This window comes from Mytilus californianus, unplaced genomic scaffold, assembly GCF_021869535.1.
Source record: "Mytilus californianus isolate M0D057914Y unplaced genomic scaffold, xbMytCali1.0.p SCAF_11, whole genome shotgun sequence".
NCBI classification, from domain to species: Eukaryota; Metazoa; Mollusca; class Bivalvia; order Mytilida; family Mytilidae; genus Mytilus; species Mytilus californianus.
In genome coordinates, this window is record NW_026262593.1 from 66,435,406 (window position 1) to 66,507,494 (window position 72,089).

The window sequence follows — 72,089 nt, forward strand, 5'->3', positions numbered from 1 at the left end:
TATTTACCTTTCTAATAATGGAAGATGGCTTTAGACAATTTTGACCCAAATGAAGACTTGTAGTTCTTGACATGTCATCGTTTTGAACCCTGCCAGACCATCTCTATTATTTACATTTATTGAGAAATAAGTCAGAACTGAAATTTGATTCCTCTGAGCTATTTGCAGAAACAGCAGCCATATTCTTTGATGAATAAGAACCTCTATTACCTAGATACCCCTAATAAATATTCCTACATAGTTTGGTTAAAATGTGTTCAATGGTATCAGGAGACTTTTGAAAAACACAGACAGATGCAAAGTGGTGGCAATAGCATATGGACCGTCTGTCCAGTTGAGCTAAAGAGGGTTAGAACATGGTACTGCAAAATCATCAGTGTTACATTACTTCTTCATTCAGAGATTTTACAAATAAACTGAGAACATTGATTTTGATAAGATTTATTACAATAGACTTATACATTAATACTGACATTCACAAAATTAACATAGAGATCTATAAATAAAATTTTTCTTCCAAATCAATATTCTTATGGCAACTTAGAGGTTTAAATATCTGCACAGCACATGATTAATCACCACAAAAACATTTTCAAAATTTGGCAGAAAGCTTTAGAATTATCATTAGCAAAACAGGAAAGGATAAAGGCTTGGCAAGCTAACAGTCTTTTGATATGCTGTAAAATAACCATTTATACCGATTTATCAAATTAACAGTGCTTTTAATGCTTTTTTTCAATCTTAAAGGTTGTAAGATTTTGCCATGGTGTCAGGTCATTTTAGACTTATAAGTTTGACCATTCCTTTGGTATCTTCCTTCTCTCTTTTTTGACAATGAACTAAAGAGTCCTATTCCTACAGCAAGATAAGGACAATCATTATAGTGTCAATCTGAGCAACACTCAAAATATTCACCAATAACGGATATGCATGTCTTTTTAGAAATATATGCCAGGGCAATAAATAATTGCTTACCTTCCAAAACTAATAATAATTGCTAATTGACAAAATATCTAATTATAAAGTTGTTTTAACTACGACACTGATTTTTTTCTACATAGAGCAATTTGCATTGAGATCTTTGAATTAAGAGCTTAAACAGGTTTACTTGAACAAGCTAAAATATTAAATCACATCCACTTTTAAAAATATAGAATCATGTCTCTTTTGTATGATTTTCTAGTTGATTTACAGCTTGTATTAAGTCCTGTATCACACAATCAATATCATCTTTAGTAGTTTCTCTGCCAACTGACAACCTCAATGCATTTCTAGCAACTGATTCAGGAACTCCTATTGCTAACAGAATAGGTGATGGTCTGCAATCAAACAAGAAATGACAGGATTAAAAATGGCCCAGATTAAGACAAAGATTTGAAGTAATTTATATACATGATTGCAATATGCTTTACAAGAAAATAAAAGATATAAAATACATCTGTTCTATTGAAAAAAACCAGATTTATGAATATGCTTTCATTTTTCTGTTTATAATAGTTCAGATCTAGGTGGTCGCTGATCTGACAATTTCGGCTTCTTTGATGTTTTATACTAATATTGGATCGTGTCGCTGTCAATGATTTTAAAATTCTATCTGAAAAAAGCTTGGAAATTATTTTGCAAGTTCAAAAACACAGAGATAAAAATGTTAATGCTTCAAATCAGGAAATTTTTAATGTTTTATTTCTTCTTATTGTGTGTAATATCCACAATAAGCAACTGCGTTAGTGAGAGTCAACATTGTTTATAAATTTAATACATGATATGGAATGAAATAACAATGTGTTAAAATTAGAAGGATATGTGAAAGCAGATATTGCGAGATTATATACACACATTTAATTCTACCCTGGGAATAAGTAATTTAGACTTAAGTCTGTAAATAATGTGAGTTTATAAATAATATGCTATTATTAAATCGAATCAAGTTAATTATCCAGCCAATTAGAATTAACTTTTTCATATACATAAACAGAGATAATAAAATACCTATTTTGTGAATGGCAAGCAGCACCAATACTGGCTTGTAGAATTCTACAGTTAGATAAAACTTTATGACCTAAAATTAAAAAGTCTGAAATCAATATCAAATTAATGTTGAGTGCATTTTTGTGAAGCTTAATTTTCTTTTTTAAAAGTTGCATTTACACCTTCATATCAGAATCTATAATTTACTTTTACTGAAACAAAATGTCCATTTGTAATACTGTAAATTCAGAATTTATTGCAAGGCTTTTATTATAAATGTAAATAATGCGACTGGGTTAGTATTGCAATAATTAAACATCAGTATGCAGATTTTCCTGAAATTGCAATATTTGATCTCACATTTTATGTCCATTCTACAAAAATCAATATGATAAATGCACGCAACAATTTCTGAATTTACAGAATTACCTTCAAGGAAGCATTGTTCAAGGAGAAGATAACTCTTAACTTTTACTTATCTATCTTTTCCACAAATTAAATCTCTTTAGTTTCCAAAATTGATTGACTGAAAGTTACAAAATGCTCTTCAACAAATATTTCATGCAAATTTTTGGCAAAGGGCTTGTTCATTTTGAATGTACTAGACCATTAAAACTTAGCATGGTAGTTCACAAAGTAACAAATCAGCAAAAGGAAAAGCAACATTTTTTTGACAACCAGGCAGACAAAGACAAGTTTTCCCTCTGCTCTTAAATGATGTCTGCTTAATGCAGAAAACACAAACATTTATAAAAATCATCATTTAACTTCTAGGGGGTGTTTAACGACCTTGACTACCCATGAGGGTCTCGCACACTTGGTAAGAGCAATAACTCCTACAAGGAGTTAACTGGCGATTTCAGCAATATTGACTTATTTTGGAAATTGTCTTGCTGATCATCTTTGGTTTTTTAAAGTTGTTACCTATCTATTGTAGTTTTCAAGTCAATAGGCAAAAATACAAAAAATTGTCATTTAAAGGGCAATAACTCCTATCAGAAGTCATCTGACAGACAGAAGGTAGAGCTCAACATTCTGAACATTTTTGCCATGTCATATTTTCTTTATTTATAGCCATCTGACACCTTTTTTTTAACAAGATATCTAAATAAAGATTGTGGCCAAATTTGGTTAAATTTGGCTCAGTAGTTTCAAAGGAAAGATTTTTGTAAAAGTTCACGGACGACAAAGACGGACACCAAGTGATGGGAAAAGCTCACACTGGCCCTTTAGGCCAGGTGAGCTAAAAAGGTAAGAACCCAAATTATACATGAATTTATTTGGTACTGAGAAATTATTTTTAATCCTGAGATGCTTTTTTATTTTTTATGGATTTCAAGGGAATTCGTGAACCATTGAATTTCTTTAGGTTTGTTTGCAGAATTTGTCATAAGTACAAAATAAAGATTTTTAAAAGTACATTTTTTTCTCAATTGATGAAGAGTGGTCCCCACAAAAATAAAAGACTCATCTGTATATAACTTACCCTGTAATTTGTCACTCAGAATGGATACATTACAAGTATTTGGTAGTCTTTCACTGGAGGGAAATTTACCATTCAAATGGATCCTATCTTTGAAGGCTTCCTGAATCAAATATATACTTATTTCTGAAAACAAAAGGCCCTATTAATTGTTCTTTGATTGATGTATATACACTTCGATTTTTTTTTTAATTTGTGTATTTTATTGGTTTTTTTTTCCATTATGGATTTTTTAACTGTTAAAAGAACATGACAATTTTTAGCTTTTCTAACTTTGTGATAACAGAAATTGAACAAAAAAACAAAAATGAAAAATGGCAGCCATGTTTGTAGCAAGTGCTATATATGTGGACAGTATAAATTTAAAAATGAATAATGTGACATTAAATTTACTTTTTTTCATTCCTCCAATGTTAAATAGATGTACAGTTGTTTACAAGAAAAGAGATGATTTTCAATTGTTAACTTTCCAGTTATATAAATCACAATATACCAGCAGCATCTGCATGTGAAGTATATATCTCCCAGTTGATAAGTTATTCAAGTTTTTGTTTCCCCCCCTCATGATTTCCTTGATAGAGGGTTGCTGCTTATAAGAAAACTTTTGAACCAAGGGTTCCTATTGGTAAAGTAGAAGTCATCCCTTCAAAAGTTTTTACAGACATCATCATGATTTAGTTGACTGTTTTCATGATGACCACAGACTTGTTCCAATTATTGTAGCCACAATCCCATACTCTTTTCTCGATTATGTCATCACATAATGTGACATTTGTACTTGCCATGAACATTATGACAAGAGCCACTAGCTGAGATCATCACAAGGTTGGGTTTGTGTTGCTCAGTCTGTTGTTTTCAGTGTAGTATTTTATAGACTATTGTTTGTCTTTTTATAGTTTATCTTTTTGATCATGGTAATGTCTCCAGGTCTTTTCCTTTCAAATTTTTATTTCCCCCCTGACATATTCTGTCTGTTTTAAACAACTCTATTTAAAAATGTTCACAAATGAAATGAAAACTAAACTTGCCTGTAACTTGATCTCCAGATAATCCCTGACTGAAGATAAATGATTCTTGTAACAAATGATATTCTTTACTACAAGCTCAGCTGCCTAGAAAACAGTTGTGCTTATTTTGGTAAAAACAGTTATTTTTTAATCAATAATATTTTATTCATGACAAATAATACATATAGAGAACAATACAGCCGATTTATATAATTATGTATTTGCTAATGTATCTTGGTATCATCTTGAAGCACCTTATGTGTGCTTAAGTTGTAAAACATTGTCGTGTCATTTCTGAAAATAAAATGGCTACAGCAAAGCTTCTTCAAGGTATGACCTAATTTGAATAAAATCAGTGATATCAATGTAAGCATAATGAAACGTTTCTTGTATACACCATAGAAAAAGTAATAAAATTTGTGCTATATTATAACATTATAATATGCTGCTGTAATGATAGATTTATTACATTGCATCAACCCAAAAAAGTGTTTCTAAGGAATTCTTGTGCATGTTAGTTTCGGTATTCTTACACACATCTTAAGCAGTTGCAACCCAACTTCAGCAAATTGGCAAAAAAAACATAAAGTGCTATAAAGATGTGACAATGATACATTTAATTAAAAGCTTACCTTTCCTAAACCAGCTATCATTACTGTGTTTTCTGTTCTGCAAAAAACAATGATTGTTTTTATTATACATATACATTTCATACTTATGAAAAAAAATATTGAAAATTTTTAATTATTGCCATGACAGCAACAATGATAACATTTTGCCATATTGAGAGCAGTAACTGACTTGAACTGTATAGGAATTTCAGATCAAAATGAAAAGTAACTTTATTTTTTCAAATGATGATTAGGGAGTAAAGTTATAAATGACTTTATTAAATTTATCATATAGTTACTCTTAGTTTAATTATCCTTTACATTTTGAAAGCATCATTAAATGTTCTCCAGACATTAGTTTTGGATAAATCAGTACTTATATTTAAGAATTGTGCATTACAGATTTCTTTAGAGCTTCAAACTTCTTTCATTTATTACAAAACTTCAAAAAGTCCCATTTTGAGATCTTCACATTAATATTTATATATAAACCAAAAAAACATGTGAGAATTTTATATCGCTTGATATCAACTCAAGTAATCTGATTTCAATACAATAATAAATGTGCCTATGACGAGTTTATTATTACTACCCAGTATTCAAATTAAATAACGAGTTGTTAAACCTATTTCTCTTATGGTAAACATTTTCTTTGTGTTATCCCCTATGGTAAATATTCTATTTGTGTTAAATACAAAATTCTGTGAATCGTTGACCTGTTCTTTAGCACATACCAGTATGACATCATGTCTTTTTCAGGTGCCAAACTTGAACATCAGACATTTTGTTTCTTTTTGTACACTTCAGAATGAAAGAAAATTTGACAAAAAGAAGATTTTCAGGTAATTAGTGTGAGTGTTTTGTATATTATTGAAGAAATTGAATCATTGTAAGTTTACTTTCTACCTATTTCAAATCATTAAAGGGGTTTAAAAAAAACAATATACTCTTTTACCACTTTGTTAGTTTATAACGAATATTCTTGGTTCACCTGAAACTAATCAAACATTAAATTACTGCACTCAGTACAGTTGTAAATGATATTTCAGATGTATATACACATTCTATCTTAATCTACTATTTTAATTTGTTTGTGAAGTATTCAATTAACTTTTCTTTTTAGTGATTACGGAAACATGGCATGTACTAACCCAGGTCTATAATTTCTCTCTTGTCCACCTCCATATAACATTGGGTATAATGGAACATCTTTATTACCAAGGTTTCTAACATATATGGCTCCTATCCTTGGACCATAAAACTAAGAAAACATGTTGAAAATATAAACACTTACTTTCTATTATTATTATAAAATGAGATAAAACCATATATTTTTATTTTCTCTCCTACCCCTGCAACACCCAACCCCTCCCAAATATGTATCTTATGGAACCTTTTTAATTCTGTTAAATATTTTATAATGTTATCATTCAAATCAAAGAGTTTGGGTCATTTTGGTGGTTATGAATTTGTTAGCTAATTTCCCTTTAAGGTACAGTTTGAAAACGGAAATGGAAATCAAGAACAAAACCATGTCCGTACCTGTATCTTGAAGAACATAAAGCGCTATAAAGATTAAATAGTCTTGAGGGTAAGAACAATGTCAATGGTCAACCCATCAAAATGCATGAATACTGTAGTTCCCATTATAGTCAAGACAATTCTCAGACTAAAAAATGGCTTTATCTTAATAGCACTGAAATTATTACTAATTGCAGAAAGATTTGCATGTTGTGTAGGGACTGTCCTTTATTTGGTAAGTATCTAAATATAGATACTGGCCATATCAAGACAGACAGGAGAGAAAGATTTTAGAATATCATAACAATGAATAAGTTCAGACAGTAGATGCCAAGTGATGGAAAAAAAATATGATGAAGACTCAGGTAATGGTCAAATGAACTTCTATGGTATCTAAATTTTGATCTCAAAGCTCCAAAAATTTAGACAAAATGGAGCTTTTGCATATTTTTTCCCCCAGTAAATTAGAATTCATGACCAAGAACTTGTTTGTTGATGAAATTTAAAATTTATTAAAAAAGAAAAAAAATCTGTGACAAGATACCATAAGATACCAAATTTGGTTGACTTAAGAATTAAAGGAATCAAAAACTACTAGGGATGTCAACTCGGCGTAGAATTACTAATCTAGTACTGGTTGGTCTTACTGAGCGATACTTGAGCACTCGCTCTGGAAAATGTCATCAAAATGGGAACACAATTATATGCATTTCACACTTTGAGGGTCGTTGTTTAATGGACGAAAAAAACCTCTACTTTATTATCTGGGACCAGATCAGTAATAATCACAGGAATTATATACCATAATTAATAACTAAATTTTACTTGCACTACTTAAGTAAACAATAATCTAATTAATAGTTTAATAAAAACCTATTTAATATATTAATGATCAATATTCTAATGATTACAAGGTCAAACCAGATCAAACCAGATTAAATAAACATATCAGTATTGAGTATAATAAGTATGTTATCGTAAAGAGAACACTTTTAATGATCAACAAAGGCATGAGGAGTAGAAGTCCCTGATACGTTCAACCATTCACTGAGGGTCACCACAGGGTGCAACAAATGTGTTATTATACAGACATATTATCTTGATAACTGCTTCCGGGGAGAGTCAGGTTCGCAACTTTGAAACTTACAGTCTTGCAGACAAAAATATTTGCAACGACCGTACCGTTGTGGCGGAATGGCAAAAACACGTTTAGCCAAATGTTTAATCCTAGTGTGACGGGATTGCTTCCCTTAGAACATGCAGAAGATACTTAGTCAGCCAAAAGTGGTTGAGCTAGGGAAGTACTTCTTTAGCTCAGTTGGTAAGAGCACTGCCTTGTAACACAGAGGTACCGGGTTTGAGTCCCGGTGGAGACAATGTGATTTTCTTATAAGAATCATGCTCTCGATCTGGTAACATTTGGTGCCCAACTAAAAAACCCACGGTAGTTAGAGAGGATTTCTAGCTAGGGTATGTGTTGTTTGAGTCATAATGGTATGATAACTCTTGAGGTGGGGGAAGTGTGACAGGATTGCTTCCCTTAGAACATGCAGTAGATACTTAGTCAGCCAAAAGCGGTTGAGCTAGGGAAGTACTTCTTTAGCTCAGTCGGTTAAAGCACTGCCTTGTAACACAGAGGTACCAGGTTAGAGTCCCGGTGGAGACAATGTGATTTTCTCATAAGAATCATGCACTCCGGTTACACTAGCATAGCTGTCAACTGACCCGTATTCTGCGGGTTACACCCAAGAATTTCCCCCTTCATACCGTTTTTTTTAAATACCCGCCGGGTATTCAAATAGCCCGGGATATCAGAAAATAACCTGTTTTCACCCGTATTTCTGAACGGTATTGTTTCTGGTATTTAGAAGTCAAATATACTTTCGGTTTTCTCTGCATTTTTCCTTTGAAAAGGTAAACAATTGAAATTAGAATTTGCTTATTTACCGTGCCAATGACAGCTATCATAACATTACATTTGATTGAAAAGTAACAATTCGAGGATTGTTTGTTAATTTTACCAAAGAAAGTTGAAGCCAGTCAAGCTTGACATACAATTCTATGTCCTGATTAAAAGATTTGCCGTTTGCAAATATCAAATATCCTGTAAAAATCATTTTAAAACAATTTGAACCTTTTAATACATTTCTGTTGAAGAGAATAATTTTGTTATCGCTTAAATGTAAAAGCTTTAAATCAAATCCATATGCTCTAGATATTACACTGAAAGGAAACCCACTAACTTCTTTCTATTTATCTTCCTCCTGTGTATAGGAGCACATAAGCTATAATTGATTTCTAATTACATGTAAAGCTGGGGTTTATGATATTCATTAATAATAAGAAGTAAACTAGTGTGAATAAAACAATAAAGGACATTGCTTTAGAAAGATATTTAATTAATAATAAATAATTATATACTTAACAAATACAAAAGTGATTATTTTTAGGAAACTCAGTGGTACATGTATATGTTATAGTATATAAAAAAAACCTCTCAATACTAAAATTGAACCGAAAAAGTTCGTATGCGTTATGACCTGACGTTTTTTTCTTCAATGCAGGTCATGACTTGCATTTTCAGTTTCAGAGGTTGATAGGTATGCACTAGGAAAGCTTCTCTCCTGTATTGCCCACCTTTTTTGCAGAGGCGTTTCAAATGACAATTAAGTACAAACATATATGTAACGAAACATATGTAAACCAATAATAATCAGTGATAACAATTTAATTCTATGGAAGGCGTTCTCAAGAAAATCAATTTTATGAAAAGAAGCAGACAGTGTGTCCATACAAGAAACCGATTAGTTGAGTATCATATTGGTAATCAATACTCGGTACTACCGAGTGATACTTGAGTACTCGAGTACTTGTTGACATCCCTAATAACTACTCAAAATTAATGCTACACACAGAATAATTTTTGTGTTAAGAAATGGTAAGATTAATAATACTTCAATCATTAACATACCTTATGTCCAACAACAGTTAAATAATCAACACCTAAATCTTCAACATCAACTTCTATTTTCCCGATGGCCTGGGCTGCATCAGTGTGAAGTAATATCTTAGGTAAAATTCTCCTTGATTGATTGATTTGTCTTAATTTTTCTGATATCATTTTGATTGGCTGAAAAATCATAAATACAAATGTCCTCATCTATATAATAATGAGAAATAAAGATATTACCTCCTTTTAAATAGAGTATTAAAAAGTTCACATATGATCACAGAGTTAAACTGAAGTGAGCTTGCAAAATTATACCCTCACTCTAATTTTCTTTAAATAACACACACACTAACACACAGACATTTTTATTCAGAAACTGCATGCATAAATTTTATAATTTTAAACACAGATGACAGATTGAATATATTAAGGGAACTAAAAAACTGTTTCTCAAATGTTGCCTATCCTTAAATAAAGGCAACAGTAGTATACCGCTGTTCAATAGTCATAAATTGATTAAGCGAAAACAAATCCGGGTTACAAACTAAAACCAAGGGAAACAAATCAACTATAAGAGGAAAACAATGGAACAACAGAAACACTGAACTGCAACAAAAACAAAAGCCAACATACATAGAAACGGACTGTTTGATACCTTAAAATGAACAATTCAGTTTTACACATTTTAATTTTCCTTCATTTTGAAAACTAAATATTTCTATACCAGAAACATTAAAAATAAACTACAGAATATGTACATTCCAATCGTTATCTTTCTGTTAAAGTGTTCACTTTAAGACAACAATATATATATATATGTTTGTTGGGCATTTAATCTTTCTCATTACGTTGAGCAAGGGATGAATAAATGTTATTTCGGGTCATTTCCATATTGCAACTTTAAATAAATATGATAAATGATAAAATTATTACAATTCTGTTGGTAGGGCTGAATAATGTACATAAAAATTCAGATGGATGCTTGAATAATATCAAGTGGGCACAATGACTTTGTCAGTTCAAGGACGCAGTTTGTCCATAAATCATTTAATGAAATCAAAATCATACTATAGTCAAAGGTTGTTTTCTGGTAATGGAACTTATATGAATCAAACATATTAGCCCAACCAGTTCAATTATTTTTTTTATATACATGTATGCAAATGTTGAATCAGATTTTACAAATATTTCTGAGGGCAAAAGAATGTTCAATATATTTTTTATGCCACTTTAAATTACCAAAAGGTAATTATACCTGTATAACACCTGTTTCATTATTAGCCATCATAACAGTAATCATACATGTCGAAGGTCTGATTGCAGACAACACATCATCTACATCTACCTGTCCTGTCTTACTGGAGGCAGGTACAAATGTAACACCTGAAAAAGATTCATTATGCTAGTTAATTAACATAACAGCATAAAAAACTAGCTCATATAGGATTAAGGGAAATAGTTTCGAATTAGGTAGCACTCCACAGTTAGAAAATAAAATTAAAATTGAACCACAAAATGTTTAATCATCTTCTATTCCTGGCTTTCTAATACATTATAAAGCCAACAACTGTTTGTGTCATACATGTGCATATGTATGTAATCAGTATCTTCCATAGATTTGATTTTCAAGTTAAAATGGTGAAATATAATTCCTTTTGTGTATCCATGGCAACATTCTGCTTTTATTTACCATAAAATATTGCAAAGAGGGGCATAAAAATGTCACATATTCCCCCAAAATTTAGTTCAAACTAAAATTTCAATGCCTTTGAGTGATACATTTTCCCAAATTGTTGACATTAATCTACCAAATGATCAAATAAAAAATGGGTGTCTTTCGCCTCATTTTTTCGTAAAATTTAATCATGAAGTTCGTGCGACAAAAAGTTGCAAAAAACCATTACAATAATTGCCGGACCAATGTTTGGTATGGATATGAAAATACGGACTGTCATACAGAAAACAGCCCATAATACATACATTACACAATCTTGATGTTCCTATAAACCCACTATGAAGGCTATTTTAATCTTCAGTTATCCAAAAATGAATTTTATTGCACACTACCTCTCATATTTGAAAAATCCACAGGGGCCAAAATCCGAAACTACACATTTAACTGTGGTATGCTACCTTAACCCTATTTAAAAAAAGAGTAAATTTGTAAGCTTGTTCATCATTGCAAGAAATGTTAATGTTTCTCCATCAATTTAATTAATAGCAATCTATGAATGAAATTAGCCAGTTATCTGATGCATATATATGGCCAAATCTGGAAATTAGTTAATTAGTCTCAGATTTGTAATAATTTCAAAACCATGCAGAAGGCCATTCCTTTTAACTGAAACAGAAACAACTTAGTGAATACCTTCTAAGTAGCATTTATTTTCTCCAACATGACCTTACAAGATTTACACTTAATAGAACTACTTAGTAAATTTACTTGCTGTTCCTTCCTCTGCAAGATGTTCTAATACCAGTTTTACCGAGTCATGTTCTAGATTTGATGTGATAAAATGTGGAAGTTTGTCATGATTATCTCCCCCTGCATAGCCATTGGACATGTCATGATAGGCGTATTTCACTGCTGTCTGTATTATCATGTTATTTCCCTAAAACATAAAATACACAGTTTTATCCTTAACCTTATTTCAATTGTTACGGTAGGCAAAGTGTGTTGATTTGACAAAAACCTTTCAACATGTAAATCTAAAATTAATCATTCAAAATATTTTTTTGATAAATTTAATCATTTACTGCTAATTTAGATGCAGTTAAACAATAGAAACAACTTCAAAGATATTGACTGATGTCTGTTCAGGTGAACAGGTAAATCTTTTATTTATATTCTGTCTTAGTGCTCCATATATGTTTTTCAGTGTTAGCAGTTTAAATAGCATTGTGTTGTTTTTATAACTATTATTTGCATGCTGCATGCTTTTTTTATTTGTTGCCTATAAAAAGGTTGCCTAAACCTCAAATTTTTTCTTCATTATTTGAAAGTGTCATTATTGTGTCTGTTTCAACTAAACATCAGGTGAATGAAATTTTTCAGGTAATGACTGGAAAATATGACATTTTTTTAATGCATGCAGACATCATGTGAAAAGGGCCATTTTCAAATCAAGAACCCAACAGTCATTTTCCATTTGTTCCATCTATTGATTTGTTAAAGTGTTTCCATTTATTGTCAGAGTACTTTCCATGGTAATGCTTAAACTTAAGATTGAAACATTTGATATTTTTTATTCTTACCTCTGTTCCACCAGATGTAAAAATGATATCTGGAAAAAAAGTATTTACGGTGTTATAAGTAGTTATTTCCCCTTTTTGCAAGCAATGACACATTATGTTTTAATCAACCCTAAGAAGCATAGCATTCAAAAGTATCGAGTAATAACATTTATTTCTTTAATACAAATTTGGAAAAGTATACATTACACAACAGATCATGATACACCCTCCTCCTTATATTTCTATGACAAAATCCGAAAATATTAAAAAAATTTAAGGGAGATTTAAGGGAGAAAGTTTTTACTGGTTGCAGCATTGTTATAATCTTTAGTTAGACTAGGGGAAAGAAAATCTTGACATTGGGCAAGACACAACTCAAAAATTGTCAATATTTTCACAGAATTAATTCCTATAATTCAACAACAGAGGCAAAGCAGATCGGATTCGTCAGAGAGGGAGATACTGGTCATGCAACAAAGTCACAACAGCACTTCATCTTGGACAAAGGCAGTGAATGGAACATGAGGGCTGACATTGGCAAGAAGCTTGTGTTTCCAGAATGCGTACAGTCAACCCTACACCCAGACATTGTAGTTTGGTCACAGTCGTCAAAGATGATAGTTGCAATAAAACTGACAGTTCCTTGGGAAGAGAGATGTGAAGAGTGTTGATAAATTGTGATTCGTTTCTTTCATTCAAATTTGAGTCTATATTTTATAATAACCGACACATGGCTAATTATCTATAGATGTATTTATAAACCGGATGTTGTGTCTGTAATTAGATATTCCTTTGTCTACAATACACATCATGATAGCAAGTTGATGTTGTTATTCTGCCTGAAGCAATTCTTGTATTAATGAGCCTTCCTGTCTGATTATACCCCCAAATAACATGGTGGCAGCGGTGAGCAACGTCTGAAACGTTATAAAACTAACATTTATCATAAACATTTTGCGTAAGTGGTCCTGAAAGCACCATCACAAAATAATCATTCTCCACGTGGTTGAAAGACGCTGAATCAGCAATGGCCGAGGCTTTAACAAACACTTTCCGTCTACCCCCACAATTAAATGTGACAGAAGGAAATGTGTCAGAAAACTTTAAGAAATGGAAACGGCAAGTTGAAATATATCTTGTGGCTAGCGGAGCTGTAAAAAAGGACGGTGCAGTCCAAGTAGCGATAATTTTGAATTGCGCCGGTCCCAACATTGTAGACATATTTGACCAAATTCAGTGGACAGAGGGAGGTGATGAAAAGAAACCCGACAAACTTTTCGAAAAACTAGAGGCCTACTGCAATCCAAGAAAAAATGAAGTTCTAGAGTCCCATAGATTTTGGATGGTACCATATCAAGAACCTTTTGACAATTTCTTAACTGAATTGAGAACTAGAGCAGATTCGTGCAATTTCCAAGAGAAAGATCGTATGATGTGTGACAAAATTATTTTTAGTGTCACGGGCAAACTTCAAGAACTTTTATTAAGAGAGGACAAGATTAACTTAGACAAGGCAATCAAAATTTGTAGAGCTTATGAACAGTCAAATAAACATGTTAAGGAGTTGAGAGAATCTACAAATTCAACTCACACAGTCAATAAAGTTACACACCATGATAAGTTCAAAAAGAAAACTTACCAACCTGAAAGTAAAAGACCCCAAACTAGACACCCTCAATCACAGAGTAAAACTTCTTACAACACACAAATTAACAACAAAGAATGTAATTTCTGTGGTTACAAACATGAAAGGAAAAAGGAAAAATGTCCAGCATGGGGAAAAACATGCGATGCGTGCAAAGGTAGAAACCATTTTAAAGCTAAATGCAAGAAAATACACTCAATCAGCTCAACACAAAGTGACCAAGAAGAAGATGACTGCTGGTTAAATGCTATCACTGGCCATACATCTGAAAATGTAATTCAAGCAATAGGTGCAGAGTCTAAAAACATTTCAGCTTTAATGAATGTAAATGATTGCGATGTTAGATTTCAATTAGATAGCGCAGCCGATGTAAATACGATTTGTAAACGATATATCCGTAAAGAACAAGTAAAACCAAGCACAATCACACTGCGTATGTGGAACAAAACACCTATGAAACCAATAGGAGAGGTACATTTGAAATTAATAAATCCGAAAAATGGTGATGAAACCATGGCAACTTTGGTCGTTGTGCCAAATGGACATATGAACTTACTAGGCCTGGATACAATCCGTAGAATGGGATTAATAACTGTCAATGATGACCGTTTCATTGCAAAAGTTGAAACACAGAAAATTGGCATTCTAGGAGAGATAACTCTGAAAGTTGATGAAAATGTACCTGCAAGTAGGAAACTGCCGATCTCTTTACAAGACGATGTTAAGAAGGAAACTGACAAGTTAGTTGAGAGACAAGTTTTGATACCAGTGACTGAACCGTCTAAATGGGTTAGTCAAATGGCAGTCATAAGAAAACCGAATGGAAAACTGAGAATTTGCATTGATCCGCAACCGCTTAATACTGCATTAATGAGAGAACATTATAAACTACCAACTCTAGATGACGTACTTCCGAAATTAGCAAATGCTAAGATCTTTAGCCGACTTGATGTTCGAGAGGCATATTGGAATGTAAAACTAGACAAAGAGTCTAGTGATTTAACAACAATGATAACACCATTTGGGCGATACCGTTGGGCGAGACTTCCGTTTGGTCTCAAAGTTTCAAGCGAAATTTTTCAACGAAAGCTCACAGAAACTCTGGGAGATATAGAAGGAGTATTCACAATAGCAGACGATATCATTGTTGCAGGTTGTGGTCGTACGAACGAGGAAGCACTAATAGACAATGATCGAAAACTCAAAAAGTTGTTTCAACGTTGTAATGACCATAACATTCTTCTTAATGAGGAAAAGAAAGAAGTTGGACTAACCGAGATCACGTTTCATGGTCACCGTATTACAAGAGAAGGGGTAAAAGTTGACGATGTTAAAGTAAAGGCGATACATGAAATGCCCTGTCCGACCGACGTGTCAGGAGTGAAAAGATTGTGTGGCATGGTACAGTACATGGCAAAATTTCTGCCAGATCTTGCAAATGATCTAGCACCGATCCGTGAACTCACTAGAAAAGATGTACCGTGGATATGTTCCGATGAATGCAATATGGCATTTCAAAGGGTAAAGAAAAGACTTACCGAAGCACCCATATTGGCTTATTTTGATGTCAACAAAGAAGTTGTACTGCAAGTCGACAGTAGTAAGAGTGGTCTGGGAGCCGTACTGCTGCAAGAAGGGAAACCTGTTGAATTTGCGTCAAGAGCACTAAAACCGTCAGAGTGTAATTGGGCTCAGATTGAAAAAGAAGCATTATCAATGTTATATGGTCTCGAGCGTTTTGACCAGTACACATATGGACGTAAAGTTATAGTTCAGAATGACCATAAGCCACTTGCTGCGATATTAAGTAAACCGCTAAGTCGTGCACCAAAAAGATTACAAGACATTATGATGAAATTATTCAGATATGACATTGAATTCCGATTTGTAAAAGGAGTCAACCTTGTATTAGCAGACACTCTAAGCAGAGCATTTTTGGAAAATGACAATGCTACAGAGACAGCAAGACCACGAATTATGCAATTAAATACTTTTGAAGATATACCGGATAAGATAAGATTGGCAACAGCAGAAGATACCGAATTACAGACTCTCAAAAGAATCATCAATGATGGATGGCCACAACACAGAGACACTGTGCCGTACTGTGCATTACCGTTTTTTGAATGGCGAGACGAACTTAGTATCCAAGAAGGAATAGTTGTAAAAGTAGAAGCCATCCTCATTCCGAAATTATTAAGAAATGAAATGAAAAACCGTTTACACAGTGCTCATTTAGGTTATGATTCAATGATGAGGCGAGCCAGAGGAACAATATTTTGGCCAGGAATGGCAAAAGAGATAAAACAAATGACAGAGTTATGTGAAATTTGCCAAGAGTCAAAACAGAAAAATCAACGGGAACCGTTAATACAACACAGTGATGGTCAATCACCGTGGACGAAAATAGGAATGGACTTGTTCGAAATAAACAGGTCAGGAATAACCACCAATTGGTGGATTATACCTCAATTGACGTATAATCCACCAATTGACATATAATGGTATAGACCAATTGAAGTATAATTCTTTGTATTTCAAAGCAAACTATACAACCAAAATGGAGCATTGTTTTCTTATAACCATATTATGGTATGAAAACATGTCAAACATTCCTAGTTAAGTATAGTGACATAACATATTGCATTTAATCAATAATTGTATTTGCAGTTTCTTCTATTGTTTTCTTGTCAATTCTTGATTGGTAAATTTTCCACTAATCACCGGTCAATGGACATCAATACTGTCTTCGGTCATGTGATTATGAGTACAACTCACCAGGTGAATGGATCTCTTTGTTAATACTTGACTTTCATTATTAAAAGTCAATCATGGTCAATAGTACAGATGTTTTAACAAAAGAATTGTTATACACATGCATTCTCAAGAGATGCAGCAGGCTTTGACAAAACTGAAACTTTAGGAGGATTCAATAATGGTTATAAAATAGGTTGCAAGATGCAAAATGATGCTCCTATCCCAGACTAGCGTTTTATTACAAAAAACTTGCATTATACGTCAATTGGTCTATACCAATATATGTCAATTGGTGGATTATACGTCAATTGAGGTATAGTCCACCAATTGGTGGTTATTCCTGACCTGATAAAAGGCAGACCATACCTTGTGGTCATTGATTACTTTTCGAATTTTACCGAAGTAGACTACTTATCGAAAACAACCTCTAGTCAAGTGATCACAATACTTAAGAAACAGTTTGCGAGATTTGGAATCCCGACAACAATTGTATCCGATAACGGACCTCAGTTTAGTTCCGATGAATTTCGACAATTTACAACAAAATGGGGAATAAATCGAATCCGGGTCCGTTCGCGCCCATTCACGTTCGCCCCCTTTCACGTTCGCACCCCGGGTCCGTTCGCACCCTACACGTTCGCACCCTTTTTATTGATTTTGTCTTAAATAATTTTTCAATCGTATTTTGGTTAGTGTATTGCTATAAATATTTTTTTGTTCATTGTTTTAAAATGAAGTGACTTTCTAAAAACGATTTTTGTGTTGAATAATTTTTTAATCGTGTTTTGGTTATTGTATTGCTATAAATAAGTTTTTTTTCATTGTTTCAAAACATGCAAAATAAAGTGACGTTTTTTGTGTTGAATATCTTTTTAATCGTGTTTTGGTAAGTGTATTGCTGTATTTTTTTTTTTTCATTGTTTCAAAATAAAGTGACTTTCTAAAAAAGGTTTTTTGTGTTGAATATTATTTAAATGTTAAGATACCAAACCGCTTTAAACTCAACAACAATAACATTTTGAATCTTAATTGTTTTTACTCATACCAAGTTAAATACATGCTAATATAACTACATGCAGAATTTACATCAAGTTTAGCTGTGTAAACACCATATATAATTAACAGTAATCATAAATAATTAATCATCAAATCAATTTAAAACAATATTTCATTTAAAAAATTCGAAAATTGCCGAATTTTTCTTTATTTTGAGATAAATATCTTAAAAAACATCTTATAATTCATCGGGTTTTTGAATAAAAAAAAAGGGTGCGAACGGACCCAGGGGGCGAACGTGTGGGGTGCGAACGAGCAGGGTGCGAACGTGTATTGGGCGCGAACGGACCCGATACCGAATAAATCATATGGTGTCGTCTCCGAATCATCCTCAAGGAAACGGAAAAGCCGAATCTGCCGTTAAAGTGATTAAGAATATGATCAAGAAAACTCTTCAAGTTGGTCGTGATCAATACGAGGCGCTTCTTGAATTGCGAAACACACCTACTCAGAACACTGGTCTCAGTCCGACCGAAATAATGTTCGGAAGAAAAACCCGATCGATGATTCCATCAATTAACACAAAGCAAAAAGTACCGAATGCGAAAGCTACAGAATTACGATCAGCAAGGAAACAATCTGTCAAGAAATGTTATGACAGATGCGCAAAGAACTTACCACCGTTAGGATCTGGTCACTCAGTGTATTTCGAACACAAGCAAGGACAGCACTGGAAGTTGGGAAAAGTAAAAGAAAGAATAAGCGAAAGAGCATACATAGTTAAAAGCCAGGAAGGAGTTCCGTACAGACGTAATCGATCTCACATGCGACCGACAAGTGTAAATGTACAAATCCGTGATATGTCACCACCACGGGAACTATTGAATTTTGATAAAATGGCAGAAACAAAAACTGCTGTACCGACGGGAACACCAAATACTGTAGAACTGTCAATGAACTCAGACAATTTAGTTAGCGAGAGCAAACCAATTGAAAAGGAACAAAAGCGTGTCAAACCGATAACTAGACCAAAACGTACTACCGGAGAACCAGCCTATTTGAAAGACTTTGTGCGTTAAAGATATATGACAATTTTATTTGTTTCAAGTAGTTTATTTTCTAGTCAATCATTTAGTTTCTAGTCGTTTTCATAATTAGTTTAGTTTTAAAAATGAACTGCTAACACAAACTCTAGATACTGACTTTGTTTAAAACATGTGAAAAGACTTTATAATTGAGATTATTATCTTTGGTTAAATTGTTTGATAATATTTGCGAATTTTAAAAGTAGATATCTCTCTTAAGAAAAGGGGATGTTGATAAATTGTGATTCGTTTCTTTCATTCAAATTTGAGTCTATATTTTATAATAACCGACACATGGCTAATTATCTATAGATGTATTTATAAACCGGATGTTGTGTCTGTAATTAGATATTCCTTTGTCTACAATACACATCATGATAGCAAGTTGATGTTGTTATTCTGCCTGAAGCAATTCTTGTATTAATGAGCCTTCCTGTCCGATTATACCCCCAAATAACAAAGAGGCATACCAGCGGAAGAAGGAAAAGTACACAGAGCTGATTACAACAAGTAGAGAGAGAGGTTGGAAAGCGTGGCTGTTCCCAGTAGAAGTAGGCTGCAGAGGTTTTCCTGCACAGTCAGTATGGAGGATGCGACAGCAGAAAATCAGAATACCACCATCTGTAAGTAATAATCATTTCTTCTGGGAAACCAGTGATCGTCAGGAAAGGCTGAATGGAGACTGGGGAAGACCAGTGACGCTGGAGAGACAGCTGACAGCCAGGAACAGACTGGTATGGGCACTCGGGGTCAGCTACCCTAAGTGTGGTTTCCCTGAGTGAACAACAAAGACAGCTACTACACAGAATGAAGAAGTATACCCCCAGAGTCTCAAAGAGGGGGTGATGAGAGGCTCAACCAAACAGATTAAACGGCAACGACTCGGAAACGAAAATGGACAATAACACAGATGGTGCAAACAATTTTGACAGGAGAGAAAGCAGAAGCTAAATGCCATTGTGGAAAGATCTGCAAGAACCAAAGAGGCGTAAAGATTCATCAGTCAAGGTCTGGATGCAGTCGAGAAATTGTTACAGAGCAGCGCACAGATTTATCTGGTGAGATGCAGGAGAATCCTAGCCAGGACACAAACCATAGCGCAAGAAATCTCTCAGCATCAGTATCATCCCACGACAGCAGTCAAAGCTTGAATGGTGAGGAGCACATTACACAGCAAAGACAAGATCGAGACATCACATCAGAAAAAAAGGATAGCATTGCCAAAGATGAACAGTGAAGCCCAATGGAGAGATCTGAACGATGATTTAGGAGTAATTCTAGAAACATCACTCCAAGGAAGTGTTGAAAGGAGGATAGAAATTCTGACTACGCTAGTTTATAACATCGGGAAGGAGCGATTTGGTGTTGAGGAGAGGAAAGAAAGGAGTAACATCAAGCAGACGCCAAACAGGAGAGAACAGAAAATTAAACACCTAAGGAAGGAGCTCAAAGACCTAAACAGGTGGTAACAGAAAAGCAATGAGATAGAGAAGTTGGGAATAGCCTGCATTACAGACAGTGTTAGAGAGGAGTTGAGAAGAACTAGAAGGGCAGAACAACTCAAGAATAGTAATAAGAAGAAAGCGAAAAATAGAGCGAACTTTATCAAGAATCCATAAAACTACACAAAAACACTGTTGGGTGGAGAAAGAACAGGGCATCTGCATTGTAGTAAGGAAGAAGTAGAAAAGTATCTGCATGAAACACACTGGGACAAAGAAAGAGAGACACCTTTAGGATATTGCCCAAGAGTTGAAAAAGAAGAACAACAAACAATAGAATTTGAAACGAAGGAACCAACATGGAAGGAAGTTTGTGAGGTGGTAAAAAAGGCAAGAACAGGATCAGCACCTGGGTACAGTGGTGTACCATACAAAGTCTATAATAAATGCCCAAAGATACTTAGAAAACTATGGCAGCTATTCCGAACACTATGGAAAAAAGGAACCATTCCTGAAAGCTGGCAGAAGGCAGAAGGGTGTTTTGTACCAAAGGAAAAAGATTCTAAAGACATTTTGCAGATTAGGACAATTTCATTGTTGAGTGTAGAGGGGAAAATCTACTTCTCTGTATTGGTGAACAGGATGACGAAGTATATGGTAGAGAATAGCTACATCGATACATCTATGCAGAAAGGAGGCATTGCAGGTTTTTCAGGATGTGTAGAACATACTAGTGTTCTTAGCCAACTTATACTATATATTATATTATGAGGCGAAGACAGGAAAGAAGAATTTGGCAGTAGTATGGTTAGACCTGGCAAACGCATATGGATCAGTACCACGCAAATTGATAGGGATGGCAATGGATCACTACTACATTCCAGATCACATCAAGAAGATAATCCAAAAGTATTTTGGTGGAATACAGCTGCCATTTACTGTAGATAACAAGACAACAGCATGGCAGAAGTTAGAGAAAGGAATAGTCACGGGTTGTACCATCTCACCGATACTATTCATTATGAGTATGAATATCATCATGAAGGCAGCAGAAAGAGAAACAAGAGGTCCAAAGACAGATTCAGGGATTTTTCTTCCAGCAACAAGAGGGTTCATGGATGACCTTACAGTAACAACATCGTCCCATATTCCAGCAAGATGGATACTGTTAGCACTGGAAGAGGTAGTCACTTGGGCCAGGATGAAATTTAAGCCAAGGAAGTCAAGATCAATGATTCTAAGAAATGGTCAGATAACAACGAAGTTCCAGCTTAAGATCCAAGGGGACGAAATACCAACAATAGTAGATAACCCTATAAAGTGCCTTGGAAAATGGTTTGATGATACCCTTAAGGACAATACCAATGTGAAGACAGTACAAACACAGGTTGCAGAATGGCTGAAGAAGGTAGATAAGAGTGGATTGCCTGGGAAGTTTAAGGCTTGATATACCGATATGGGTTGCTACCAAGACTGACATGGCTACTCATGATCTATGAAATGACAGCAACAATAGTAAAAGCCATAGAAAGAAAGATAAACAGTCACCTCAGAAGATGACTAGGAGTACCACCAAGTTTTACAGCCATAGGTCTTTACAGTAGATCATCACATCTCCAGCTACCTTTAACATCAACTTTGCAGGAATACAAGGTATCAAAGAGCAGACTTGTTATGACTCTCAGGGACTCAAAGGATAGCAAGATAAGTAAGGCTGGAATCCAGACACGTACTGGACGGAAATGGTCAGCAAGAACTGCAGTAGATCAAGCAGGAAGTATTCTTCATCACAAAGACATAGTGGGCAACACCAGTACTGGTAGACAAGGCTTAGGAATGACACATTTCCAACAGTGGTCAAAGGCAACACCAAAAGAGAAGAGCAGCATGGTGCAGTCAGAAATAAGACAAGTAGAAGAAGAACAAAGAAGAGCAAAAGCAGTAGAGCTTAGCCGTCAAGGAGCATGGATGAAATGGAACTTGCCAGAAAGAAAGATCACATGGGCAGAGTTATGGAGGATGGAACCATTCAGAATTTCATTCATGCTAAGGTCAGTCTACGATACTCTTCCTTCCCCTTCAAACTTACACCAGTGGGGACTTGCTGGTTATGGCATCGCCGAGATGATCTGAGCTGGAAGCCGAGTGCTGATGAGTAGAGGTTTGGCCACCTCTACTGGCCGCCAACTGGAGGATGTAATGGTACAGGGTCGAAACATCTGGTGAAGGTTGGAACCATCTGAAGACATCAAAGCACCGGCAGAGAGCGACAGAGATTCAGAGATGAGGGAAGATGAGCAGTCAAGAGAATATGACAGCAGAAAAGCAGAATACCACCATCTGTAAGTAATAATCAATTATTTCATTTTTACAAAATCTTAAGAGATTTTATGGAATAAAAGAACTTATGAGAATTTGGTATAATAATAGGGAAAGCTGTGCTATCATAAGAGACCCTCCAAAATATTAAAGTCCTTCAACTGTGGAATACTAACTGATCTAAAATTCATCAAAATTAAAAGGGAAATTATCTCTATAGAAATAATTATTGTGTTATAAATTTCTGACAATAAAGAAAACTAGAGCTATCATAAGGCATGCTCCAAAAGAGGGACAAAAGATACCAGAGGGACAGTCAAACTCATAGATCGAAAACAAACTGACAACGCCATAGCCAAAAATAAAAAAAAAACAAACAGACAAATAATAGTACAGATGACACAACATAGAAAACTAAAGACTAAGCAACACGAACCCCACCAAAAACTGGGGGTGATCTCAGGTGCTCCGGAAGGGTAAGCAGATCCTGCTCCACATGTGGCACCCGTCGTGTTGCTTATGTTATTACAAATCCGGTAAATAGTCTAATTCGGTAGGTCACATTCGTGAAAAGGGAAGGGTATTGTAGTTACGACATACGGAACATATCCGATATCCAAGTTGTTTGTTGTTTTTTTGTTTGTTTGAATTGTTACACATGTACATTTTGTCATGTCAGGTCCTTAATCAGATAATAATCCTTACTCCTTGAGGGGTGTCACTCAAGGTAATCTGATAGTTCCTAAGCCAAAAGCTGAGCTATTTAAGAAATCTTTTGTTTATTCTGGATCAGTGTTATGGAATGGACTACCACACAAAATGCGTAAAGCTCACAACACTTATACTTTTAAACAAAGTATCAAGAAGTACTTAACACAGTCCTGATAAGATTATGTTTTCTACAATGTATTTGTATATTATTTTTTTTTTTTATTTTTATTTGATTTTTTGACTACATGTACATCTTGAACAGCTTTATATCTTATCATGTTAATAATATTACATTGAACTACTTGACTGTAAATTAACTATGTGTAAATATCTGTTTTTGATTGTATTGTAATTTGTATGTGAGGGCCTCAGGAAAGATTAGTTTATTGTAACTAACTGAGTTTACCCTCTTTAAATAAAGAATTTATTATTATTATTATTATTATTTTACAGCTGACTATACAGTATGGGTTTTGCATCTTTTTTGAAGCCATACTTTACTTCAATTGGACTCTGTTGAATAGTTGTCGCTTTGGCAATCATACCACATCTCCTTATTTTATAGAGAGAATGACAGAAAACAGTTCACAATACATTGTATAATGTTTGTCCATGATGAGCCTTAAAGAATATATAATGGAAACTGAGGTTTACTAAATACTTTTTCCATGAAAACAAATACATGTATTACAGTTGAAAAAACAATGCAATGTTTTTCTTATTCTTATGTAAAAAGAATGTAACAGGGTAGATTTATGTCACTATGTGTTTTCTTTAGGAATGACAAGAAAGGAAAAAGGTAGACAATAGCTTGTTTTGATTTTAAATGCCAAACTACTGCCTTACAGTTTAATGCCCACATAATACCTGATGATTTAGCCCCTATCATGTTGGCTACATTGCATCTTGCTTCATCTATCACTTTCTTGGCTTTTACACCTGAAATTAATAAAAAATGAAATAGCTATGACATTCTTAAAATGTACTTTAAACCCAACCATACCTGTATGAAAACAGCCTATTTAAGCTCAATAGTTAGTGTTGTAAACATTCAATAACGCGGTTTTACCTTTGTGTTAACGTAACGTCGTTCCCGGCAAAATTGGCAGTTGCCGATTTAGCGTTACGAAATTCCGCCAACAAATGTGGCATTCGAATAACATCTTTGTTTTCTAACTTGTTATTAATCCTACATTTCTTTAGTTACTTGTATTTATATGCTTTATATTGATAAATCGGTGTCGAGACGTATGAAATCGTAATTGCTTTCTTTATAATCCAATATTTACTTATGTATTGACAGTGATTTATATGATTAACCTTGACCAGTAGCGACCTATTTTCTTACGCGCAAGGATAAGGCGTGATAAGTATTATAAAAAGGGGATTTTCCGAATAGCAAAACGAATTTGAACTCATCTTTACAGAAACTTAATAGGTAAATACTTCACGCACGAAAATCACAGAAAACCGTTAAACATATTGTACTTTCATTCTTTGTAGTAATTTATAGTAATAATAATAATTTCTATTTCTTAAAATAGTAGTTTAGTTGTTATTTTATTTAGAAAACCTGGCTAATGTATTTCGAAAAGCTATTGAATAGAATAAATATCTACAGACTAAAGGTATTGTAAGAAAGATTGAGAACAATCTTTACACTGGTGGCAGCGAATTTAGTTTTCTTTTTAAAGAAAATTTTAAGAATCTACGTGAATAATTTATTAGGCACGCAATTGATAAGTAAAAATATTTTAAATTGTTACTGTCCATATTTGTTTACACTTAAAAAAAAAAAAACTGAACATAATAAAAAAGGACACTTCAACAAAAGGTGAAAGAAAAGAAAAGTACAGTTGGTGAGATTAATTAAGCTTATAGTATATCTTTCAGTAGTTTTAAAATTCAACAAGGATAAATATAAATCCAAGTTGAAAAGAAATAATATAGTTAATCAAAATCTATGTCAACAAGGATAAATTCTAATCCAAGTTGAAAAGGTTATAATTATTAAATTTGAGTATATATCAACAAGGATAAATATGAATCTATAAGTTGAAATAAAATAGTTAAGGGGTATACATCAACAAAGATAAATTCTAATCTAAGTTGAATATTAAAAGATAAAAAATTTTAAGTCAAATTTCAACAAGGATAAAATAAAATCCAAGTTGAGCTAGATTAATATTGAATACCATATTCAATAAGGATAAACTTTAATCCAAGTTGAGTTTTAAAGTTAGGAGTCTATTTTTAACAGGAATAAATCTGAATCCAAGTTGAATAATAATATTAAAACCATAATTTTTTCAATAGGGTCCAGTTGTAAAATTTATAGTCTATTTCAAAGTTGTAAATTAAATAGTCCATTTCATAAGCTTATTTTTTACAACAAGGATAAATATAAATCCAAGTTGTAGTTATAATAATTTTTCGATAGAGTCGAAGTTTAAAAAAAAAAAAAAAAAAAAATTATAGTCTATTTCGAAGTTGTAAATTAAATAGTACATTTCACAAAATAAGTTTTACAACAAGGATAAATATAAATCTAAGTTGTAGTTATATTTCATTAAGGTCAAAGTTGAACGTCTATAGTCTATTTCAAGTTTGTAATGTATATAGTCTATTTCACAAAGTAAGGATAGATTCATAATCCAAATTGTGTTTTAAAAGTAAGGCATAGGAAATTCTTTATCAATTTCAACAAGGATAAAATTTAATCCAAGTTGATTAGTAAATTGAAACTCTTGATTCCATTTAGCAGTCAAAAGTAGGATGTATAATTTGAGAAATAGACAACCTAGTATGTCTACGGGATCAATGTCTTTAGGAAGGGGAAGAGGAAGGGGATCTGGAATAAACCCACCAAGTAGTTTAGCCATTCCCAACCATGCCATATCATCTGGGAATATGGAGGCCCATTTTTCAGGGGAATCTAGAAACTCTCATGATTATTTTAATGCAAGGTTTAATATCCATGAATTCAGTAATGGGGAGACAATAAATAAGTATCCGAATATATTGCCTACTTCAATTAATGAGGGAGAAAGGGAGATAACTCATTTGACTGATGAAAATCCTTGTACCATGGATCATACTATCAACTTACCTGCTATAAGTAAAGAAATTGAGAATAACACTAATCCGTTCCTTGTTCCAACTCAAAGTCGAAGTGATAGCGCTTTAATTTCAAGATCAACCAATTCTGATAGTGATGAACTCACACAATTAAGAAGACAATTAGATGCTTTAAAGAATGAAAATTTTGAATTAAAGAGAACAGTCCAACAAAACAGCCTTCCGTTACCAAGTTCAAGTCAAACAAACCCTAATCAAAATCTGGTTAACACAATTACCCAGTCAACAGAGTATATAGAGCCAAATGTATATGCTGGTACCCATACCCATGTAAACCATGATATTGTTAGCAGCAATATTTCACAGAATCCAGTTCTTAACAAGAACTTGTATACTCAGAGTCAATTTGTGAGCAACACCTATCCTCATAATACAATGCAAAGAAGTAACTATTCGCAAAATACAGTACAGAATAGCCGATATATACAAAATAAAGCCCCGAACAGTAATTTTTCACAATATCCAGTTCAAAATAGAAATTTCCAACAGTATCAACCAATCACAGAGCCAAACTTGTTACCAATGCAGCATCCCAGTAGACCACAGTATATCAATACATCAGAAGTTCCAAGATTTAATGATAATGGACGCAGAACAAGAGTGCCATTCTATAACGGAAAGGATCCATGGAACGCATATATGATGCAATTTGAACTGATTGCGGAAATGAACAATTGGACTCCATCAACCAAAGCCATAGAACTGGTTACAGCCCTCAAAGATGAAGCAATGGTATATGCCTCATTTCTTACACCAGAGACAAAAAGATCATTTTCAGCACTTTGTGCAGCCATGTCAAATAGATTTGGAGATCATGGGTACCCGGAAACATACAGACAAGAGCTTCATACTCTGAGAAAGTATGATAGAGAAACAATTCAGGAGTATGCTTCAAGGGTCGAGATGTTGGTCAGGAAGTCTTTCCCCACAATTGACACAGCAACACACAGTACACTCAGTGTGGAGTATATGCTTAGAGGATTGCCGGACCAGAGTATTGCTATTGAGCTACTGACAAAAAGGATTACTAGCATAACAGAGGCAATACACCAAGTAACGCTATATGAGACTTACAAGAGAGGTTCAAGAGACAGAAACATCCGTCAGCTTGGTACAACAGAGGACAGTTATAGAAATAATTGTGGGTCCGAAGATATAGAGGTCAGAAAAGTAGGAGGAAACAGATTTGTAACAGAGGAAAGATTGACTCAGTTTGAAAGAGGAATTTCGGAGTCACTAGAGACAACCATTAAAAGAGAAATGGCAAAGTATTATACACAACAGGATTATGACAGTAGGCCATGGCAAAATAAGCAAGTGTATAGAGACCATACGACCAAGATGAAGAATTCCAGATGCTATAACTGTAATGAGGAAGGCCATTACATAAGAGATTGTCCAAAAGAAAAGAGAAGCCCCTATCATAATCATAAAGAAAACAGAGGTGGTTTTATAAGGAATAATGAAAGGAGTCAAAACCAAAATGAAGAGTCTTTAAACTGCTAAGGGTTGAGACTATCGACCAAGTGTCAGCCCCTAAACATGGTAAAGAAAAAGTTAAAGAGAATAATTTGAAATATGAAGAGAAACATTGCCAAATGAAAGAGCATTTGGTTGAACCGAAAAAATCAGTGAATACAGCTTATATAAAGAGATCATTTGAAGAAGATAGCCTAGATATACGGGACCTAGATTTAAGCCTAGAGATGTTGTTTGAGGAGTCTAAGGAGATACAACAGAACACACCAGAGAACACACCAAAGGAGGTAATGGGTAGTGCAGAACCGATCAACGGGATAGAAGGACATATTATCATTGCTCGGGTGACAGCAGCTAGCATTACAGTTCCAGTGGTCATTAACAAGATTGTGACGAATGCAGTTATTGACACTGGAGCAGAGGTGACGGTTCTAAGTGAGAAGTTGTATAATCAGATTCCTGGGAGTAAACGGCCAAAACTAAGGAGAGCAGCAAGAAATTTGGTAGTTGCTGAGGCCGGTAAGAACTTGACAACAAGAGAGATTACAGAGGTGGAAGTTAATCTGGGAAGTGAAACCTTCAAATGGCCAGTTTATGTAGCACCCATTGGAGATAACATGTTATTAGGTTGTGACCTAACTGATGAAATGAATATCACAATCAATCCTATGCAAGGCTTACAGTTTAATGGTCAGCGGATTGAATGTGAGACTAAGAGACAAACTGATAGAGAAGCCAGAGTCGGAGTAAAGGACACCAATTCTGGGCTTATCATTGACAAAGAAGCGGAAAGAAGTGAGTTCCTGTCAATCAGAGATTCAATGGTAGAGCCGGTAATGGCGGATGACAGAAAACCCATGGTAGCAAGTACGCAGGACATGCATGTACATATAGGAAATATTACCAGTACAAGTTATAAGGGTACACAGACGGACAAGGTCGATGTCCAGATGTTGCCTGAGCTCTTGCAAGAAGAAAATGTAAATGTTACAGAAGAAAATGTAAATATTAAAGGAGAAAATGTAAATGTTACAGAAGAAAACGTTAATGTTACAGAAGAAAATGTTAATATTACAGAAGAAAATGTAAATGTTACAGAAGAAAATGTAAATGTTAAAGGAGAAAATGTAAATGTTACAGAAGAAAACGTTAATGTTACAGAAGAAAATGTTAATGTTACAGAAGAAAATGTAAATGTTACAGAAGAAAATGTAAATGTTAAAGGAGAAAATGTAAATGTTACAGAAGAAAACGTTAATGTTACAGAAGAAAATGTTAATGTTACAGAAGAAAATGTAAATGTTACAGAAGAAAACGGTAATATTACAAAAGAAAATATAAATTTTACAGAAGAAACTGTAAATGTTACAGAAGAAAATGTAAATGTTACAGAAGAAATTGTGAATGTTCCAGTAACAGAAGAAAATCAAAATATTCCAGTTACGGAAGAAATTGTAAATGTTTCAGTTAAAAAAGAGGATGGAAACTTTTTCTGTCAGGTGGAAAAAATAAGTCAACTGAAAGAAAGTTTCCGTGAAACAGATTTAGACCAAACTAAGAAAGAACATGAGAATAAAAAACAGGTAACGCAAGACACACAAAAAGATTGGAGAAAAAGGAAGAAAAGAGCAGAAGAGGACACAGAAAGAGAAAAGAACAGAAGAGGACACATAAAAAAAAAAAAAACAGAAGAGAATACAGAAAGAAAGACAAAAAGAGACGAACCAATAATACAGTGAAGTTGTTGGACAAAGAAAACATTGAAAATTTTATAAACAGTTTATTTATTATATTGAAAGACACAAAACTACAAAATTGTTGACATTATTTATATGTATATTGTTTAATATATCATTGGTACACTTTTATTATTATACGTGTCAAGAATTGTGATATATTCGTGATCTAGTCAACATTGACAAAAACAAATTTTCTTAATTTTAATATTCTATTGAGATAGCAGGTGCTTGATTAGATTTTGTTTAATTGTATCTAATGATTTAATATTTCGCAATTATTTAAATTTCGAGACGAAATTCTATTTTGACGGAGGGCAGTGTTGTAAACATTCAATAACGCGGTTTTACCTTTGTGTTAACGTAACGTCGTTCCCGGCAAAATTGGCAGTTGCCGATTTAGCGTTACGAAATTCCGCCAACAAATGTGGCATTCGAATAACATCTTTGTTTTCTAACTTGTTATTAATCCTACATTTCTTTAGTTACTTGTATTTATATGCTTTATATTGATAAATCGGTGTCGAGACGTATGAAATCGTAATTGCTTTCTTTATAATCCAATATTTACTTATGTATTGACAGTGATTTATATGATTAACCTTGACCAGTAGCGACCTATTTTCTTACGCGCAAGGATAAGGCGTGATAAGTATTATAAAAAGGGGATTTTCCGAATAGCAAAACGAATTTGAACTCATCTTTACAGAAACTTAATAGGAAATACTTCACGCACGAAAATCACAGAAAACCGTTAAACATATTGTACTTTCATTCTTTGTAGTAATTTATAGTAATAATAATAATTTCTATTTCTTAAAATAGTAGTTTAGTTGTTATTTTATTTAGAAAACCTGGCTAATGTATTTCGAAAAGCTATTGAATAGAATAAATATCTACAGACTAAAGGTATTGTAAGAAAGATTGAGAACAATCTTTACAGTTATCTTGGTGTAATCATCCTCTTGATATGTACTGAGATTTCCAAATGCTTTAGTCAGAATACTCCTTCAATAATCATCATCATGAGAACTACTGAATTCCACTATGCTTCAGCCATTGTCAGTTAAATTTCTCTCAACAAAGGACAATATTGTAACGTTTATGGGTCGTGTAAATCCCCTGTTTCTATTTTTAGATATTATATAAAACTAGGTTTGTCAGTTTAGTTTTCGCAGGGATTGTTTTTCTCGTGCTTGAGACTCAATGTCCAGACTTGGATATTTAAACCTCGTCTGGACAATATTTCTTTAGATTGGGGAAAACTTTCGTACTGGTAAGTTGTACTTTAAAATTTCATTTTATTCATTTTCAATGTTTGACTTAAATATTTATTTCTTTACAATTGATTTATGTTTCGGTTTTGGATCAAACATTTCTAAATTCATAATTTACGTTTCCGTTTCAACTAGATAGATAGAATTGTACAATACCTATATATTTTATTAATATAGGGTTTATAAATGGGGTACATTCTGGTAGCGATATTGAAGAAAAATGGTTAATCCAAGGATATTTTAGAGTAATGGTCGTCAATCTTTGGAATTGTTCGAGCTTTACTCTGGAATTTTGTATTATCACATGTTTTTTTAAGGTCTTGAACTAGTCAATGCTACTGAATAATGTGTTTCAGACATTGCTCTGGTTGGACTGAGAATTAAATGGGAATAGATTGAATGTGATGTTGATTTTTTTACTGGACTGACTTTGGTCCCTGGTACATGGAATTATGAGGTTCATATTCTAATCTAACAAAGTCGGTGGGAACCAGTGGGTATTTTTTATTCTATCTCGGAAAGTGGGACGTCACAAACTTGATTGATTGAATTCAGTTTTTGTTATGAAAGAGTAGTGTACAGTTCTTGATATTTTATGCAATCGGTTACGTCTAAATTTCTAGTGTGTGAATTTATTTATTTTAATCAATTTTATAGCACTAAGGCCAAACACTTTCCTTGAACTTGGTTAATTTATAATGGGTATCTTTAATTGCAAATGCATCACCCCGTTTTATCCTATAAGGTGAGGTTAGAAAATGTATTGAAATTTTAGGATTAAAATTTCCTATGGAGATACCGCGATATTTGTGTACATTTGTATTATTGTCTTGTCTATTAAATATGAAACTGTCTTATGAATCTTGGTTATTTGTTATATGAGCGAATACCTTGTTTGGCGCAATTGTCACCTCATTTCATTTATAGCCAATATAGGTTTCTGGCACATGTCATTAGTTGAATTGATTGGTTCTTGGTATTGTCAGTATGCTGTCCGAAGATCTAGAGCGAAAGCACAGGCCGAACCCTCTCTACCAGTAACGTAAATGGTTGAGCTAGCAGGGTATAATTTCATGAGACAAAAAATATGAACGGAACATCAGTTTACATAGAAAAACCCGTTTACGTTGCAATATAAGTTAAACTAAATCTTACAAGCATCATGAGAACTACTTTGATTTTCAAATGCTGTGGTCAGAATACTCTCACAAGTAGGGTGATAAGGTGTTATAACTATAAATCTAAAAATCATTATGAGATCCACTGGGATTTCCTCATCCTTAAGGCAGACTATTCTCACCAGTAGGGTAAGAATTATATTTTACAAACATAACATAACTACCCTGTTTCTCCCATGCTTCAGTCATTGTCAGTCAATTTAATTTAATCTAAATCTTACCAGCATCATGAGAACTACTGGGATTCCCCCATGCTTTAGTCAGACTACTTGTAATAGCTCCAACAACTTCTAGTTCAAGTGGTGTTGTGGCATTGTAATCTAAATAAACCCTTTAAATAGAATGAAAAAAGAAGTAATTCATGGATTTCTATTCTTTGTTTTCCCCATTTGCCTGGGACAAGTGAAAAATACATTTAAACAACTAAAAGCAGCAATGCACTTGTCAGATTCAACCATCAAAATTTGCTAATGAATACTCATAGAAATACGGAATCTTTCATGAACACTTTGTCTATATTAAATCAATGATTAACACTGGAAAACTTTGAAAACACTAAGAAAATTTTTTTTTTTTTTAACATAGTTCTCATATATTTCCTCATGCTAATTATAGATCATTTTATAATACACCTATTAACACTTTGATTTGTTTGCTTACATCATGTACATATATTTTTTTAAGGGCTAAATAAAAGTAGAGGCTCTAAAGAGCCTGTGTCGCTCACCTTTATCTTCAACAATAGCCATTTTTTGGTAAAAATCATCATGAAAGGGCAATTACTCTATAAAGAGTTAACTGACAATTTCAGTCATGTTGACATATGTGTAGATCTTGTCCTGATGATAATTTTGCTCTTAAAAGTAAATAAAAATTTCTATCTACATTTGTATCTTTTACACTTTTCAAGATAATAGGCAAAAACTCCAAAAAATGTTAAAAACATCATTAAAGGGAAATAACTCAAATTAAAGAACGTTTGTGAGCATGCTCACATACCCCATGCCCCCACATTGTCAATGGGAAAACAAAATATCACCAGATTCCTAAGTTCAAAGACTGCAAATAAAAGAAATCAAGACTTATTAGCTCATCATCAGTATACCAAAAAAAAGAAGAGATATGAGACTATTTTAAGAGTATAAAACAGTGCACACAGAAACGCCGCAAAAATGTTTACCCTTAAAATCTGGTCGTTCACTAAATCCCCCATGGGGATTTTCAAAAGTTGGCAGGTCTAAAAGACTTATAACTCCTACAAGTCAACTGATAAAAATTTCTTGTGGATAAACACTTTGCACATTTACATAGTATGTCCTAATTATCTACAAAGTTTTATTAAATTCTATTGTGTGGATTCAGAGGAGTTGGGATGACAAACTGTTGCAGTAGTATATGTAGGTCAAAATTCTATGTTCAAAGGGGTATAACTTCTAGAAAAAAAATGAATCATAATTTCCTGTCGATAAGCACATCTACATAGTATGTTCTTATCATCTACAAAGTTTCATGAGATTCTGTAGTGTGGATTCAGAGGAGTTGTGTGGACAAACTGTTGTACTAGTATATTTAGGCAGAAATTCTTAAGTTCAAAGAGGCATAGCTCCTAGAAAAAAAATTGAATCATAATTTCCTGTCGATATGCATATCTACATAGTATGTCCTTGTTATCTACAAAGTTTCATAAAATTCTGTTGTGTGGTTTCAGAGGAGTTGTGGTGACAAGAACAGGACTGACGGACAGACAGATGGACAGGTCAAAAACATTATACCCTACAGAACTTTGTTCCGTGGGGTATAATAATGAGGCGACTTAAGATATCAGCCATGATGGTTTATTTGTAGATCTTGTCTTGCTATACAAAGTTTCTGTCTATCTCTTGCTGATCATTTTTGCTATATAAAAGTTTCTATCTATCTGTCTATTATAGTTTTCAACATAATAGGCAAATATGCAAAAAATTTGGAAAATCATCATTATGATTAAAAGGCAATAACTTCAATTAGAAAACGACTAACAATTTGGGTCATGCAGACTTATTTGTAAATCTTTTCTTGCTGATCATTTTTTCTATTTTAAGTTTCTATCCATCTTTTAGGGGACGACCATTTGATATTCTGGGGGGGCCAGGAGGATTTGTTTTGGATCGGTTATTTATTTTTGTAAACTAAGAGGACAGATTATTTATTTTCTGCACTGTTGAAGCAAGATTTTTCATTTTCATTAAAACAAGGGACTGATTATTTATTTTCATAACTATATTAATAATATTTAAAAACATACAATTTTTTAAATTCATTTTTTATTATAAATAATACATGTACAGTCAAGTCATTAATGTACCATTTAATCAGAATTAATCATCATCCTCTGCGGAAATGAATCTTCTGAATTCCAAACTGCATATACATGTATTGCATACATACACGGTATTAGAGTTGGGCTGTGACTAGCCTCTTTTAAAAGTATTGCCAAATACATTTACGCCGAGCGGAGCGAGGCAATAAAATTTTGAAGGGTTTTGAAGCCGCTGAAGGCCCAAAGAAACTATAGAACAAATGATGCAAAATCGTGCTTTCTGGGCGTTCCCAGACCCTTTCTTATTCTGAAAACGCAAGTTCTGTTTTAATAATTTTGTGACAATATTTTGGCCTCAAAGCAAAATGTATAGATTCAGCGTAAGACTTAAGTTTTTATGGACAACATCAAAAGACCAATATGAAGAATAAAGTAAAAATGTAATTCACATAGTTAAGTATGTGGCTGCTGGTTTTTTTGTTTTTTTGTTGTTTTTTTTTGTTTCGGCATGCAGAATTTAAATCTTTTATACCTGTAAATTATATGGGGTTTTATTCAAATTAAGTTAAGAGGGGGCTGATAATCAGTGATATAGCTATGTCAAGTAATTTTATATGAATTTGGTTAAATATATACTTACCATGAAATTACATTTATATTATATAGAATATGTTTGCTTTCACAACATGTTTTCATCGCAATTAACTAGGTGATTAAAAATTACATCCATAAGATGTACTCACCTACGTCATAATTTACCTGTGTAACATACAGTATCTTTAGTTTTAATTTGTCGTTTAATTGAATAATTTCAATTATGTGAACAAAAAACTGAATTTATTCCAGGGGTGGTGGTGGATTGTGGTAAGTATATTTAACCCTATAAATTCATATAAAATCTCTTCTTGAGATTTCAAAAATAACCATTTTTAATAACACATTTCAATTACAACTTGATGTAGCTCTTAACTGGGATACAATTTAAAGTAGTTAAGTTGTAAAATTAGCTAAAAAGTCTTAAATAAAATAAAACTCATGATCAAGTTGAAAACAAAATTACTAAATCACAAAAGGAATGCAACACTAAGAGAATACAGAAGGGTAATCAATGAACAAAAGACAAATTTAAAGAAACATTGATCCAGAAAAAACAGGTGCGACGTCCAAGGGAGAACAGAACTTGCTTCTTGCAAACACTTGCTGTGAAAACAATTTGATATGAAGACAAGCTTTTGGTTTTAAAATTTCCTACATAAAGGCATTTGCCTCAATGTAGTTACAGCCCTGTAATAAAAGTGTGGTAAGTGTTCCTGAGCCAATATATCTCAAGTTAAATGAAACCAATTTTCAGACATTTCAAGTATATTTAAATAATATTTATACCTTTATTATTAAAAGATTTGGGAAGTGTTTCCCGAATCTTTTTTTGAAAAAGATGAATTTTATGAAGAATCTGGTGCCACCTCATACTTTCAAATAGCATTTATAAAATGGCTCAAAGACCTGCCGAGTTATTCATTATCAATACATTGTAAGTCAGGTTATTTATTTTCGAACTACCACAGAACAAACCATTTATTTTTGTGATTATCAAGGCTGAGTTATTTATTTTCAAAATCCTCCTGCCCCCTCCCCCCCCCCCCCCCCCCCCCCCCCCCCCCAGAATATCAAATGGTCGTCCCCTTATAGTTTTTAAGTTATAAGCCAAATTGTCATATGTGATGTATGTGAAATCAGGTGTTATATTGCTTCTGGAATCTCTACTTAATATTTGTTACAAGAAACAATCATTAAAATTGGTAAGGATGGCAACAGACAATCTTGAGGGTCCAAAGAGCCTGAATTGCTTACCTGGAAAAAAACAACACCATTTTGATATTCATTTTTTTTCCTTTATTGCAATCAGATATGTTTGATTATTCATAGATCTTATTTCATTGTATTTTGTGGCGTTTTTGTAGGTCTTGGGTTGATGATCATTTTTACTGTTTACAGTTTATACCTATCTATTAAATTTTTTGCGATAAAAAATGACAATGAATGAATCCTATAACTAGCGTGACAATTTGGTCATGTTCACTTACTTTTAGATCTTATTTGGTGATTTTTTTTAAAAGTTTCTCTCCAACTCCTATAGTTTTTGACAAAAATGAAAAAAAAAAAATCTTTCAAGGACAATATTAACAGCTATTATAACTACTTTCAGGGGTCAATTGACAATTTCAGTCAACAAATGTTGACTTATTTGTATATCTTATTTTGCTGAACATTTTTGTTATATATTTATGATATTGTTGCTCTTTATCTATCTTTGTTTCTGCATAAATTTCATAAAAAGGGTAAAAAGGGTCATTCAGGGGAGAAAAATTTCAGCCATATCGACTCATTTGTAGATCTTATTGTGCTTAACATCCTATTTGCAATTTCTCTCTATCTACATGATCTAACGGTTTCTGCAAAAAATGGAAAAAAAAAGGATAAAAACCATCTTTCAAGGACAAGGGCAATAAATACTCCTTTAAGTGGTCAATTGACAGTTTTCTCCCAGTTGACTTATTTGTAGATCCTATTTTGCTAAACACTTTTGGTTTTTTAAAATTTCCTTCTATCCATTATAGATTCTGCAAAAAGCGCCAAATATTAGTAAAATAAGTCATTCAAGGGAAATAACTTTTATAAGGAGTCAATAGACAAGTCATCCATGTTAACTTATTAGTAAATCACATTTTGATGAACATTTTTACTCTCAAATGATTCTCTCTATCAACTATAGTTTCCTAAAATAAAATTCAAAAAGGGTAAAAATTATTTTTTAGAGGCAATAATTGCTATAAAGGGTCATTTGACAAATAATGCTCAGTTTGACTTAATTATTTGTAGGTCTTATTGTTCTGCTCATTTTTACTGTTTGTAATTTCTTTTTATCTGTTATAGATTTCAAGATAATAACCAAAAAATTAAATTTGTACACAAAAAAAAACATATCAGGGGCAATAACTCTAAAATGGGTGTCTGATTTTTCAGAAATTTAAGGAGATAGACTTTGACCTGCCAATCATTATTACCCATGTCAGATTTGCTCCAACTGCTTTAGTTTTAGCAAAAACTGCATTTCACCCCTACATTTTATTTTCAGCAGCGCCAATACGGCAACAGCAGCCATGTTTGCTGATTGATCAAATCCCATGATTTGAATTTTAAACTAAACACCCTTTATCTAGCTGCAAATTCGTAGCTCTTATGGTCCTGATATTTTGTGACAATTTGAGGACAACTAGCAGAGAGCTGCGGTTATAGGCTATATCTATCGGATCCTGAAGATACTGAAATTTCATACCTTTATACCTTCATCTTCGGGTCATTAAAAAAGCCACTGACCCCTCATCTTGGAATGTCATAATGAAATTTCTCATCGCATAATAATATATATATTATATTTATTAAAAAATAAAAACTTATATAGGTGTACGCAACTTAACAATTAACACGAACTTATAAATTTATACGGGTTCCAATTTTCGCCATTTAACGCAGACTTAAAATTATTCAAAGTCTATGCCGTCACTGTTAAATCTGACAGGTTATTCCACTGATCCACTACTCTAATTGAAAAAGTATTTAGTCTATGTGTCGTCTTACACTGTTTCTTAAATAGTTTTAAAGAGTGACCTCTAGTTGTATTAGATGGTGCTAAAGTAAATAGATTCATCCAGTTGATATCATCAATACCATGTAACGCTTTGTAGACTTGAATCATGTCGTTTCTGTCTCGACGATATTCCAACATTGGCAATCCGAATGAACATAATCTATCCTCATAACTTTAATGATTTATATCCTTAACGAGTTTAGTGGCCCTTCTTTTGACAGATTCCAATTTACGAAGATCTTTTTTAAGATGCAGAGACCAAACACATGTAGCATATTCCAACAGTGGACAAACAATTGACTTATAAAGAGTAAGAAACATATCCTGATCCATGTAGTAGAAGGAATGATGAATCAGAGATAAAACTCTCTGTGCTTTATTAACAATACTACTTATATGTTTTTCGAACTTTAAATTTGACTCGAAAGTTACTCCAAGATCCTTTTCTTCATTCACCTTAGATAAAGCTATGAAGTTGTCTGAATCATCTAACATGGTATAACGATATTGTTGGTCATTGTCAGGATTAATATGTAATACTTTACATTTAGCAGCATTAAATTTTAACTTCCAAGTATTAGACCATTCACATAAACTGTCCAAATTTTCCTGTAATTTACTGCGCTCATTATCTGATGAGACTTTAGAATATACTTTATAGTCATCAGCAAAAATTTTCACTATGCCCTCTACTACATCAGGAAGGTCATTTATAAATGTTAAAAAAAGAACTGGTCCTAAAACACTACCCTGAGGTACACCACTCAAAAGATCTGACAATAATGAAGTTGTATTATTTATACGAACACATTGCTTACGTCCAGATAAAAAACTTTTAATCCAATTTAAAATACTGCCCTTGATTCCAAGTTTTTCAAGTTTCAAAAATAAACGCTAATGCGGCACGGTATCGAATGCCTTGGAAAAATCAAGGTAAATCGACTCCAGTGGAAAACCACCATCAATTAATTCTGACCACTCATCCAAAACCTTCAGGAGTTGAGGAACACATGATCTACCTGGTGGGAAGCCATATTGACTACTTGGCATTTTTCCAAGCATCTGACACTTTACCCTCTTTAATTGACTTTTGAATTTTAAACAGGGGATAACAAAATAGCATATGTCTAATTTCGTATAAAACTTTCGGATATAGACCATCAGGTCCTGCCAACTTATCTGTCTTTAATTTATTAAGTTTCTTTAGCACATCTTTCTGACAAATATTAATGTCATCTAAAAAATTGTTCGACTCTGAATTAGTATCATATTAATCTTTCAAGTCATCTGTATGAGTAAACACACTAGTAAAAAACTGATTTAAAACTTTAACTTTATCAGCAGTACTTGATGCTAAAGTACCATCCAGTTTCTCAAAAGTGCCTATTCCTGCATGATCTAGTCTTAAGTTTACTGTTAACACAATTCCAAAACGATTTAACATTAGTCTTTGATTCTAAGCCCACTTTTTGCTCAAAACTAAGTTTGGCATTTCTAACAGCATTTGTACATTCGTTACAATCCTTCATATATTTTGCATATGACAAGTTACTTCTTGAATGTTTATATTTTTGTTTCTTGACAATTGCAGACTTAGTACCTCTATCCATCCACAGCGGTGGGCTTACGGTCAGTCCTTTTCTTAGGAATAAAATTATCAATATTTTCTGACATTATTGAAAAGAAACATTTCCACATTTCATCAATACTTTTATTATTTAGCAAAACATCCCAGTCAATGCATGTTGTTCAAACTCTCATTAAAAAGCTCATAGTTACCTCTAAAATATGAAAAAAGATCGCCTGAAGTTTTCTCATTATTCATGTTATTCAATTAATAACAAAAATCAAAATTGATCATGCAATGGTCACTCTTCCCCACTGGTCATGCTCGTGTATCAGTTTGTATCGAGTCTTTGGCTATCATATTTTCTTTATTAGTAAAAACCAGGTCAAGTAAATTAGCATTTTGACCAGTACGAAAACGTGTTGGTGAACATATATGTCATGTATGTTGAAAGAGGAATTTATTCTAATACACTCATAAAATTTAAAAGGATCTGTGTTAATACCACTCGATACTTCATTATCAACCCACTTGATCTCAGGATAGTTAAAAGTCTCCCATAATTAAATAGCAGCTATATAATTTTTAATTACAAGCTTGACATATTATTAGATTGTTCAATTTCTTATTGTTTGAAGCTACAGACGACAGACTCCTATATAAACATGATAAATACAGCCTAATAAAAGTTTATCAGTTCCTTCTAACTTCACTTTGCACCACACAGATTCATTAAAATCAGATTCAGATAAAATGTCAACTTTGAAAGCTGTCAACCACTTATGAATATAAAATTATAACTACACCTCTAAATTAAAAATTAAAAAATTAAAATTAAAAAAAATTGTAAATTTCATAAATAAAAGAAAAATTGAAATTAACTCAAAACAACCTCATACAGGCATGCACCAGAAAGTAATCCTCATAAAGTTGATGGTATTCCGTAACTAAAGAAGAAGAAAAAGAAGACCCATCTTGTCAGGTATCCCGCAATGGTGGTAAGTCGTGCACTTAAGGACATTTTTTATTTTATTTTTCTGTAGACTTAGCTTTGTTTTTTTATTACTGTGTATTGTCAAGCTTGGTTACTCATAATTGTTTCTCAGTCAGTCAATGTATGATGTTGATGACACTGGAGCAGCTGACCCGGTTTGTTTACATTCAAATTCTAATGGCTTCAAAACCACGTGACACATTGAATTGTTATATCCAATCAAATTGCTCTACTGTCAATTAGGTGATTTTTTAGTACAAGGCAATTATATTATTTGTTTGTATGATATCACTTTGAAATAGTTTGCAATAAATTGGGGCTTTATTCAATAGGAAACCTCATTATTAGCCATGAAATTTGACATCAATGGAATTTTATATGAACATTTACTTATGGTCAGAATATCGATCTCATTATATTGAACCAAAAATTTTTTTTTATGAAAAATATATGTATATTGTTTTTTATTAACCTACTCTATATTCCTGATCAAAAATATGGCATGATTATCGTTTGTTTCCCAAAGTTTTTCTTTCAATTTGGATGGGTTTTTTCACAGGAAAATCACGTAAGACGTAAGGTGCTTGCCATTTTGATATTCTTAAAAATACGATTTGCTTGGCCTGTTTGGTCTGCCATTAAGATTGATGACGCTTAATGGAATGTAAACAAAGCAATGGAGGCCGAAAGAGGGATTTTCTGAAGTTCTGGAATGTGTTTAGGCATTTGGAAGTCAGGTTTGAAACGGCCATTAGAAAATTGGCATTTTTGTACAATACTTTAGAATAACAATGAAAACATATCTTTATAATTTTTTTTTTATTTAGAAAAGTAGAAAAAATGTATTCTGCACTTATTTTGTACGGTGGTATTAGCGTAGTGACGTCAATGCAGAGTTTTCCCATGTGATAAGTACAATAACAAAATCCGAACGAACCAACATGATGACCGATTATAGACTACGGTAGGATATATACTTTTCATAATCAGGAAGATTTAGCATGGATGGTCTAGATTTACCCATAAGAGTTTTCAGGATATATTTCACAGAAACCTATAATATGTGGCTTCTCAATTGCTAAATATGACTCAAACTCTGAACGCTTATTTGACAGGGTGTCAACATTAGTCATTACTGACATTACTCATTAGAGCATCATGTAAAGTTTATTGTATCATCTGGCCCACATGGCCACAATATCCAGAGGAGAACATATTTTTCTTAAAGTTTGCGACGACGGACGACGGACGACGGACGACTGAGACAGACGATGCGGCGCCAAGTGATGGCAAAAGCTCACATATAATTAAAAAAAAAACAATTTACTTCTTTCCGTCTGCCATTTCAGTCCGAGGAACTCCGAAAATTTGTTTACGGTGAAAAAAAAAAACTATTCGGACCCGTAAAGGATATTTTGTTTTTAGAAAGAAGAAAAATATATTTGCAAGAAGTGAAAACTAATACACTTATGATCAGTATACAAAAAAGTAAAATTCCTATATTAAATCAAGGATATATATGAGTTCTAAATCCTTTATTAAATAAAATTTTGCCAGTAAAGTTTTATATCACATGTTTTCAATGTCGTAGTTCATATTATTTATTTTTAATATCACAAGCGGCAGATAAAACTGAACCCGCATCAAAACATAAAAAATACAAAATGTATTTTTATGAAGTTCTTTAATTATGGAATCTGGCAGTTCATTTGTTCTTTGGGAATGCTGTCGTTTTACGTTTCTCTCAGTTTATACAGTGTTTAAAGCGTTTTATTATGCCTTAAAAACATTAATTTTAAAGATTTTCCCAAGAAGAGAAAAATCAGTTGCAGACGACGTAATCCTGATTACTGGTGGTGGAAGAGGAATTGGGAGGCAAATGGCTTTAACCTTTTCTAAACTAAAACCTAAACATGTAAGTAGTCAATTTGTCTATCAAACTATGTTGTATAACAAATTATTATTCTAATACTCAAAACGGACTTTTATTTTTAATCATAGATTGTTTCTCTGCTTTGTTGTCTTCCAAGTTGTCTTCCTGTTGTCTGGGATATTTAACAAACTACATAAATGTTTAAATAAGATTTTTATTTAGAAAACACAAGTTTATATATATACAATGAATTTAAAAGTATGGTGGCATCTTCAGCCCAAGACATGATTACTACAAATTCTCATTCTTTCCAAGAACAGTAATAGCCTGGAATAAATTACCGGAATTGACAGTGAAAGCTCCCACTATCGAAGCTTTCAAGACACTAGTTACCTAGATGATGGAATGTTTTTATCCTGCACCAACTGTACAGCATGCACCGTATTTTCTTTTTTGATCTTTGATCTTTTATTGTAAATAGACATTACCAACACCTATGTAACACACAAGTATTGAGTACTCATTATTGAGTTTAACTACTATATCTAAGAAGAAGAAGAAGCTGGCTAGTCTACAAATGTTGCCTTATGAAATTTTCCCTAACTGTATGAGAGCCAAAGTATGTGCTTCTGCTCATTTCAAATCCTAAGCATTGCTAAGCGGTAGACTGTGCTGACCATGCAAGAAACAGAAAGTAACCTGACAGGAATATTTACATGGCCGGTTTCGCAAGAAATAGTTATGGAACTAAATAACACTAACTTTCCCCAAATAAATAATCTAGAGAAGTAAACAACATGAACAAAGTGACTATCAGCATACTAGTTTCTAGTTTTTTTTTAAAGAACACAAAGAATGAGTTACTCTGGTTGGCCTGAGATCATTCGGCATAAATGGCTTCTTTTTGAACAATCTGTGATAATATAATATTCGGTCATGCAGTTTACTATTCACAGGAACAATTTACTCTTACTGTGACATCTTAAATGTACAGGAAAATGCACAAATGTGAAAGTAGTTTTAGTATAGATAGTTTTCAATTGATGCAAATTGAGCAAGAGCTAAAAATGTATATAAGCCTTTTATTGCAGTTGGAATTCTCTATGCACAAATTCCTTCATTGATGATGGGCCCCAGCCAAAATCAACTTGTTATACTGACCACTAGTCTTTAGAAAACAAATTTTTTTATTTCTTTCAGCCTTGCATTATTCATCACTATCATCTAGTAAAGTTCGCTGATCAGGAGGGTTGAGAGTTCAAAATGTATTGCAGTTTAACTTTAACACAACATATTTTCATGTGTCTGTCTCAAATGAGGAACCACTAACTTCAGTAGTTATCTTATGTCCATATCTTTATGTTTTATTATGTTTAGTTAATGTATGAAGAATGGTGTTTAAAGGTAGCTAAAAGATTTAAAATTATTCACAATTTATATTTAGACTTCATGTTGGGACCATTTAGAACTTATCATATTGTGTAAACACCTGTCTATTAATATATAGAAGACTGTATGTTTCTTTTGATTATTTTTAGCATTGGCCATGGGTTGTTGTTTTATTGTATATTAAAGGCGACTTACAGGACTTAAGTACATAATAGTGAAATGTATTTTGTGCATATTATAATATTGTGTGTGTATATTATAATTTATATATATAAATTAAAGCTGCATTTTGCTTAATTAGAATTGAATGCTTCTTTTTGTAATTTTATAGGTTTGTAAAATTTTGATTGTGCACACATTTTTAGTATGAAATTTATTGAAAAAATTAAGTGCATCCACGCTTCATACAAAATGTCCTTTGTCAAAGTTTATACACCTCAATAAATTTTCAAAAAGAAGGTTTCAATTCTTTTAAACTAGTTAGTGAAATGAAACTTGACATACAGTATTTTAGTTGTCTTCATGGTCTTAGTTCACACAAAATTTTGTATACATGTATGATATAACAAGATAAGATAAGATAAGATATTTTTATTCTAATGAAAGGGCCCATGATTCCAGCAAAGTAATTTATTACAATGATTTAGATGATTGACACAATAATGTTGATAATCACATATAAATATGAATATAATCATCTCAATTCTAAGATGTTAAACCACAGCCGCATGATATGTAACACTCCATATAAGCTGGCATATTGTTTAATCAAATATATATAAACTTATATATCATCGTGTTAATTTAATTTTTGCTGACACTGATATTTAGAAGTCATAAAAGTTGATTTTCAGATACCAGCATAAGAAATATCAGATATATTTTGTTTCTTTTTCAGATAATTAAATCAATGTTTAACAATTAGATAGGTACATGTTTGTTAAATAAAAGTATAAAAATAAAGACTAGAAGCATAAATCACTCATGATATCTGAAAACTTCTCTCCCAAGTAAAATGTTCATTATGTCTATTAGAACCAGGTTCATTTTGTTGAATAAAATGATCACATCATTCATTTAAATGACATACCAGTACATGTATATCTTTACAGCACTAAAATTGTTTGATTTAAATTGTTGATATTTAGAAATTAATATTTTGGTTAATAATTGATAATTCTGGGTCAGTTGATTGACAAAAATTACATTAAAAGAATGTACATGTATTAAATTAAATTCAGTACAAACAAGGAATTATTTGAATCTGGAATAATTTGAAATTCTGGAAAATTAATAAGAAATGTATGATGAAAGCTAACCCAACTAAATAGGGTTAGCTATGGGTGCATGGCTAAGGTGGTTAGTTAGTTCATAATGAAACATTAGTGGATGTAAAATTAACCTTAGCCATGCACGCATGGCTAACCTATTTAGTTGGGTCATAATTTTCATCATACTTTTTTTTTATCAATTTTCCAAAATTCAAAATTATTCCAGATTAAACATGTTTAATAATTACTTGTTTACAGGCTAATTACCAAACTTATAATAAGAGGAAAATCCTTATAAAGATTAAGACAATTTAAGAGGTTAACAAGTTTGAGGTAAAGGTCACAGACGCCAATATCTAGATACAATAAATTACTGCACAAAAGGGTTTTCCAGATGGCAACTAAAAAAAGAGGTGGAAGATTCCAAGGGGACATTCAAAACTCATAAGCAAAGAGAAACTGACAAAAAACAAAAGACGTAAAGACGAACATTGAAGATTTCAAATAACGTGAATAACAAGTACATTATTAATGAATTTGTCAAAATAACTTGACCATTGTTGACAGGATATTTTCTTTCAGTTTTTACATGGCTTAGTCATGTACATATTGAGAGCAATTAAGATTTCTAATGATTTTGAGGTACAGTTAAAGAATTGCCAAATAATATTTCGTCTTTTATTACCACTTCCTTGGATTTGTTTAATTGCTAAAAAATATTGGCTCATTAAAGGGATTTGAGCTTGCTTACTTAACTTTAATTGTTTCTATATTATTTCACTGTGTAGCTAGGATATTTTACGTACCCCTCTATAGAGTAGGATATAAATTTATTCTGCAGTGGTTCTGCCTGAATTATGTATTATAACATGTGAAGATTATGATACAAGTATAAGAAAATAGATATAGTATGATTGCGCGCTGATGAGACAACTCTTGTACTTAATATGTGCAAGTGAATATCTATGACCAAAATATAAAAAATGAAAAGATTTTATATGCTTGCACTGGTGAGACATTTCTCCACCAAAGATGAAAAGATGTGAAAGTGAATTTTTATACACATATTTAAATCTAACCATGTATTTAATATTTACAGATCATTTTATGGGGAAGGAAAGAAGTGCCCTTACAGAAAACTACAGAAGATGTACAGAGTCTTGGTGTGTCCTGTTCGTATTTTGTCTGTGATGTTTGTGACAGAGAACTTGTCTATAAAACTGTAATTATTACACAAGGTTTTTTTTTTTGTTGCTTAAATATTTCTTCCAGTTTGTCAGATCTCCATAAGATAGGTATTTTCAAGTACCAGATCACCCAATGAAACTCCTGCTTTTGGATAAATGCCATGCTGTATTTTATAAGTTAGTTGCAAATAAACAATGATTTAAGATTAATTTTTAAAATTTTATGCATGAAATAGTAAGGAGGGGGAGTAATTACATCCATAAACTATTTGTGTCGTGAATATTTATGTAAAGCAGTGATCGATTTGGTCCAGTTGAAAAAAGTCAAAATTAGTATGTCTGAAGCTGTCAAACTGAATTATACTATATATACCCCCTTGACATAAAATTGACCATATTTTGAGTTAAAACTCTTAAAAATATTATTAAGAAAGAGAATATTAAGGTGCGGTTGTATTTATTGTTCTGAAAATATCAGCACAGTGACTATGAAATACCTGATTTCTCTGGCAAAACTAAATCTAACATTCATAGCTCAACAAATTATTTACTTTTTTTAAGCCTTTGGTCATACATGTAATGTGCATCAGACTTGGAGTTGAGCCCAACACCTCCTAAAGCTTATTCTATTTTAAAAGGACAAAGATTGATATGAGTCAGATGCACGCAAAACAAAATTATTTCATGGATTTCGTGCAAAATAGAACAAAGCCAAAACCATGGACATTCCTAATAGGTCTTTAAGGATGAAATAATAAAAGACTGCCATTGCCTCAAAGTTTGTCATGGTACCATGAAAATTGTGTCGGCTTCCTACGACCTCCATTGTCAGATTTCTTAATTTTTCTGTCGGTTCTTGCTCCTTTTGAAACAATTTTCTCCACCAACACCTATGACATGATGAGTTGAAATCTAAATTGAACCATCTTAATGAATAACAGGAGTTGGGGAACAGAAGCTAGCACTTTTACACAAAAAGAAACATATTGTGTATATAATATGTGTCTTAATTTTTCTGTGTCAGACGACAAATACTGCTAATCTCCTTTTATTCATTCATATAGGGACCAAATGTTGATGAATTGGACCAATGAATTAACAGCTTGCTTTTTTATAATGACTTAGAAGTAGTTTTATACTCAAAACAATAAAAAGAAAGAAAGAAAAAAAAACCAGAAAGACAAAAATGAAAATTTAACATGAAATGTTGAATTGATTGAAAAGGATTTAGTGAGGAGAGATAACTGGTATTTGTTATTTGCCAAGATACATGTAACAGGAATTGATATAAAGAAGCAGGCTTTATTATTTCAGGGAGAAGAAATAAAGAATTCTATTGGTGATGTAACAATTCTAGTCAACAATGCTGGTATATTTAATGGTGCTTTAGTCTTAAATGATACAGAGGAAAATATACAGAAAACTTTTGCAATAAATGCATTGGCACATATTTGGGTGAGTTTCAACTTGTGATGATTGGAAACACAAAGGCATAGGCAGCAAAGGGCATATGAAAAGGTTTTAGGTAATGTAAATGTATTTGGATTTTAATTGATTTGAAATTTTACCCCATAGTCTTTCATTGTGGTCCTGCTGATTATTTGGCGTAAATAGATATAAGAAGATGTGGTATGAATGCATATGAGATAACTCTCCATCCAAGTCACAATTTGTAAAAGTAAACTATTATAAGTCAAAGTACAGCCTTCAACACAGAGCCTTGGCTCACACCGAACAGCAAGCTATAAAGGGCCCCAATAATGACTAGTGTAAAACCATTCAAACAGGAAAACCAACGGTCTAATCTATATAAAAAACGAGAAACACTTATTGAACCACATCAACAAATGACAACCACTGAACAACAGGTAAGACCTTTAGTAATCAGCTTGTTTGTCTATCCTTCAGCTCTCTAACTTTATACCCATAGGAATAGACGATTTTCATATTACCCAGCTATGACTCCAGAATATATAATTTTTCGACAGGTTGCCTACTGACTGTGGTAAGACATTCTGGTCGGCTCAGGGGATATAGGACACTAGTTGACAGGGATTATGATCCTATATATGACTGTGAAGTCTGATTTCAATTTTAGATACAAACTGATCTTCATTTTTGTTCACAGGGAATATGGTCTCATACACCATGTTAAGGTAACCAATCAAATGCATGATAAACTGGGATTTTTACAGAAGATGTACAAGCTAAGGGGAAATAACTCTTACAGAAATATGAAAATGGGCTATTGGGTAATGTAAGTTGCATGATTATTCATCACAACGAGAATTTGGTTTCAAGTACAAGGAAGAAAACCATTCAGTGAAAGAACAAAACAACTTAATTCTTCCTAGTCAACCCCTGTGTATATATATATATATATATATATATATAAAAATCATTTTAGCTGGGTTGGGCAATGAAACTTTGCATTATTATTCCTCACTACTTCCAGGTGTGTCAGTTACGATCAAGGAAGAAGACCATCATTGTGCAATCATTTCTGGAAAAATAATTAGAAAATTGATTAAATCCGGCAAAGAATGACTTATTATTTAAAAAGTAATGTTTTTTTTGCATGTAATATTTGAAAAGTTTATGTTTTAGAAGTAATAATGGTCTAGTATTATGTTGATTTGTTCACAATAGGCCATAAACAAATCAACTTTTAAAAATAATTTCAAAATTTTTATAAAAACTGTAGAGCTATACATTTTGTTTGCAGGCATATAAAGCTTTTTTGCCAGGAATGATATCCCAAGGCCGAGGGCATATAGTAACAATCAGCTCAATGTTGGGGATCATGTCCCTGAGAGGTGCTTCCAGCTATTGTGGTTCTAAATTTATGACAACAGGCATATCTGAGGCCCTCCATTTAGAGCTTGAGGAATATCCAAATATACACCTTACTTCAGTACACTCATACCAGGTTCAGAATGACATGTTCCAGGACTTAAAACTAAGGTGAGACAAGACATATTTAAGGACTTAAAACTAAGGTAAGACTTGTCGTGTTTCAGGACTTAAAACTAAAGTGAGACTAGTCATGTTTCAGGACTTAAAACTAAGGTGAAACAAGACATGTTTCAGGACTTAAAACTAAGGTGAGGCAAGACATGTTTCAGGACTTAAAACTTAGGTAAGAATTGTCATGTTTCAGGACTTAAAACTAAGGTGAGACTAGTCATGTTTCAGGACTTAAAACTGAGGTGAGACTTGTCATGTTTCAGGACTTAAAACTAAGGTGAGACTAGTCGTGTTTCAGGACTTAAAACTAAGGTAAACTAGTCATGTTTCAAGACTTAAAACTAAGGTGAGACGAGACATGTTTCAGGACTTAAAACTAAGGTGAGACTAGTCATGTTTCAGGACTTAAAATTAAGGTGAGACTATTTATTTTTCAGGACTTAAAACTAAGATTAGCCTAGTTGTGTTTTAGGACATAAAACTAAGGTTAGACTAGTTGTGTTTCAGGACTTAAAATTAAGGTTAGACTAGTCATGTTGCAGAACTTAGAACTAAGGTGAGACTAGTCATGTTTCAGGACTTAAAACTAAGGTGAGACTAGTCATGTTGCAGAACTTAAAACTAAGGAAAACTAGTCATGTTTCAGGACTTAAAACTAAGGTGAGACTAGTCATGTTGCAGAACTTAGAACTAAGGTGAGACTAGTCATGTTTCAGGACTTAAAACTAAGGTGAGACTAGTCATGTTGCAGAACTTAAAACTAAGGAAAACTAGTCATGTTTCAGGACTTAAAACTAAAGTGAGACTAGTCATGTTGCAGAACTTAGAACTTAGGTTAGACTAGTCATGTCTCAGGACTTAAAACTAAGGTTAGACTAGTCATGTTTTAGGACTTAAAACTAAGGTTAGACTAGTCTTGTTTCAGGACTTAAAACTAAGGTAAGACTAGTCATGTTGCAGAACTTAAAACTAAGATTAGACTAGTCATATTTCAAGACTTAAAACTAAGGTTAGAAGAGTCAAGTTTCAGGACTATGAACTAAGGTTAGACTAGTCATGTTTCAGGGCTTAAAACTAAGGTTAGACTAGTGATGTTTCAGGACTAAGAACTTAAGTTAGACTAGTAATGTTTCAGTGCTTAAAACTCAGGTTAGACTAGTCATTATTCAGGACTTAAAACTAAAGTTAGACAAGTCATGTTTCAGAACTTAGAATAGTGATGTTTCAGGAAAACTTATGTTAGACTAGTCGTGTGTCAGGACTATAAACTAAGGTTAGACTTATCATGTTTCAGGACTTAAAAACTAAGGTGAGACTAGTGATGTTTCAGGACTTAAAACTAAGGTTAGACTAGTAATTTTTCGACTTAATACTAAGGTTAAACTAATAATGTTTCAGGACTCAAAACTAAGGTTAGAATTGTCATGGTTTAGGAATAAAAAAACTAATGTTAGACTATTGATGTTTCAGGACTTTAAACTTGGGTTAGACTAGTCATGTTTCAGGACTTAAAACTAAGGTTAGACTAGGGATGTTTCAGGACTTCAATTTAGGTTAGACTAGTCTTTAATTGTTACAGGAATAATAACCAATGTTAGACTAATGATGTTTCGGGACTTCAAGCTTAGGTTAGACTAGTCATGTTTTTAAACTTAAAACTAAGGTTAGACAAGGGATGTTTCAGGAGTTAAAACTAAGGTTAGACTAGTAATGTTTCAGATCTTAAAACTAAGTTTAGACTAGTGATGTGTCAGAACTTAGAAATTGGGTTAGAGTGTTTAAGAAGTTAAAAGTAAGGTTAGACATTATAGCAGATATTTATGTAATTATTTGATATAAGGCCTAGGTATGACAATGCTGAGCTCTATACAGTGTGGTTCATTTTCAAAAGTGATTTGTATGCCAATAATAAGAATAAGTGGACCTATAATTTGCCTGATAATTATGTTGTTATTACAGATTTCCCTGGCTGATACCGCCTCTGTCAGAAGAATATGTGGCCAAAGCAACAGTCAGAACAGTGCTTTTTAATGAAAAAATAATAATGATGCCAAGGATTATGTACCTCTTAGTGCCTTGCTTAAGGTATATATATATTATACATATATAATGGACTTTACATGTAATAAAATCTTGTACAATTTAATTTATCTTCCAATTTTACAGTTTTTTGTCTCACCTGCGACTTTTGTCACAGAATGAGAGACATAGGAATTACTTACCCCTGAAAGCGTAATCTTTTTTCGATTTGGTAAAGGTAGAAGTACTAGATGCTTCATACCTTGTATGCAGATACCTTATGTTATGAAGTTTCCGTCTGTCATATGTCCATTGTCCTTGACTTCATTGTGATTGTTTAGTGACTGCTTGAAACAAAGGTGCAGTTTTTTGTCATGAGAATTATTGACTTATAATGAGTACAATGTAATAGAATAACTGTATTAGGTATAGGGGATCCGTGCAAGGTCTAAATGTTTGTGAGACAGGGTTCACCTGATCACACCCTCATTTCATGGATCTGTGATCAAGGTTAAGTTTTGTCTGTTTATTAGATAATATAAGCAATAGGTCTACACTATTTGGTGTATGAAATTTGTGTTGGAATCATGTGAGCATGCTTAACCCTGTGATGCATGTTTTACATCCATCATGCACTTATCAACTTCCTGTTTACCGAATACTATTAAATCAGGGGTATTATTAGTGAGTAATAGATCTTGTCTAATCTGTGTTCTGAATTTGGTTTAGTGCTTTAATAATTTCAAATATTTTCAGCATTTTTCCAGCAAAGGCCATGGCTCCATTATTCAGATTTTTGGGTGTGGACTCAGCACTGGATAGTTTGTTGGCACAGAAACAGAAAAAAGAATAATCCTGTTAATCTGCTGTTATTTATTGTTAACTGTTGTGACTGTCTCATTTAATACATGATATGTGAGCTTACTCACTAAAGTACATAAACATTAGTTGATTTTGTAAGTCTGCTTGTATATTTTTGTAGCTTTTTGATATATTCTGTTTTGATGAAGTATAAAATTGTTATTTGTGTTAAATATGAATTTTGTTAACATAAGGAGATCTGATATATACTTCAATCAGACAGAAAAAAAAACCAATGGACTTAAAATAACTATAGGACATATAGAGGGTAAAATACAGTGTTCAACAACAAACAGGTGTCTATACAATATGTCAAGTTCTAAATTGTCCAAGTCTTTAAAAATTGTGAATAAAAAAGCCAAGAACAATCAAAGATCTGCCATAATACAAAATTCTTCAAGAAAGAACCATTATAGTTTATATCAGAAGATTTTATTTAAACTGTATAAACCATGCATTGTTAAAAAAATTATGAAAACTGGCCTTCAGGGGGATTTAGATTTTCTATCAGTACAATAGATAAAAAAAAAACTGTGATCAAATTTTTAAGGTGAGTAACAATAATGAAACCACTGTTCCTAGGAAACATTCTTCTTGGAATTATATTTGTCTTTTGTTATCCAATTTTTTTTATTTTAAACAGAGATTTGTGAATATATATATAAGATACTAGTACTGTTATACTGTGGATTCATTATTATTCGTTGGATACCAATTTTCGTGGATTTCGCGGGTATACTTGAACCACTAATTTAAAAGTTCAACTAAGTTTTAATTTCCAAAAGTCTTGTATGCAGACATAGGCAAAATCATGAAATCAAATATCCATGAAGTTACAATGTTTCCCCAATCAATGAAAATTGGAACCTACGAAAAATAAACAGTAGATTAGAAAAATGTCTCACTTATTCATGTTCTTCTAGTTTTCACCACATGTTTAGTAGAGCAGTGAGACCTTGATACCTTCTTGTCAATATTAATGTTTACTTATGATATGTTGTACATCATTGATATAAGGTGTACACATTTTTCAGCATCCATGAATCCGAAATTGCTTACTGCATACAAATGTTTGCCCTCTTAGTCATATTTCATCGACTTCAAAATTGAAATATGAAGTTGCTTGATTATGCATGTTTATGAAAAAATAATGTTGTATTTTTAGGGTTCAAGGCATGCTTCAGGGACTTTTATATTTTGACAATTTTCAAATGTTTACTATTTTGATTACATGCATGTATTTAAATAACAAGTAAAGTGATGTTTGAAATTTTATTGTATTAGAATCTGAATGTGAATACATGCATTTGCAAGGATAATTTTTATGCCCCCGCCGTAGCGGAGGGGGATTAAGTTTTACTTTTGTCCATCCATACGTACGTCCGTCCGTCCGTCCGTCCATATGTCCCAAAGTTGGTTTCCATTCTCTAACTTAAGTTTGCCTCAACCAAATGTTATGAAACTTATACACAATGCTTATTACCACAAAACACAGATCAAGATAGAATTTTTGAGGCGTCACTTTAACCGTTCTAGAGTTATGCTCCTTTACGAATGGAAAAATTGCTGAATTTTTCATTTCCGTTCTTTAACTTTAGTTTGCCTCATCCAACTGTTATAAAACTTATACACAATGCTTATTACCACAAAATACAGATCAAGTTTGAATTTTAGTGGTGTCACTTTTACTGTTCTTTAGTTATGCCCCTTTACAAATTTTAAAAATTGCTGAATTTTTCGTTTCCGTTCTCTAACCTAAGTTTGCCTCAACCAAAGTTATGAAACTCATACACAATACTTATTACCACAAAACTCAGATCAAGTACAAATTTAGGTAGCCTCACTTTTAATGTTCGTCAGTTATGTTCCTTTATAACTTTATATGATATGCAAACGGGGGCATCATCTGTGTCCCCTAGACACATTCCCCATTTATTTTGTTATGCTCCACTGATATCGAAGTTAATTAGTTTATTCAATGGAAAGTGGTTTTTTTATCAAGCTTAAGCTAAATAGTAGTTAAATCTTGAGAGCTTTGTAAGATTGAAAATTTTATATTATGGGTGGTTGAAAAAATGTGGCTCCACACCATCCCCGCATGAATTTTAATCTGGACACCCCTTAATTGGAGAATTAAGATGATATTTTTATCAAACCAATGTTATATGTTTGCTGCATATCTCTGTGATGACTGTTTGTTATATTTTGTAATGTGCCATTTTCCTTACTAATTACAATCAAGAGCAATGTGTTACATGCCAAGTATGCAATATTACACTTATGCAGTTTCATACGTCTTTTTTGTCTTTTGTACAACAAATGATTCAACAGGAAAGACATAGGTATTACCTTCACTGAAAAGGGTACATTGTATATGGTATTGTAGTGAGCATTCCTAGTCAGTATGTCCTTAATTTAACACCATATATACTAAAAGTATTTTTGAAATCTTTATATGTTAATGAAATCATGAACAACTTCTCTACTGGCCCAACAACAATCAGTAACCAGTCCCCATCACCAGGCATTTTATGCAACAATTGACAACTAGTGTGTATATAGATTGTTACAGATTTATTTATTACATTGCTTATTTTCAGATGTTTTTTTTATCTAAATCTATATAGTTTGCAAAATTTTGCTTTAATAATTAAAAGATTATATCTAATGCAAAAAAATAATTAACAAAATGAATAGAAAGTAATGGAGTGAATACATTGACAGTAACAGCAAGTGTTCAGGTGTTTTATTCATAATTCTAAACAACATTATTTATATAAACAAATTGAGATAATCTTTGTCAATGGTCTTTCATTTGTATCTGGTTGAATGGTACTGCAAAGACAATGGTACTACAAAGGACATTGAATTGCTGTTGTAGTCATAAACTGTGCCTCCCTCTGTATAGGTTGGATTGTGAAATTCTTATTTACTTAAGAAACTTTATGGTCAACTTTTTTATTTATTGACAAAAGTTCTGACAAAAATTGTCAGAGATCATATAACAATTAGAAAACTATGGAATATAGATTCAGATACCACAATTGAATTTTGTCTCACCTCAACAAAATTGAAAATGTGAAACTTAGGCTTGCTATTAACTTTTGCATAGTTCACATGGCAAGTTTTTAATTAGGTCAGTTTAATAACAGATGAACTTCTAAATGGTTTGTGTAAAGGTTAGTTTAAAGGTCTGGTATTTGGTATGCAGTTGAATTACCATTGGCAATTCTCATTTCAAAGGAGGTTATATGGCCCTGCACTTGCACTCATAGCTCATTGACTGAATTTTTGATTTGAATACATATGATGACAGCAGTGTAAATTTTGATTTCAACATTTGATTAATAAAAAAGAAATCGATAATTGTGAGACACTTCTGTGTTAACAGTTTATTATGTCTAACACGTGTTGCAGGATCTCAATATTGACGACTTCAAGTCTAAACCTAAATGTACCTGTGCTAGTTTCCCATCTTTATTTAATCCCGCTGGCCACGTTATTACTGGTGATCTAAGCATTGTAAATAAAACCTCTGTGAAATGTGTTATCCAAACTCCAGACATATCGTAAGCCTAAATCCATCAATAGGAAACACAAATTCAAAATACTGATGGATTCAGTCAACGATTATGTCAGACAATGTTTCAAACGCGAGAAAGAAGACGTAGATACTCTTTCCGAATGTATTAAGGCTGTGAGGTTGTTGAAACAAATCAGAATTGAAAAGTGAATGGGTCTATGAATACCCATGCTACATCAAGACCCAAATGTTGCAAAACACCTGTCCTACCTCCATGACAAATATGTTTTCCCCGCAGATAAAGCACAAACAACATCGTTTTTGTGTGTAATTCACATTACATAAATTGCTTGATAAATGAACTAGGTATTGACACTTCACCTGGGAACTCACCATATACCCCCACGACACTTACCAAGGAGGAAATACTGGATAAATATAGGTCTGTTCCTTTGGAATTTCAACCAAAGATGAAGAACTGGATCTTCCTCCACTGTATTGGATACCTAAACTAGATAAGTGTCTTTACAAACAACGTTAAAATGCTGTGTCTTCCAAGTGCTCCACGAAACCTCTTTCTCAATTATTAACATCAATTTTATCAGCAATCAAAGCCGGGCTTCAAAGTAATTGTGAAACTATATATTCTAGAGGTGGCGTGAATCAGATGTGGATACTAAAAAATCTTTTATAGAGTACATACAATTTAATATAAAAATACGAGGATGTGGTATGATTGCCAATGAGACAACTCTCCAAAGAGACCGAGTGACACAGAAATTAACATCTATAGGTCTCCGTACGGCCTTCAACAATGAACAAAGCCCATACCGCATAGTCAGCTATAAAAGGCCCGAAATGACAAGTGTAAAACAATTCGAGTCAAACGAACAAAACTAACGGCATACTTTCACTGATGTACAAAATAATGAACTGTAAACAAATATGTAACACAGCAACAAACGACAACCACTGAATTACAGGCTCATGACTTCATCTTGCAATAATATTAAAACATTTGACTTTTCTTCATGTTACACAAGTATTCCCCTTTTCAAACTAGAATACAAATTGAAAGAGTTAGTTCTGTTTTGGTTTTTTGTCTTAAGGAGGGATAAATCGTTCTTTGTAAAAAAAAATCACTCTGATTAAAACAAAAAAATTCTGTGAAACTGACATTATCAAGATGCTTGATTTCTCGATTGACAACATATTTGTTACGTTTGGAAGACATGTTTTTATCTATCAGTCCCCGAGGGTATCATCAGCTCAGTAGTCAGTACTTCGGTATTGACATGATTTATAACAATCCTTTCTAAAATTGTCCGTTTATAAATTTTGAAATTATAAAGAAACTAAGGTTTCAACTCCCTCATGCAAGTTGGCCTTATATGGATTTGGCTATTTTTTATGTTCTTTTTTTGTCATATAGCTCTTCAATTGTTTCGGTTTTTATAAATCCTTGGCTTTGAGCGTTCCTGATGAAGGTAAATCCAGAAAAGCATTTCGGACGCATGAAATTATATAACGTGTTGTTTTCAGTTTTTACAGCATTGGGTCGATACCTCTGCTGGTAGACTATCAGTCCCCGAGGGTATCATCAGCTCAGTAGTCAGTACTTCGGTACTGACATGATTTATAACAATCCTTTCTAAAATTGTCCGTTTATAAATTTTGAAATTATAAAGAAACTAAGGTTTCAACTCCCTCAGACAAGTTGGCCTTAGACGGATTTTTCAACAAACAATCGACATTCTCATGGAAACCAACTGTGCTACTCTTCTTGCCGACTTGTTTCTCTGTATATTTTAGGCTGACTCATACAGGAACTTCTTAGGAAGAAAGAAAGGAGGTTAGCAGTATACTTTTAGAATGATGTTCTACCACTAAATAATTAAAAAAATGATGACTGTTGAACACATATGTCCCATCGAACTTGAAATAAAGTATACAACAGCTACAGTTAAGTTTGTCTCATATCTGTACTAACATCTAGACATTGACAAAGAGGGTCGGTTGAAAACAAAATGTTACGACAAAAGAGATGATTTCAGCTTCCCAATTGTGAACTTTCCATTTTTATGTATCAGCATTCCAGCAGCGCCTGCATAAGGAGTATATATCTCCAAGTTGATACGATATTCCAGGTCTTGTATTTTCTATCTCGATTTCATTGATAGATGGTTGCTGCTCACTATGAAGCTATCAAACCAATAGTTCCAATTGATGAGATTGAAATCATCCCTTCGTAAATTTTAGACGCCATCACGAGTTAAATGATCATTATGGAATATCCGTTTCACAGATTACTACGGATATGTTCCAATTGTCGTAAATACAATCCCGCCCTCTTTTCTCAGAAAGTGACCTACCGAATTAGACTTATCACCGGATTTTACGAAACCGTGATCAAACCGACAGGTGCCACATGTAGAGCAGGATCTACTTATCTTTCCGGATCACCTGAGATCATCCCTAGTTTTTGGTGGGGTTCGTGTTGCTCAGTATTTAGTTTTCTATGTTGTGTTTTGTGTTCTGTTGTTTGTCTTTTGGTCTTTTTCTTCTTAGCCATGGCGTTGTCAGTTTATTTTCGACTTGGTGAGTTTGAATGTTTTTTGGTATCTTTCGTCTCTTTTTCTATTAATAGTTTATTTTGACGATTTGTAGAACTTGGACTACATGTATGGTTATTTGGCATCCTGCATAAATAAACACCAACAAACAAATTATTTATTGCTTTGTTGAAATTACATTAAACTAGCTCTCAATAATTGTGGGTACTCTTAGATCAGCACTTTGTGTTTTAGTTGCACTTAGTGCCAATTTGATGAATCAAGCCCTTGCCAACTGATTTTTTAAAGATTTAATGAAAGTTGTAGAATGTGAGACTAAGAGATGCTCATTATAAATCTGACGCAGACAGTTTCTCCTGACGACAACAGTGTAAACTATTTTTTTATAAAGCTTTATATTTCAGAAGGTAAATTCTGGGGTTATAATTCATACCTTGCAAACAGATACCTAATGTTTAAAAGTTTCTTTCTGTCTGTAATTTAGTGGTTTCCGTTGGTTGCGTTCTGCCATAGCTGCTCTTCGTTTTATTGTTTCAAGCATAAATCAGGCTTTTCAGTTGTTTCATATTTAACATGCTATGGCATATATAGCTTATTATAGTATGGTGTTGCTCATTGTTTGAGGTTGTACAATGACCAATTGATGTTTACATCCTTGTTTCTTTGGTTTCTTGTGAATAGTTGTCTCATATGACCTACAAGAATTGGTTCATTGCAATGTTCGACTGCATTGATTCATTGGAATGTGAATCTGCATTCGGCAACTGTGGATTTATGTATATATTAAGGGGTATCAATTCTTCATGGATAAAAGAACTTTTGTATTTTCGCGGTTAGTAAATATCAGTGCGGTGCCAAATTCTGCAAACAAGCCCATATGAAATGTGTACTTCATGGAACACTTGAATTCTTGGTTCATCTTTACCAAAAAATCACAAAAATTGGTACCCCACCAATAATGAATCCACTGATGGATTTGACTGTATAGCTGCATTGATTCATTGGAATGTAAGGCTGCATTGATTCATTGGAATGTAAGGCTGCATTGATTCATTGGAATGTAAAGCTATGTTGATTCACTAAAATGTAGGTTGCACTTCTGTAAATATAGACAATGCAATTTTCCATAGGAAGTCCCTTTACGACTAAAACTGTGCCACTTTTACTAAGAAGATTCGTTAAAAAATATATCCTAGAATGGAAAGATGATATCAGGAACATATATATTAGATATACTGTTCCCAGATGATATGCACTACTATTTTATTCAAAGGCCAAAACAAAAGGGCTGTGCGGCATATTTTCAACATTTATATGCCCCGAACTTCTAAGAGTTTAAACTGATACTAAAATTCTGTACTATCCCTCCCTTCACGTTGGGTCTTCCTCAGAATTCAATTTTCGCCGCTACCAGGTGTTTTTATACTGGTAACATTCCCAAGTTGTGTCTCTGAGATGAAACATAGAGATCATATCTGGGAACCAGTACGTAAACAAAATAAAATATCTATGATTAATATATATATCTTCCTAAGAGGCGTGGTTTGTGAAACAGCTGCATTTACAAAGTGCTACCTGTAGATTCATTGAAGTGTAAGGCTGCATTGATCTTTTGGAATGTAAGTCAGCATTGATTCATATGACTATAAAGCTGTGTTGATTCATTGGAATGTAGTCTGTATTGATTCATTTGAATGTAAGGCTGCATTGATTCATTTGAATGTCAGTCTGTATTGATTCATTTGAATGCAAGGCTGCATTGATTCATTGGAATGCAACGCATCATTATTGATTCCTTGGAATGTTAGGCTGTATAGATTCATTTGAATGTAAGGCTGTATTGATTCATTGGAATGTAAAGGGTGCAATCAACAGTTTTTTTCTATGACGTCATATTTTAAGGGACCATGCCTAATTGACCCTTAGTGGTGGAATGGTTAATAAAGATACTTGTATAAAACTAGATATTACTGGAATCAGAATTTTCTCTAGTTTATATTGAAATAAAAATATACTGTACTTTTAATATAGTAAAAAAGTTCTATCCAGAGAAAATGGGGAAAAAGTTGCCTAATCTGAACATAAAAAACCTGAAATCAGGTCATGTGCATACCCATGTAAACATGATACAGGCACATTTCCCATAATCAAAACTGTATGAAATTCATAGGTTTTTACCTGGCCTTTAATAAAAATCTTGTTTCAGGGTACGGTTTCCTGCTTCGAAAAGAGCTACAGTGGCTGCAAATAAGTTTTCAATTTTCACTGCCAAAAAAACAGGATGTTTACAGTGTTGTCTCCCCTCAAAACATGAATATTTAATCTAATTTTTAAAATCATTTTAATCATTCAACCTGTTTAATTTGAAAGCTAATTAACTAATTTTTACAATCGAATACAAAAAACATGATACTTTTTCACCAATTATATGAATAAAAAGGGATTTCCCTCCATGGTTATTTTTAGTCGGAGAATAACCCCTAGTTTTTTTATACGAAACTGTTTATAGCACCCTTAAGCAAAACTTTGTATGCGATATATAAAAAATTCTCTACTTTTCTGAATCTGTACATTAAATCGATTAAAATGATGTCTTACTTTAAGGATTGCGACCATCGATAGTGAAACTACGGCTCATTTTTTATGTCGCATAGTATTGGCATATTGGCCAGTGGCAAATAGTTAAACTGGCATATTCCAAACATTTCCTGTATCACATTTTCATCAGTTATACAAAGAAAAAAAATCATAAAATTGGGTTTCTATTGAATAAATAGAATAAAAACTATGAAATAAACATAAATAAAGTTACTTTAAACATATTTTGTCCCTAGTATTATATGAACTAAGGTGTAGCTGAGTTGAGAAAAATATTGAAATAGTGTATTTCTTAGGAACGGCACTTGTAGCTATTTGACTATAAAAAGTACCAAATATATAATATAATGAATAAAAATGTATGTTACACTGATCAGTAGTAAAGGTCAAAGTAGAAAAAATCTACACTTTTCATGTGCAACTTTTGGTTCCAAATATATGAGAGAATGAATAAAAATATTATGACGTCGCAAAAAGATGAAAAAACTTCAAAATTTGCACACAGTCTGGTTTTCTTATATCTGGTTGCTATGTACAAATCTGTAATATTTGCATTAAATATACCAAACTGATGCTTTTAAATTAATGTATGCATGCCATATGATATTTTTCAGAATTGTTTTACTCCATTCAGTAACACATTTCTATGCTAAAACCTCACTATATTATATGTTTGACCCTTTACGGGTGCAATCAACAGTTTTTTTCTATGACGTCATATTTTAAGGGACCATGCCTAAGTGACCCTTAGTGGTGGAATGGTTAATAAAGATACTTGTATAAAACTAGATATTACTGGAATCAGAATTTTCTCTAGTTTATATTGAAATAAAAATATACTGTACTTTTAATATAGTAAAAAAGTTCTATCCAGAGAAAATGGGGAAAAAGTTGCCTAATCTGAACATAAAAAACCTGAAATCAGGTCATGTGCATACCCATGTAAACATGATACAGGCACATTTCCCATAATCAAAACTGTATGAAATTCATAGGTTTTTACCTGGCCTTTAATAAAAATCTTGTTTCAGGGTACGGTTTCCTGCTTCGAAAAGAGCTACAGTGGCTGCAAATAAGTTTTCAATTTTCACTGCCAAAAAAACAGGATGTTTACAGTGTTGTCTCCCCTCAAAACATGAATATTTAATCTAATTTTTAAAATCATTTTAATCATTCAACCTGTTTAATTTGAAAGCTAATTAACTAATTTTTACAATCGAATACAAAAAACATGATACTTTTTCACCAATTATATGAATAAAAAGGGATTTCCCTCCATGGTTATTTTTAGTCGGAGAATAACCCCTAGTTTTTTTATACGAAACTGTTTATAGCACCCTTAAGCAAAACTTTGTATGCGATATATAAAAAATTCTCTACTTTTCTGAATCTGTACATTAAATCGATTAAAATGATGTCTTACTTTAAGGATTGCGACCATCGATAGTGAAACTACGGCTCATTTTTTATGTCGCATAGTATTGGCATATTGGCCAGTGGCAAATAGTTAAACTGGCATATTCCAAACATTTCCTGTATCACATTTTCATCAGTTATACAAAGAAAAAAAATCATAAAATTGGGTTTCTATTGAATAAATAGAATAAAAACTATGAAATAAACATAAATAAAGTTACTTTAAACATATTTTGTCCCTAGTATTATATGAACTAAGGTGTAGCTGAGTTGAGAAAAATATTGAAATAGTGTATTTCTTAGGAACGGCACTTGTAGCTATTTGACTATAAAAAGTACCAAATATATAATATAATGAATAAAAATGTATGTTACACTGATCAGTAGTAAAGGTCAAAGTAGAAAAAATCTACACTTTTCATGTGCAACTTTTGGTTCCAAATATATGAGAGAATGAATAAAAATATTATGACGTCGCAAAAAGATGAAAAAACTTCAAAATTTGCACACAGTCTGGTTTTCTTATATCTGGTTGCTATGTACAAATCTGTAATATTTGCATTAAATATACCAAACTGATGCTTTTAAATTAATGTATGCATGCCATATGATATTTTTCAGAATTGTTTTACTCCATTCAGTAACACATTTCTATGCTAAAACCTCACTATATTATATGTTTGACCCTTTACGGGTGCAATCAACAGTTTTTTTCTATGACGTCATATTTTAAGGGACCATGCCTAAGTGACCCTTAGTGGTGGAATGGTTAATAAAGATACTTGTATAAAACTAGATATTACTGGAATCAGAATTTTCTCTAGTTTATATTGAAATAAAAATATACTGTACTTTTAATATAGTAAAAAAGTTCTATCCAGAGAAAATGGGGAAAAAGTTGCCTAATCTGAACATAAAAAACCTGAAATCAGGTCATGTGCATACCCATGTAAACATGATACAGGCACATTTCCCATAATCAAAACTGTATGAAATTCATAGGTTTTTACCTGGCCTTTAATAAAAATCTTGTTTCAGGGTACGGTTTCCTGCTTCGAAAAGAGCTACAGTGGCTGCAAATAAGTTTTCAATTTTCACTGCCAAAAAAACAGGATGTTTACAGTGTTGTCTCCCCTCAAAACATGAATATTTAATCTAATTTTTAAAATCATTTTAATCATTCAACCTGTTTAATTTGAAAGCTAATTAACTAATTTTTACAATCGAATACAAAAAACATGATACTTTTTCACCAATTATATGAATAAAAAGGGATTTCCCTCCATGGTTATTTTTAGTCGGAGAATAACCCCTAGTTTTTTTATACGAAACTGTTTATAGCACCCTTAAGCAAAACTTTGTATGCGATATATAAAAAATTCTCTACTTTTCTGAATCTGTACATTAAATCGATTAAAATGATGTCTTACTTTAAGGATTGCGACCATCGATAGTGAAACTACGGCTCATTTTTTATGTCGCATAGTATTGGCATATTGGCCAGTGGCAAATAGTTAAACTGGCATATTCCAAACATTTCCTGTATCACATTTTCATCAGTTATACAAAGAAAAAAAATCATAAAATTGGGTTTCTATTGAATAAATAGAATAAAAACTATGAAATAAACATAAATAAAGTTACTTTAAACATATTTTGTCCCTAGTATTATATGAACTAAGGTGTAGCTGAGTTGAGAAAAATATTGAAATAGTGTATTTCTTAGGAACGGCACTTGTAGCTATTTGACTATAAAAAGTACCAAATATATAATATAATGAATAAAAATGTATGTTACACTGATCAGTAGTAAAGGTCAAAGTAGAAAAAATCTACACTTTTCATGTGCAACTTTTGGTTCCAAATATATGAGAGAATGAATAAAAATATTATGACGTCGCAAAAAGATGAAAAAACTTCAAAATTTGCACACAGTCTGGTTTTCTTATATCTGGTTGCTATGTACAAATCTGTAATATTTGCATTAAATATACCAAACTGATGCTTTTAAATTAATGTATGCATGCCATATGATATTTTTCAGAATTGTTTTACTCCATTCAGTAACACATTTCTATGCTAAAACCTCACTATATTATATGTTTGACCCTTTACGGGTGCAATCAACAGTTTTTTTCTATGACGTCATATTTTAAGGGACCATGCCTAAGTGACCCTTAGTGGTGGAATGGTTAATAAAGATACTTGTATAAAACTAGATATTACTGGAATCAGAATTTTCTCTAGTTTATATTGAAATAAAAATATACTGTACTTTTAATATAGTAAAAAAGTTCTATCCAGAGAAAATGGGGAAAAAGTTGCCTAATCTGAACATAAAAAACCTGAAATCAGGTCATGTGCATACCCATGTAAACATGATACAGGCACATTTCCCATAATCAAAACTGTATGAAATTCATAGGTTTTTACCTGGCCTTTAATAAAAATCTTGTTTCAGGGTACGGTTTCCTGCTTCGAAAAGAGCTACAGTGGCTGCAAATAAGTTTTCAATTTTCACTGCCAAAAAAACAGGATGTTTACAGTGTTGTCTCCCCTCAAAACATGAATATTTAATCTAATTTTTAAAATCATTTTAATCATTCAACCTGTTTAATTTGAAAGCTAATTAACTAATTTTTACAATCGAATACAAAAAACATGATACTTTTTCACCAATTATATGAATAAAAAGGGATTTCCCTCCATGGTTATTTTTAGTCGGAGAATAACCCCTAGTTTTTTATACGAAACTGTTTATAGCACCCTTAAGCAAAACTTTGTATGCGATATATAAAAAATTCTCTACTTTTCTGAATCTGTACATTAAATCGATTAAAATGATGTCTTACTTTAAGGATTGCGACCATTGATAGTGAAACTACGGCTCATTTTTTATGTCGCATAGTATTGGCATATTGGCCAGTGGCAAATAGTTAAACTGGCATATTCCAAACATTTCCTGTATCACATTTTCATCAGTTATACAAAGAAAAAAAATCATAAAATTGGGTTTCTATTGAATAAATAGAATAAAAACTATGAAATAAACATAAATAAAGTTACTCTAAACATATTTTGTCCCTAGTATTATATGAACTAAGGTGTAGCTGAGTTGAGAAAAATATTGAAATAGTGTATTTCTTAGGAACGGCACTTGTAGCTATTTGACTATAAAAAGTACCAAATATATAATATAATGAATAAAAATGTATGTTACACTGATCAGTAGTAAAGGTCAAAGTAGAAAAAATCTACACTTTTCATGTGCAACTTTTGGTTCCAAATATATGAGAGAATGAATAAAAATATTATGACGTCGCAAAAAGATGAAAAAACTTCAAAATTTGCACACAGTCTGGTTTTCTTATATCTGGTTGCTATGTACAAATCTGTAATATTTGCATTAAATATACCAAACTGATGCTTTTAAATTAATGTATGCATGCCATATGATATTTTTCAGAATTGTTTTACTCCATTCAGTAACACATTTCTATGCTAAAACCTCACTATATTATATGTTTGACCCTTTACGGGTGCAATCAACAGTTTTTTTCTATGACGTCATATTTTAAGGGACCATGCCTAAGTGACCCTTAGTGGTGGAATGGTTAATAAAGATACTTGTATAAAACTAGATATTACTGGAATCAGAATTTTCTCTAGTTTATATTGAAATAAAAATATACTGTACTTTTAATATAGTAAAAAAGTTCTATCCAGAGAAAATGGGGAAAAAGTTGCCTAATCTGAACATAAAAAACCTGAAATCAGGTCATGTGCATACCCATGTAAACATGATACAGGCACATTTCCCATAATCAAAACTGTATGAAATTCATAGGTTTTTACCTGGCCTTTAATAAAAATCTTGTTTCAGGGTACGGTTTCCTGCTTCGAAAAGAGCTACAGTGGCTGCAAATAAGTTTTCAATTTTCACTGCCAAAAAAACAGGATGTTTACAGTGTTGTCTCCCCTCAAAACATGAATATTTAATCTAATTTTTAAAATCATTTTAATCATTCAACCTGTTTAATTTGAAAGCTAATTAACTAATTTTTACAATCGAATACAAAAAACATGATACTTTTTCACCAATTATATGAATAAAAAGGGATTTCCCTCCATGGTTATTTTTAGTCGGAGAATAACCCCTAGTTTTTTATACGAAACTGTTTATAGCACCCTTAAGCAAAACTTTGTATGCGATATATAAAAAATTCTCTACTTTTCTGAATCTGTACATTAAATCGATTAAAATGATGTCTTACTTTAAGGATTGCGACCATCGATAGTGAAACTACGGCTCATTTTTTATGTCGCATAGTATTGGCATATTGGCCAGTGGCAAATAGTTAAACTGGCATATTCCAAACATTTCCTGTATCACATTTTCATCAGTTATACAAAGAAAAAAAATCATAAAATTGGGTTTCTATTGAATAAATAGAATAAAAACTATGAAATAAACATAAATAAAGTTACTCTAAACATATTTTGTCCCTAGTATTATATGAACTAAGGTGTAGCTGAGTTGAGAAAAATATTGAAATAGTGTATTTCTTAGGAACGGCACTTGTAGCTATTTGACTATAAAAAGTACCAAATATATAATATAATGAATAAAAATGTATGTTACACTGATCAGTAGTAAAGGTCAAAGTAGAAAAAATCTACACTTTTCATGTGCAACTTTTGGTTCCAAATATATGAGAGAATGAATAAAAATATTATGACGTCGCAAAAAGATGAAAAAACTTCAAAATTTGCACACAGTCTGGTTTTCTTATATCTGGTTGCTATGTACAAATCTGTAATATTTGCATTAAATATACCAAACTGATGCTTTTAAATTAATGTATGCATGCCATATGATATTTTTCAGAATTGTTTTACTCCATTCAGTAACACATTTCTATGCTAAAACCTCACTATATTATATGTTTGACCCTTTACGGGTGCAATCAACAGTTTTTTTCTATGACGTCATATTTTAAGGGACCATGCCTAAGTGACCCTTAGTGGTGGAATGGTTAATAAAGATACTTGTATAAAACTAGATATTACTGGAATCAGAATTTTCTCTAGTTTATATTGAAATAAAAATATACTGTACTTTTAATATAGTAAAAAAGTTCTATCCAGAGAAAATGGGGAAAAAGTTGCCTAATCTGAACATAAAAAACCTGAAATCAGGTCATGTGCATACCCATGTAAACATGATACAGGCACATTTCCCATAATCAAAACTGTATGAAATTCATAGGTTTTTACCTGGCCTTTAATAAAAATCTTGTTTCAGGGTACGGTTTCCTGCTTCGAAAAGAGCTACAGTGGCTGCAAATAAGTTTTCAATTTTCACTGCCAAAAAAACAGGATGTTTACAGTGTTGTCTCCCCTCAAAACATGAATATTTAATCTAATTTTTAAAATCATTTTAATCATTCAACCTGTTTAATTTGAAAGCTAATTAACTAATTTTTACAATCGAATACAAAAAACATGATACTTTTTCACCAATTATATGAATAAAAAGGGATTTCCCTCCATGGTTATTTTTAGTCGGAGAATAACCCCTAGTTTTTTATACGAAACTGTTTATAGCACCCTTAAGCAAAACTTTGTATGCGATATATAAAAAATTCTCTACTTTTCTGAATCTGTACATTAAATCGATTAAAATGATGTCTTACTTTAAGGATTGCGACCATCGATAGTGAAACTACGGCTCATTTTTTATGTCGCATAGTATTGGCATATTGGCCAGTGGCAAATAGTTAAACTGGTATATTCCAAACATTTCCTGTATCACATTTTCATCAGTTATACAAAGAAAAAAAATCATAAAATTGGGTTTCTATTGAATAAATAGAATAAAAACTATGAAATAAACATAAATAAAGTTACTCTAAACATATTTTGTCCCTAGTATTATATGAACTAAGGTGTAGCTGAGTTGAGAAAAATATTGAAATAGTGTATTTCTTAGGAACGGCACTTGTAGCTATTTGACTATAAAAAGTACCAAATATATAATATAATGAATAAAAATGTATGTTACACTGATTAGTAGTAAAGGTCAAAGTAGAAAAAATCTACACTTTTCATGTGCAACTTTTGGTTCCAAATATATGAGAGAATGAATAAAAATATTATGACGTCGCAAAAAGATGAAAAAACTTCAAAATTTGCACACAGTCTGGTTTTCTTATATCTGGTTGCTATGTACAAATCTGTAATATTTGCATTAAATATACCAAACTGATGCTTTTAAATTAATGTATGCATGCCATATGATATTTTTCAGAATTGTTTTACTCCATTCAGTAACACATTTCTATGCTTAAACCTCACTATATTATATGTTTGACCCTTTACGGGTGCAATCAACAGTTTTTTTCTATGACGTCATATTTTAAGGGACCATGCCTAAGTGACCCTTAGTGGTGGAATGGTTAATAAAGATACTTGTATAAAACTAGATATTACTGGAATCAGAATTTTCTCTAGTTTATATTGAAATAAAAATATACTGTACTTTTAATATAGTAAAAAAGTTCTATCCAGAGAAAATGGGGAAAAAGTTGCCTAATCTGAACATAAAAAACCTGAAATCAGGTCATGTGCATACCCATGTAAACATGATACAGGCACATTTCCCATAATCAAAACTGTATGAAATTCATAGGTTTTTACCTGGCCTTTAATAAAAATCTTGTTTCAGGGTACGGTTTCCTGCTTCGAAAAGAGCTACAGTGGCTGCAAATAAGTTTTCAATTTTCACTGCCAAAAAAACAGGATGTTTACAGTGTTGTCTCCCCTCAAAACATGAATATTTAATCTAATTTTTAAAATCATTTTAATCATTCAACCTGTTTAATTTGAAAGCTAATTAACTAATTTTTACAATCGAATACAAAAAACATGATACTTTTTCACCAATTATATGAATAAAAAGGGATTTCCCTCCATGGTTATTTTTAGTCGGAGAATAACCCCTAGTTTTTTATACGAAACTGTTTATAGCACCCTTAAGCAAAACTTTGTATGCGATATATAAAAAATTCTCTACTTTTCTGAATCTGTACATTAAATCGATTAAAATGATGTCTTACTTTAAGGATTGCGACCATCGATAGTGAAACTACGGCTCATTTTTTATGTCGCATAGTATTGGCATATTGGCCAGTGGCAAATAGTTAAACTGGCATATTCCAAACATTTCCTGTATCACATTTTCATCAGTTATACAAAGAAAAAAAATCATAAAATTGGGTTTCTATTGAATAAATAGAATAAAAACTATGAAATAAACATAAATAAAGTTACTCTAAACATATTTTGTCCCTAGTATTATATGAACTAAGGTGTAGCTGAGTTGAGAAAAATATTGAAATAGTGTATTTCTTAGGAACGGCACTTGTAGCTATTTGACTATAAAAAGTACCAAATATATAATATAATGAATAAAAATGTATGTTACACTGATTAGTAGTAAAGGTCAAAGTAGAAAAAATCTACACTTTTCATGTGCAACTTTTGGTTCCAAATATATGAGAGAATGAATAAAAATATTATGACGTCGCAAAAAGATGAAAAAACTTCAAAATTTGCACACAGTCTGGTTTTCTTATATCTGGTTGCTATGTACAAATCTGTAATATTTGCATTAAATATACCAAACTGATGCTTTTAAATTAATGTATGCATGCCATATGATATTTTTCAGAATTGTTTTACTCCATTCAGTAACACATTTCTATGCTTAAACCTCACTATATTATATGTTTGACCCTTTACGGGTGCAATCAACAGTTTTTTTCTATGACGTCATATTTTAAGGGACCATGCCTAAGTGACCCTTAGTGGTGGAATGGTTAATAAAGATACTTGTATAAAACTAGATATTACTGGAATCAGAATTTTCTCTAGTTTATATTGAAATAAAAATATACTGTACTTTTAATATAGTAAAAAAGTTCTATCCAGAGAAAATGGGGAAAAAGTTGCCTAATCTGAACATAAAAAACCTGAAATCAGGTCATGTGCATACCCATGTAAACATGATACAGGCACATTTCCCATAATCAAAACTGTATGAAATTCATAGGTTTTTACCTGGCCTTTAATAAAAATCTTGTTTCAGGGTACGGTTTCCTGCTTCGAAAAGAGCTACAGTGGCTGCAAATAAGTTTTCAATTTTCACTGCCAAAAAAACAGGATGTTTACAGTGTTGTCTCCCCTCAAAACATGAATATTTAATCTAATTTTTAAAATCATTTTAATCATTCAACCTGTTTAATTTGAAAGCTAATTAACTAATTTTTACAATCGAATACAAAAAACATGATACTTTTTCACCAATTATATGAATAAAAAGGGATTTCCCTCCATGGTTATTTTTAGTCGGAGAATAACCCCTAGTTTTTTATACGAAACTGTTTATAGCACCCTTAAGCAAAACTTTGTATGCGATATATAAAAAATTCTCTACTTTTCTGAATCTGTACATTAAATCGATTAAAATGATGTCTTACTTTAAGGATTGCGACCATCGATAGTGAAACTACGGCTCATTTTTTATGTCGCATAGTATTGGCATATTGGCCAGTGGCAAATAGTTAAACTGGCATATTCCAAACATTTCCTGTATCACATTTTCATCAGTTATACAAAGAAAAAAAATCATAAAATTGGGTTTCTATTGAATAAATAGAATAAAAACTATGAAATAAACATAAATAAAGTTACTCTAAACATATTTTGTCCCTAGTATTATATGAACTAAGGTGTAGCTGAGTTGAGAAAAATATTGAAATAGTGTATTTCTTAGGAACGGCACTTGTAGCTATTTGACTATAAAAAGTACCAAATATATAATATAATGAATAAAAATGTATGTTACACTGATTAGTAGTAAAGGTCAAAGTAGAAAAAATCTACACTTTTCATGTGCAACTTTTGGTTCCAAATATATGAGAGAATGAATAAAAATATTATGACGTCGCAAAAAGATGAAAAAACTTCAAAATTTGCACACAGTCTGGTTTTCTTATATCTGGTTGCTATGTACAAATCTGTAATATTTGCATTAAATATACCAAACTGATGCTTTTAAATTAATGTATGCATGCCATATGATATTTTTCAGAATTGTTTTACTCCATTCAGTAACACATTTCTATGCTTAAACCTCACTATATTATATGTTTGACCCTTTACGGGTGCAATCAACAGTTTTTTTCTATGACGTCATATTTTAAGGGACCATGCCTAAGTGACCCTTAGTGGTGGAATGGTTAATAAAGATACTTGTATAAAACTAGATATTACTGGAATCAGAATTTTCTCTAGTTTATATTG

The 72,089-nt window shown here is 32.4% G+C and overlaps 2 protein-coding genes across 5 annotated transcripts; one reads left to right on the forward strand and one right to left on the reverse strand.

Annotated features, from left to right (window-relative positions):
* Positions 1–425: 425 nt before the first annotated feature.
* LOC127720561 (selenocysteine lyase-like) lies at positions 426–42,433 on the reverse strand. 3 transcript variants are annotated; one of them, XM_052227168.1, is made up of 13 exons: positions 42,374–42,433; positions 32,759–32,868; positions 24,597–24,668; positions 12,796–12,824; positions 11,984–12,152; positions 10,796–10,923; positions 9,562–9,720; positions 6,221–6,330; positions 5,091–5,127; positions 4,480–4,563; positions 3,455–3,554; positions 1,990–2,059; positions 426–1,319 (listed from the first exon to the last, which is right to left on the reverse strand). In XM_052227168.1, exons 1-13 carry the CDS (start codon positions 42,388–42,390, stop codon positions 1,157–1,159), a joined length of 1,248 nt encoding a protein of 415 aa, XP_052083128.1. In that variant the 5' UTR covers positions 42,391–42,433; the 3' UTR covers positions 426–1,156. The 3 variants fall into 3 exon arrangements, with proteins under 3 accessions (XP_052083128.1, XP_052083130.1, XP_052083129.1); XM_052227170.1 differs by lacking the exons at positions 24,597–24,668; positions 32,759–32,868; positions 42,374–42,433 and adding an exon at positions 17,682–17,715; XM_052227169.1 differs by lacking the exons at positions 24,597–24,668; positions 32,759–32,868; positions 42,374–42,433 and adding an exon at positions 17,543–17,587.
* Positions 41,633–54,904, forward strand: LOC127720562 (short-chain dehydrogenase/reductase 3-like). 2 transcript variants are annotated; one of them, XM_052227173.1, is made up of 7 exons: positions 41,633–41,783; positions 42,848–42,961; positions 46,679–46,801; positions 48,081–48,221; positions 49,492–49,730; positions 51,693–51,818; positions 52,509–54,904. In XM_052227173.1, exons 2-7 carry the CDS (start codon positions 42,926–42,928, stop codon positions 52,603–52,605), a joined length of 762 nt encoding a protein of 253 aa, XP_052083133.1. In that variant the 5' UTR covers positions 41,633–41,783; positions 42,848–42,925; the 3' UTR covers positions 52,606–54,904. The 2 variants fall into 2 exon arrangements, with proteins under 2 accessions (XP_052083133.1, XP_052083131.1); XM_052227171.1 differs by lacking the exon at positions 41,633–41,783 and having other exon boundaries at positions 42,675–42,961.
* The last annotated feature ends 17,185 nt before the right edge of the window (positions 54,905–72,089 follow it).

Coding starts and splice junctions, on each gene's coding strand:
- LOC127720561 (XM_052227168.1), bottom strand. Junction 12,153..12,795: donor TTACATCTGGTGGAACAGAG/GTAAGAATAAAA, acceptor TTTATGTTTTAG/GGAAATAACATGATAATACA. Junction 3,555..4,479: donor ATCTGGAGATCAAGTTACAG/GCAAGTTTAGTT, acceptor TATTTGATTCAG/GAAGCCTTCAAAGATAGGAT.
- LOC127720562 (XM_052227171.1), top strand. CDS start 42,737: ATGGAATCTGGCAGTTCATTTGTTCTTTGGGAATGCTGTCGTTTTACG. Junction 42,962..46,678: donor CTAAACTAAAACCTAAACAT/GTAAGTAGTCAA, acceptor TAATATTTACAG/ATCATTTTATGGGGAAGGAA. Junction 48,222..49,491: donor ATGCATTGGCACATATTTGG/GTGAGTTTCAAC, acceptor TTTTGTTTGCAG/GCATATAAAGCTTTTTTGCC.